The following is a 63,796-nucleotide window of genomic DNA, read 5'->3' on the forward strand; positions in this document are numbered from 1 at the left end:
CGCACATAGGGATTATTTATTACATCCCAGCCTAACTGTTTTTATAGTATTCTTGGTAAACGTGTTCTTGACACTCATCTGTGTCCTTTGTCTGCTTGGCCTTTCAGATCGTCACACAACGAGCTGGAGAAACACAGGTAAGGTGGCATCTCAAGTTCTTTCACCTACCCAATCTCTCTCCATTTTATCTGATTTGTGCTCATATCTTTACTCAGCACAATTGAATTCCTAACATATTCGGTGAAGGGATGCTGGCTGTGGGGGGAAACCCCCCCAGATATGTCTCTCTCAGTCAGAAGCACCAGATTGGATCAGAGGTCATGTTCAAAGAGCCACAGATTTAATCAATTAATTCCTCGTGTCTCAAAACGGATAATAGGCCGATTTCAAAGAGCACCTCCGTGTCGATTGAGATCTGTCTCCATTTCACGGATGAAACTCGTTACCTTGTATGGAAGGGGAATCCTGTCAGTAATGTGATAATCCTGCCCATGCTGCAGGCGAAGGCGGGGGACTTACTCTGGCCCTCGCTTGTCATTTCTCCAAACTGAGAAGGCCAGAGACAACTCTCACACACGCACTGTGATCTTGCTCTGCCACTCCCAGCATGCACTTCACTGCAACTCAGAAACATATTCTTTTCCCCCCTTCGGGGTACAGGGTTCAGCTCGTGGTGATGTGATACGCTTGCTCATTAAAGGCACAGACATCTGTTTTGACTTCATTAACAGAGGAGATGACTTCACATTGTCAGGAGGCCGAACCCGTATTGGATACAAGACAACCTAACTTCCGTAGAGTTTGGTCGATGCAGTAAAACGTTTTATGGTAGTTTTGTTTTTGCATCAGTTACCTCAGCTGACTTGTCAAAAAACTGCCTGCCTAAGGATTTAGGGAAACAGCTGATGTGACTATCAGCACGTGAGCCGAGGCTGAGATGGGCGTGTTGGGCTGCGTGTGTGTGACACACTATCACACACATTGAGGGATTGGGTTTTGCCAGTCACGTGTCTGCGAGTGAGTAATGGATGTGTGTAGACGGAGAGAGAGAGAAGAGACAAGTGCAGACACATTCCTCCCTGACCTGAGACACGGAGGAGGAGGCCGGGGCCGATTTCACTGTAGGTGTTGAGACACACCGGTTACCTCATGTCCAATGACGGGGTGTGGTGGCTTAGCAATAAAGTGAGTTTCCAGTCAAACTGACAGTTCCATCAAAGTCTTCCATAATCAGTTTACTCACTTCCCTTGTCATCACTATGGCCCCATGTTTCTAAAAAAGACAATTTTTTTTAGACATTCAGTGCAGTGTCATCCCTGTAATGTTAAAACATGTGACTTGTCTCACTTATTCTCTAAGAGTTTAGCAATGAAATGAAATGATCCTTAAACACAAGTGAAGGATTATTCTGTATTTTCGTCTTGTCCTTATTTCCCCTGTTTGTTTTTCCACCCGTGACCGTTTTTAAGGATACATTTCAACCTACTAATTTGTAATAAGAGGCCCTGCAATGACATGGTATCATTGTGATCGTTTACAACATAATGCATCCTGATTCAAACCCTGTCTGGACTTGTGTCTTCAAAGTACATTGTCATTACTCCAACATGCAGGTGTTAAAGGTTGAAACTGTGTCTTCAGGCTTTAGCATGATCATCTATGAGGCATGTGTATGTAGCGTATATTTACCTACAGTATAGTTTTTACGGATGTAACAATTCTTCAATAAAATGTCCAAAATCGACTAGACCTATGTTACATATTTTGTTGACTGGTGGATTTACATTATAGCCACAATTTTATTCAAGTTAAGGGGACGTCTCATTTTGGTCGCATTTTAATTGCATCATATCCACTTTACCTGTGGCTTTGTTCGGCTCTGCTATAACTTCCGTGACCACAATTTTGTTGACCAGACGTTTAATTTCTGACAAAAACCAACATAAAATAAATTATTTCCAGGCCCACTGTTATGCTATATTGATTGAAATGATACCAACATTTTTCCGTCTCCCCGGTTGATCGCAGACTGTCTGTCTGTCTGCTGCTGATTCATATCAAAACCAAAAGTCCTGCTGTCCTGTCCAACCAGTTTAATGGCCGTGTGACTGGTTTGGAAAATTCTCTCAAAGCCCTGTTCAGCCCTGTTTCCTTGAGTTCGACATCCCTCACACCCTCAGACAACCACTCCAGGGAGGTGCTGACTCACTGTCTTTGTTTGGTCATGTGTTTGTGTGTTTGGTTTCATACAGACACATCCTTCTACTATATAGTCACAGGGCTGACAGGGTGACTGATGCACGTCATTTGTTGAGAATAGTCTAATAGTTGTTAGGGCTGTTCCCGATAAAGAATCTTGTGAGGGGAGCGCCCAATAGCTCACCTGGTTGAACAAGTATGGAGACTTGAGTCCTTAACAAATCTCTTGAGTGGACGGCTGTACGTACAGGTGTGAGCGCACCAGACACTCATTGAGGACACACTGAGATCCGAACTATGCTAGTGTGTCCTGAAACTGTCCACTCAAGTAACATCCTCCGCATTAGAGAAAGTAACCACTCATTCGCAATATCAAATTGCTTTATTCTGGTTTTGTCTACGATGTTTGTTAAACCCAAACATCTTCGAACATTAGACATCTCGGGCGAACTGGTTTAGCTGGAACATGATGAAGAATAAAAGTCAGTGTTGTTTTAATTTCTTCTTTTAATTTCTGGCAGACATTCATATTGGAGGAGCAGGTTTACAACAACACACTTGGTCTTGATGTACATGTGTGTACATTTGTATGTAGAGAGATGTGATCACATGTGGTCACTTGAGTCGTTGCAGTCGCGTATGGGAACACAGTCATAACCCAAGTGTGAAGTGATGTATTTAGAGCTGTCCACTTGGGATTGGATCAACCGAGACGCACGTTATTGCCAGGTATGAACAGGGCCTGAGTCAGGTGTCTGGCCGGGAGCCAGCGTTGTCCCACAGGGTTTTCTGTCCTCAGACAAACCTGCTTATCTGCTGAAGCCTGAGCTCAGCTGTGACAACTCTGCACAGACCTTCTGAAGGGTGACTCTGCAGCTTTTTCTTCCCTCTCTCATCATTGCATCGACACAGGACAGAGCTGCAGAGCATCAGCTTGACATTTCTGTGAAACCGAATGCTTCTGTGTGGTTGCTCTCCGCTGGCATTGCTTCCTTCCCATTTCTGACTTCAGCCGCCGCTTATCACGCCTGTGACGACTCGTGCGTGCCACAAGTTTCCTTTTCTCGTTATGCCAAGAAATTGTGAAAGTATAGATGTTGTTGTTTCCCACATAACGTTTGTTTACAGGAAATCGGTGCCCAGTCGCATGAGGCTAGGGCAACTGTTGTGTTTGCAGCGCTTACCTCAATTGAGCAAAGGATTTACAGATCTATTTTTAACTCTCCAGTGGCCACGTATGGCGATCAGGTGCTCTCATTTTCATTTTTGCAGATTGATTTCAACAAATGGTCTTTTACCGTAAGCAGCACAGCATATCCCACCGCGGATAATGTGCAGCAACTGTGCAACACCTCTTGAACTTAACTCTAAATTTACACAAGCTTCATGGACACAGGAGCAGACTCTCGGTTTGTCACGGTCTAATGTTCTCTCTAATTAAATTTACTCTCAGTGTCTCCTACTCCCAGCTGTGATGAATGACTTATTTGGTTTTGAGGAGCTCTCTCCCATTGGGTGAAGTACATCTATGTGCGTGTGAGTGTGTGTGTGTCAAAGGCCGGGCAGCAGCAGCAGCAGCAGTACCTTACTGAGCTGTTTGAGTTATGGCAGTGGGAGGGAGAGACATCCACGGCCCTGTTACTTCACGTCTTTACGTACTACTCTTTGTCTCCTTTTTTCTCCAGAGACCACATCTGTTTTTTCTGTTATCTTTTTTCCCCTTACTCCTCATTTTTGCCCTCTAAAAGTTTCTGAGTCAGCAGAAACCTGAGGCACTTAAGAGGAGAAAGCTCCTCTGGCAAAAACTCATCCTTGCCCGTTTCCACTCTTTTGAGGTATGAATCTATTTTAAGTGGAGGAGTTTCGAAGGACATTATAATGTGGATTGTAAACTTCACAGCCTCTGTGAGCTTATTATGTCATCATCCTGATTTTAAATGTTATCTTTTTTACTTAAATGTCATGTTTGCCTCTTACATGCTATGAGAAAAAAAAAAAAAAAGGTGCAGGGAGTTTCATTTTTACGGTTTGGTGTGACGTTCACGAGCCCACATTGCTTTTGTTTTTAACTTCCTCAAATGCCACACTGTCAGTTGCATTCCTCAGTTGTGTGTCTTTAGCTGCTAGTAAACCACCAGTAATGACTGAGGAGTTGTGCCATGTCTCATGTTGGCCATGTTGTAAACTGTAGCTAAATGTATATTCAACATTAAATCGGTGAATGCTGATCAAACTTTAAAGTGGACATCGGTTGTGCCACATAGATAAAATAAATATAATTTTATATGGAAATAAAGTAAATACATGTAAGACTGCAACTAATTATTATTTTTGATCAACGATTGGTCTGCATATAATTTCTTCCTAATCATTTGGTTGGTAAAATGTCACAAAACAGAAATAAACGTGAATCAAAAATGTCCTACAGCTCAAATTGACATTTTAAAAAGCTTATTTCATCTGACCATCAGTGGAAACTGTTATTATTACATAAGAGAGAAACAATTATTGGATATTGCACTTGAAAAATGTCTTAAATGACATATTTATTCTGAAAAGCTTTGCAGATACATATTTGGCTAGATAATAATTTACTGATTCATGGATTGACTAATGGAAATTAAAGATAAATGAAAAAATATATTAAAAAAAAGAGTGTCTCTGTCAGGCTAATCTAGTGAGTAAAATAGATTAACATAGCACTAATCTTATCAATTTGATGGAAGAAATGTAATACAGATTAAGTAATCCTTTTTATTATTATAACTGCCATGGACTAATACAACTAGATACTGCATATAAATGGGATATCTGTTCTCTCCTGATTTCTTTAGTCATATTTGTTCAACATTTGCTGAAGTCAGTGTGGCTGTGGCCTCAGGACAGTCTGCTTTGTAACTAATGAAAGACTCTACAATAAGAGACGTGCCACAGCTGGAGGTCAGTGGCAGAGGTCACATGAAATTTCTCCACCCTGAGGTCACCGGGAGCTGAGAGGTTCTTCAACTCTCTCAGGTCAGACTGGCTGTGGTTACTGCACTTCTACTATGTGGACAATTGTGTTTGCATGAGGCCTGCAGGGTAATGTGCACTGGCTTTTTGTGCATTTGTAACCTCACAAAGACATTATTTGAGTAGGCGAATGAGACTTGCATAGACCTACATTGAGGTGAGAACATTCATTTCCCTCTCAGGTGTTGCTGCTGCAGGCTTCTTCACTTTCTGTGTCAATAACTTGATTCGCTGCTGTAAAGAAGCTGATGCTCCTAAAAAACAACGTGGGATGCACTTTAACGAGGTGTTTGCACGGCCTTTGTTTCTTATATAAAAACAATAAAAAGAGAGAAGTGAAAAGGAGGAGAGCAGGAGGGAAAGTGAGTCGACTGAACCAGGCGGAGGCGAAGACATTCTTGAATGCTGTCGAAGGGAGGGACGGGAGGCAGCGTAGGACGTGGCTGCTCCGAGTGTCGAGCAGGCAGCTTGAAATTCAGGTCAGCGAAGTATGCAGACATACACTGGAATGTGCAGTTAAGTAAGAGAGGGGGTTTAGGGGGGAGAGTTTGTGGGTGGATGGGGGTCACAAAACTAGCAGAATATTACTAGAATGCTTTGGGGATGCATCCATGTTCGGCTTTGCTTGTTTTGGATCACAAGCGAATATCTGTTTGACTATGGATTGAATATTGAAAAGATTAGAGCTGCAGGCATTCTGTCATTTGTCAATCTGTTCCCTTCCCTCCTTTATTCTCTTAAGTTGTATTACGTTCCAAAACAGCAGCTGTCAACCTTTTTCGGCTTGTGACCGTTGAAAAGATCCCTCGTCACAAGTTGCATAAGTCTGAGGGTTGTGACTATAGCTCAACCAAAGTTTTCTCCCTCATGTAAAGTTTGAGGAAATTGAAGACAGTGTTTTTCTCTTTGGCATCTCACAACCTCTCAGATTTTAAGGCAGGTCCAGATCCTCCACCACGCTGCTCCTCTCAGGAGTAAACAGCCAAACTTTTTACACTCAACACGGAAGCTGGAATCCTCTTACAAGGATCATTATAAAACCAGTCAGGGGGGATGTGGTTATTGAGCTCGCTGAACTTGTCCCTGCTAGTCTGTCCGACATTTGCAGATGTACTTTTCAATGCATGCAGCAGCAAGGCAGCAAATGTCCAGGTCCATCATTGTTGAAATGTATCAGAGATGCACCCAGGGAGGCCTTTGTTTTTCACCCTCTCACGCGCTCTGCTCTTTAAATTCTATTTGACATCTGTTTTCCTGTAACACCGATGTAAGCTGGCTGTGCTGAGGAAGGGATTTTGTAATGATCCAATGCTCGCTCAGGGGATTGTTTCAGTACACGAGAAAAAAAAGCCTAATTACCAGGCATTCCCTCACACACCCAGTGGAAATTCCAGTTTGTTTTAAGGAAATGCTACTACTACTATGAGTGCACAACAAACTGCCTAATTCTGTAGTTTCCTGTTGATTAATCACCAGCTAGGCATGCTCCCATTTCTTTAGACTAATTGTGCGAGTAGTGTAACTAGGTCCCTCCCTCCATCTTTGCTGATGTTGTGGTGTGTTCCAAGTTTCTGTTTGTGCGTAAGAGCAGTCACATGAGAGCGAACTCCATGAACCTGCTTTTTATAGGAGACTCCTGTCTCACCTCGCAGTTGTCACTCAACACTGTGGGCGGGTGTGGCTTCCTCGACGACAGAAAACAAATACAGTTTGTCCCAGATGACTGACATTGCATATCAGAAGGATAAAAAAAAGCCTCTTGTGTTTCCCTGTGCGTCCCTGGTGTCACATGTCTCTCCAGCGTGGGCACCGTGGCAACTCCCTCTGCCAGTATCACATGACTTGCTCTTAATGCTCTTGTTTGTCTACCCTCTTGTTTTTTCAGAGACGGCGCATCAGATCTCTGTTAAATGTAAACATGTTCAGGGTAGGGCTGGATGGTGACAGCGAGACTGATGAAGTTGGCCGCTGAAAGGCCTAGTGTGTGTGTGTGTGTGTGTGTGTGTGTGTGCGTGTTGTGTTTGGCCTATGGGTGAGGCCCCTCACCACCTCAAACCTCCCTCCATCTGCCTCGTTACTCCCCAGAAGCCTGCCAGCCAGATGTGGAGCCACTCCGCTGGCAACCCCAAATTCCACCACCTCACCATGGTGATCCACACTCACACGACGCAGACCCCACTTTCACTTGACTGAACAGAGCTGCGCTGTAAACAGGCGGCCAGATGCAGAAAGTTTCTGCTTTGGAAAAGTTCTGGGGTCTTTTTTGTGACCTTTTCTAAATTTAAGAAAAACATATATAACGTTTTGAAAGCCATTGTAACTAAATGATTCTTCCATAGAGGATAAAGAAATACAGTTGGCACTTTTTAGAAATAGAAAGAAACATTAAGGGCAATTTTTGGTTGCGATTCATGTCAGTAATTGTAATAGAGTTATAACCAAATCAATTCTAGAAACAATAGAACATCATCAACATACAAGTTAAGTCAAAAGATAACCAAACTAATTTGGAAGGCAAATGATTATATTAATACCCAAACTAAACCAATTTATTTGAAACTAACACTTAAAGTGAGCGCATCCAAACTGTTAATGTATAACTGTATAATAATCCCTGATAGTGGATTTGTGCAAAACTGTTGATAACGAAAGTGGGTAAACCTTATCTTTAGTGATGTTGCTGCATCTCCTGATCTCAGCAATAAACCTGATGAGTCATTATACCTGATAGGAAATATGGCCAAAACTGTAAAATTGTAATGAGTTTGAATATTGATTTTAACCCTTAAAATACATATAACATTTTTAATTTGCAGCCAAAACCTCTGCATTTTGAGATTAACTCTTCACTGTGTCGCCTTAAAGCCGAGTCGACCTGGCAGCCTATCTTCCATGCTGATGTCAAGTCAAAACAACACCACAGACCGAGTCAGCTCCGGCAGTGGTGACTCCTGATGACCTTTGACCTTGCTGGAGCGGGTTTGGCTCGGTGCCAGACAAGCCACTCAGTGCTGTGCGTATGGGTTGAGGAATGCGCTGGGCTGCAGCAAGCTCATTAGACAGTGCAGTGAGTGAAGGGCTGTTGTTTGTACTAGCTAGACTTCTCAGGCCCTGCACACGTTTTTTCAAAAATGTGTGCCGATAGATTCGCAATCCCAGCCCACTGGACGGCAGTGGGACTAATGTCGCCATAATGCTGTGTGTGAACCATTAGGTGTGTGTTGACTCTGTTAAAACTGGTTATCTGCATACACAAGGTGCTGCAGCTACACTTCTCGCTTTTGAAAACAACACATGTCATGCTTCCTCTCCTTCAGAGTCCCAAAGTGTGACCAGGTCTGTGAGAAAGGCCCGGTCTGTACCCAGTAACCTTGGAGCTAAGTCAGCAGTTTAAAAAGCTTGCTCCAGTTTCAGCAGCGTGCAGCTTTCTGAGCAAAACTTCCTTTTCTATTTTCTCCTCTGTCTCTGCCGATGGAAGAGGGAAGAGGAGGGGGAAGGAAAGGCCAGAGATCAGACACAAATCATCCCGTGGTACTTCGCACGTGAGAACAGTCAGGTGGTCATTTCTCTGCAGACAGGACTCCAGAGAAAATCAGATTGCAGATTTACTATTAGATCCTCAAATTCAGAGGAATTACAGTCCAATACTTTTGCAGATTTTAGTGGTCAAATGCTGATGTTAGAGCATAATACTGTGTGTTTTTAGTAAATGTTGCATGCAGTTGCTTTTGCACTTGCTGACTTACAAACTAGAAATCTGCCATAATAGTCTCACACTGTGACACTGTTCATGACTGGAATATCAAAGATGCTCCTATTTTCAACCCAGACAAATTGGAAGATGTCATGTGAGCCATGCGAACTGTATGCTCTCCATCAACGTTCCCATTTGTCTGGCGCTGCACTTTGCATGGCTGTTTGAGGCAATTTGATAAACATTGCGTGACCAGGGCTTGGCTTAGGAATAACAAATGTGAGTGAGGGAGGGTCCTAACTCCAAATCAGCTGTGCACTCTTGAAGAAAAACAGTGAGTGTGTCTCGCGGCAGGGTAACACGTGCTGCTGGGGGGGGGGGGGGGGGGGTAAGGGTAAGGGGGGTGCTGTCAGGGACACACTGTCAGGGACACACTGTCAGGTTTAACCAGGTCGTGTTTTATAGATATGCGTCAGAGACATGAAGCTTTTCTTAAGCAGGTCACAGGCGGACATTTACTACACATGCTAGAGGCCAATCACAACCATAGTAGTCTTTTAAAGGAGTAATTTTTGGGACATGCATGTATTTGCCTGAAGACAATATAATAAATATGAAGCAACAACCAGCAGCTGATTAGATTAGCATTAAAAGTGGCACGGGGAAACAGCTAGCCTGGCTATGTCTGAAGGTTAAAACATCTTTTTACCAACACCTCTAAAACTCACCACCACATCTTATCACAACTTTATAACAACTTTCTTTAACCGCTAAAAGCAACTTCTTTATTCATTACAGTATATTTATTTGTTTTCATCGTATATTATTTTGAATATATATAACATTGTTTTGTGCACATCTCCTGAAATAGCCGGTATGGTTTTCTTCCAGGTCAGCATATTCGATTGTTGAGTGACAAGTTGTATGCTTTTCATTTAGGTCGAGAGAAAAGAGGCAGTATATCTGAAAGGTTGACGACTTAACAGTGGAGACATTCATTTTTATTTTTATGTGGTTAAAAGCAGCAGTGAAGGTGCATCTGTGCACATTTCGGCCCGCTGCATGCCAGGTAAAATATGCGGCGAGCATACAGGTGGGGCCTGTGATGAGGCCTGTGAAGTTTTGTTGGGGGAAAAGGTGGGTTGCCAGGCAGAATATTTGGGGAACGCCTTGTTTTTGTTTTTCATTACAAGAGAGGGAGAGGGGGAGAGCAGGGAGGGAGGGTACAAGATGGTTGCCCATTGGCTCGAGTTACCCCTTGGATCATGTGTATGGAGTGCTGCCTGGTGCAGCTGAGCACACTGCACTCAAAGAGCCCTTTTTTCAACCCAAGAGAAAGTCATCCACTCGCTCAGACCCCACTCCCTTCCAAAAACCACCCCTCTCCCCCCTGTGCTGCAGACCCCCAGCTCCTTCCTGCCTGCTTCCCCCTGGCCGGACTCCAAGTGCTTCATGTGGCTCGGCTAGGGCAGGTTGGAGGTGGGCCCCCACCCCTGTCCTCAGAAGACACTTGTTTTCCAGTGGGATGAGGGTGTGTTGATGTTGGCAGGGTGGAGTAGAGGGGTGGAGGGGGTTCAGCGGATGGGGGGAAAGCTGGAGGCTGCCCCCTGGGAGAGGAGGAAATAAAAGAACGAGTGCACTTTCACACGCCCTTTTTTGGAAATGCCTGTATGCACCTGTAGAGAGGTAGACATGGTTTTGTGGATATTTTCAATCAAAATCAAATTAGCTTTAAATATCTGGTGTGTTTTTACAGCTACAATCAAATGAAAGATGCTTTTTTCATTTAGGACCTTGGATTATTATGTTTAGTCCCTGACACTGTCTTGTTGCCCACAGGCCGTCCTCAGCTGAACTCTAAATGAAACAGTCAGTGCTAGTCAGAGTTTCTTACTTTATGTGAAAAACACAGGTGACGCCCTTCCTAAAAAGAAAATAAAACAGGGAAAAAACTGCATGTGTAAAGATCGCGTCCTTGTGCACTCGCTGTGGTCTCCTGTGTGCTCCGCTCCGCAGCCAGTCTCCAGAGAGCTCCGTTTCTCTTATTAGGTTGATTGTCGTTGCAGCGATGGCCAACGGAGACCTTGCAATGTCGGAGTATGTTTACCGTTCAGCCGGAGTTAGCCAAAGGAACCGGAGAAAAGGGGAAGGCTAGCTCAGAACAAAGGAACGGTTCATGGACTAGAACAAAGTTGAATGGCCCAAGGACAGAGACGGGAGGTAATCTGCTGATAAAAATTTTTTGTGAATAAAAGCAGCCCTTTACAATATCCATACAAAGTCACTGCATGACCACGCAGAGATCGGCTTTGTTTTGTTGCCACTATCACTGCATTAAACATCTAAATGCTGCATCCAGTGAGTGTTTACTTGGCAGTTCAGGGTCGTTGGCCTGCGGGGCTTTGGCAAGGAAGCAGTGTTTTCTGAGGTCACGATTTGTCATCAGTTCAGCCGTTCAGGACAGATGAGGAACTTCTCAAGGCCGTCATTTTGGTCGGTGATGGTTTTTTGCACCTGGTGACTGTGGGGTTCATAGACTGTATACAAAGAGCTCCACTTCCTCTCACTACCCAGAAATCAAACTAAAATATCTGAATGCTGCCGATACAGGCACTCAACCAAACAGGAGTTAGTCTCATCTGTCAATCATGACATTTCACACTGTTCTTATTGCATGAAATAACTAATTAAAACCAAATTTACACTTGGACATACATCAGTGTGATAAGAACTACCTAAAATGACAGAAACCATCTTTTTTACTTCATGTGTACTTTTATTTTGTAGTTTGGTCCATGGCCCATCCACTAACATGGTGGAGGTAGGGTTTATGGCCTATACTATGATAAGCCACCAGGTGACGAGCAAGAAGTTTTTGGCTTCACTTTTGGTGAGCAGTCATGTCATCTATCTTTATTTTACAGTCTGTGGTTGAGGTTAAAGACTCACTCAAAGCTTTTGGGTCAAGGAGGGTTCTCACTGCTTAGTATGTTTTTCAGACCTAGAAGTCAGAGGTTACATCCACATTAGACTGTGGATACCTGATCCGTGCCCGTTGGGATCCATAGCAAGGCATCGGGACCCTACGTGACTTGGACTGGGTTCTGACCAAAAAATTCCGAGCTGCTCCCTAATCCACACTACTATGTTTTAATTTGACAATACATCCCTGTTGCTGCGTTTAGGCCTGCCGTACACACTACTCCGGAGATTTCAAGTGTTTACAAACCCTGTTGGCCCCATTTTATTTTGCATCGTAGTATCAGTCACAACCGGACAAACAGCAGCAGACAAAATGTTGCAAACACTTATTGTCAGATACAGGATATGCGTTTTGAGATGTGCCACTATTACTGATACGGAGCTGAATCACGGCGATAATTTTAAAATGAATACACCATTTTAAATAGAAGACATATTAGTATGGTTGTTTCCAGACTGTATGAGCAGCAGCATTTGTTTGTGCACTTCAGGGATGTGTGGTTATGCTCTTGTCAGTGTGTTTGTGTTGGTACCTTCTCTCCGACCTTTTTCTGCTGGTTGATTTTGTGCTGACTCACCTCGTGCTTGTGTGTTTGCAGACGTGCCAAACTACGGCTGTACTTGGAGCAGTTGAAGAAGCTGGTGCCTTTGGGTCCAGACAGCACGAGACACACCACACTGAGCTTGCTGAAAAGGGCCAGGATGCACATCAAGGTACTAAAAGAACAGCTCTGGGGGAAAAAACAACACTTAAGATCACAGCCATGTTTGATAAGGTGGCCTGTTCAGAGCCATAATTTATTTTGACAAGAACAACAGTTATGATAAGTCAATTAATCGTTTGTGATTGATCAAGCAAAACCTTTTCTGGCAAAAAAAAGCAATTTAAAGACACCACACCAAGTGAGCTCCGTCACTTAAATGTGAAAGAGTTTTTACTATTTCTGACAATTTAAGATCAAATAATCAATTTCTCACAAACACTAATTGAAAGATGACTCAAAATTCTTGTGAAAAAAAAAAGTTGTTTGCTGTTCTAGTGTAGACTAAAAATAGATTCAGTTCTCCTTGAGTTTCTCGTGCACCCAACTCACGCTCTCTGGTTTTCTCCTTCGCCTGCTTTAAGTGGGGTATTGTTTGCTAATCTTTCAATCAGAGGTGTGCAGGGGATGCCTGAAAAAAAAAGCTCCCAAGCCTGAAAGAAAAAGAAAAAACTCCCATACCTAACAAATGAGTTAACAAAGTGGAATAACATAGTACATTTGGTGGCTGATCTTTTGATATGTCAGAGATAATTGGCTGTTTGGTTTGTTTAAGCCTGACTCCTCTTCCACGGTTCATGTTTCAGCTCACAAACACAAGTGGTATTAAAAATACCTGTCATGTAGCAGATGAGAAGCAAATGTAAAAACAGTTTAGGACATGCTACACTGATCTTACTGTTTACCAGCAGCAACAGTGTGGTCGGTGGAAAATCCAGACGTCGCAAGGTTTAACCCTTCATTTCCTGTTTATCATGCACGTCCTCTCTGCACTAATTCTCGTCACCGTGTTGTGTCTTCTCGTATCACAAGGGGCCACGTGTGTTCGGCTCCGCTTTGATTCACCACCGAAAACTTTCATATGCCAACAAGGAGCAAGATCTGATCCCACACTGAGTCAGACCATTACCAGATCTGACATTTAATTTTTGCTTTCTAACCTCACGCAGTCACTTTGCCACTTCCTCGTGTGGAAATTTTACAGTTGTTGAATAGACTCTTGTGACTTTGGCTGAGGTCTGATTGGTAGGAAATGATAGAAAACAAGCATTAGTAACAGCATCTGCATGATAAGGTGAGGTTTATTTTGTTAAGATTTTTTTGTTAGGTTCTACTTAGGTTTTGTGTGTGGGATTCTATTGCTGAACCACATTTGTTTAAGTCACCGTAAGTTTTGGATTTCTCCTGCAAGATCTACAAAAGGCATCACGTGAGAGTGAATGATCTGACCCGAAAGAAAATTCCCAAATTTACTTTATAGGGGAACTTGTGCATAATTTCAATAATTTCAATAAACACAATCATGGATGTCATTCCCCTAAATATGCCTGATTTGTTCCAAAAGGATATAAGAAATTTACTCTGAGAAATCAATGAAAAAATTAAAATAAAACAGCCCATCTCACAATGTTAAAGAAGGTTTGTCCCTTTGTCTGGATCGTAATGTTATCTTTCTTGGCCAATGTCCTCCCACCAAGTTTTGTGGAATTCCGTTCAGTAGTTTTTGTGTCATCCTGCTGACAAACAAACAAATGGACAGGGGAGAAACCATAACCTCCTTGGCGGAGGTAGTAATGGGTAAATAATATTCGTACAGTATACAGGTGTACACTTTACTACAGATGGACGTGTTGGTGTCCAGTGAACATTATGTCTGACTCTTGTGTTGTTTGTGTCCGAGCAGAAGCTGGAGGAGCAGGACAAGAAGGCTCTGAATGTGAAGGAGCAGCTGCAGAGAGAGCACCGCTACCTCAAACGCCGCCTGGAGCAGCTCTCCGTGTCAGGATCTGTGGAGCGCATCCGCACTGACAGCATGGGCTCCACCATCTCCACCGACTCTGAGCAAGGTGAGCTGGCTTCAAACAGTAAACCAGTGGTAGCAAATCATGGATCAACCCATCAGAGAACCTTATTTGTTCCGATCAGAAGCACAATCCATACGTAATTTTCTGGAGCGCATAAAGACGTGTATCCCACATTGTTATGTCCTGTTACGTCAGCTCTACTGTGCCATACAGACAGATCTGTGCTTTGTTGTGGTCAGAGCTTTATTTAACTATGACTATTAATGTAAACAAAATGTAGATCACCTCTGGTGACTGGTCTTGTCATGTACGTTGTTAGTTCACAATCTATTCACAAATAACCTCTCAACACGACACTATCAGTGCGTTCATCCACATGGACCTAGTCACAGCTGTTTGGCTGTTTGGCTGTTTGCATTCCTCCCCCTGTTCACCGATAAACCTTGAGCCACATGATTAGTAGCCCCCGGCCTTGTTTCAGGTGACGGCCCCAGGTTAAAGGTTAATACCTAAACAGCCTTGTCAAGTTTCATCTGCAGAAATGAACTTAAATACAGTCACCCATTAAATTTTGTATTCAGCCTGTTGTACTGTATATTTACTAATCCTGGATGCAGTTGTTTATCAGGGGATGGGGATTTAGCTGTGGGAGCACAAAGATCTGCCTGTTTCTCCAGGGTTAATGGCCCGCCGAAATCCAGGTTTAGTCCACAGGCTCCCTAATAAATATGCCCTCGGTTGGGTGGAAATAAACAGTTTTCTCCCTCTTGCTCTGTTTTCAAACAGTGCTGAAAATAACCCTGTGTGTTTTCTTTTCTTTTTGCAGAGGTGGACATCGAGGGCATGGAGTTCACCCCCGGCGAGGCGGACAGTTTGGATAGTATTAGCGACGTCGAGGAAGAGGACCACTACAGCCTCCAGAGCAGCTCCAGCGACACCAGCTACACAGCCACACATTCCCACAGACTGCAGCCGCACCACTGTTAGACACAGCGTGACCATCCAACTCCCAGCCAGCTTCCTCACCTGTGCGTCCCTCCTCTCACCTCGCCTTCCCCCGACCATTTGCCATCGCCGCCCACTACCTACGTCAGACCAGTCCACAACGGCGGCACACCCTGAACCAGTTCCTCCTTTCCTGGCCCTGGGTTTCCAGGAAGCACATGGGGCTAAAAAGCCACTCAATCCTTCCTGACCCCCACCCTGACCACTGACCCTACCTCACCCTACTGTATCCTGCCTGACCCTCCTCACACGCCCTGCCCTCCCACTGCCCTCACAACCCCTACCTAGTGTTGCAACAGGCTCAGACAGAGCAGAGCAGAGTTTGTGGTTTTTATCGGGGTCTTGTGTGGTGCGTTTGTCAGCTTTGACTTGTTGATCAGGATTTTTGTTTTGTGTGTTTGTCTGTGTAAAAAAGCTAAGAGACGTCAGAAACAAAATCTAAGTTTCACATCATCTTCCCTTGGCAATCATACACAGACAAGGCTTTGCACTAAGTTTGTGATGTTACTGCCAAAGCACTTCTGTTTGTTCTGCAATATATGCAACATTGGGACCTCCAAAGCTATTTTAATTTCAAAGTATCTTCCTTTTACACAATTAGATTTACAGGAGTCGCTTTTGCAGATTTCCTGCTTGTTTATTGAAACATTCGACAGCTGAAAAATTTGTCAAAGCTTAAAAAAACAGTTGGACGTTTTGAGAAACTTGCTTATTTATTTTTTTAGTGAGAATCAGACTCAGTTAGCGTAGCTTAGCATATAGACTGGACACGAGTGAACACAGATAAACCTGTAAAAAGCTAAATACCTGTGACCAGCACCTGTAAAACTCATTAGCAAATCATATGTTGTTTGTTTTATACTGATAAGAACTCCAGTGTAAAATCTGAGAAGTTGCTGTGGGTCATGTGGAAAGTCCTGGTCATAAAACAGTCAGGCACATGATCCGGACTTAGAAGTAGTCAGACACATGACGCTGCAGAAAAACTGCAACTAACATTTTTATATTTAGCTTGCACAAACGTTAAAACTTTAAAAGCATTAGAGGTGCATGAAGGTGGGTTTCTTTAGCTGTGGACACAGCCAGGTTAGATGTTTCTAGTCTTTGCTAAGCTAAGATAAACTGTGTAGATTCCTATTCACCACACAGGCTTGGGAACTGCATCTAATTCTTACCAAGAAAGCAAATAAGTGTGTTTCCCAAACTGTGGAATTATTCCTTTGTGTGCTGTCAATGCTGTTGCAGTGCTTCTGCTACAGCGTCACCAAAAATAGGACTTTTTCCAACAGCTACTTTTGTACACGATTAACATCCTCATAACCAAACATGGCCGATTTTTGGCCAAAGACAAACTGAAAAGGTTTCAGAGCTGTAGCAGAGAAGAAAGGATGTAAATAGATGTACAGTTACTGTCCAAAACCTCCATGTCTCCCTCTGGTTGGGTCGCCTAACCACTCCTCCACACTACTGACCACTACACTATACCACCCTATAGTGTGGATGGACTACTATGTCAAAAAAACAAGGAGTCGCCTCGAAACTAAAACTCTACTCTTTAAAGATTGGACTGAATCTTTGTCTCAGTAGCGAATTGATGTAGCAATAAATACACGAGGCGGGTGCTTCCACTGAGAAATGACTCTGGTGGAACATGAGGTTTTACATCAGAGTTTTTCCTTCACCTGTAGATGGTGAGTGGGTGAATTGCAGAGAGAGGACCTGCAGAAAAAGAGGGGCAGCTTTCCTTTTTCTTTTTCACCAATGGATCCTTCTCTCCCAGCCCACAATTCCATCTACCCAGCATTGGCATATTTCTACAGCTCTGTTACTTTTTCAAGCAGTGTGTGTGTGTGTGTGTGTGTGTGTGCTTGTGTGTTTTTTTCTCGCTCTGATTAACAAGTCAAAGCTGTAAATGTGGGGAAAAAAAGTAAAACTAGAAAAAGGACCAGCTCTAATGAGTAGAACGTAGAAACTTAACAATATCCAGTTGTGAACTTTTAATTTCTATAACAAAAACTAATTCTGATTCTCTCTCTCTCTGCTAAACCTTACGTATTTTTGAAGCTTCTCGGCGCTGCTGGAGACCGATGTAGATAAGATTCCTCTCCGACTTGTCTTTAACCTTATGCACAATCGTCACTAGTCACAGACGAGTCCTGTTGCTCTCTGACAAGTCTAAGTGTCCTCAGTCTCTGGCCGTCTCTTCAGGGCTCGGCGTCCCGACGCTTCAAAAACAAAAAGGGCCGATCCCCCGTGGCAGGTCTGACCAAAAAAACTAAAAACTACCAGACTCAAAAGAAAACAAACAAAAAAAACTTGCATACGAAAGAAGCTACTTGTCACTAAAAGTGAATCTAGCCAGTGTAGTCTATATTTCTTGTATTAAATTTTGTATTATATTTTCCTAAATGTGCTCTTGTAATGAAAAGACAAAAAAGAGTTGAGTATATCTATCTATAAATATATATATATATATATGTTTGTGTGAATGTGTGTGTGTGTGTATGTGTGTGTGTGTGTGAGAAAGAGAGAGAGATAGACAGACAGGGGGCTAGGCTTGTTGAAGGGAGAGTGGGGGCAGGGGAGCTGATACACTGGCCCCCCTCCCTTGGTTGACTCTCCTGCTGTCGTTCTGTGCCTTGGTGAGCCTCCCTCATCCCCCCCCACCCCCACCCCCACCCCCACCTCCCCAACCTGCAGTCCCTGCTCAGGTCACACTCCCCTCCTCTTTATCTCGTCCTCCCTCTTCCTCCTCCTCTGGCGGGGCTGAAATGCCAAAACACTTCCATGAGCATGGGGCGCGTGAAGAGAAGGCCGCATTACGAATAAAGACATAAATAAAAAGCCCCTCCAGTCTCTACTGAGTAGCCGCTGTTGTATGACATCCTGTCCAGGCACTAACCCCCCCCACACACCTCTTGACGCCCAATCATCTGCCAGTGTCGCCACTGTCACTGAAAAAAAAACAACAACCACACACTGGTAATCTCCCATGGCAGCTTCCAGTCGCCCCCGAATGGTCATCAACAGGGTTCAAAACTTTTGGGCTTGAGGCCTGTGTCTATTTTTTTTTTTTTTTCGTTATTTTACTATTATTGTATGTTGATTACTGTGTGTTTGTTCAGTGGGAGTCCCTGGGAGACGAGCGATAAAAAGAATAATCCAATCGATGGCAGCTTAAGGTGTTATCCTCAACGCTCCCAGTGGTCCATCCCCAGAATAGTGTTACCCATTGATCAGGGGACCTCTTGAGACACAGCAATATTACCATCTTGTGCTTTCTGAGGGAGGGGGGGTGGGGGGCGGGCAGGGGTTATTAAGACAAGCAGGTGGTTTTGCTTTTGACTCTGTGGTGCATTTGTTTCGGTGACCAACTCTTTATTTTGTTTTGATGAATTTTACATCCTATCTGCACTCTCTCCACTCACTGCAGCAGGGCAAAAAATTAACGAGAGAAGGAAAAAAACGAAACCCTTTTCTTTTGGGAAAGGTCGTTTTTCTCTTCGTCATCAAGAGTTTACATTCATGTCCAAGAATTTTTACATGACTGTTTGTAGCATAAATGTCCTTCTATTTGTTGGTCAAATGAACAACTGAGTAAACCATATTAATGGCATATGATTATTCTCTTGCACAGAACCTCCCAGTGAGAAAGATGAATGGGATGAGCTGAGGGCCAAATATGAGATTATTCATTTTTCAGTGGCATCATTGACAAAATGTACTTAGCACCCACTCAACATGAGTGTGTCATGGTGGTTAAACATTTAGTTTGAATGCTGGACAGGTGGCGTTAATGGAAATTCTTTAGATATAAATAAATGTGCCTTTGAAAACGTTGTTTCCTTAGAAGAAACAGAGAAAGCGGAGATTGTACCAATTAATGAGGACTGTATGATCAGTCACAGTTGCTCTTATTTTTAACCCTAACAGAAGATGTTACTGCTTCTTTTCTCAAAACAAAAGTTAAGGCTTGTGTCAAAAGAGTTGACAGGAATCCTCATTGAACTCTGAACAAAAGAAAGATCAAAGCAGAACTTCAACACAGAGACGGGTTCAGTTTTACAGACTTCAGAGATAGGGACAGACCAGGTTTGATGTTTTCTTTCTTTTGCTGTTGCACAGAGATTTACTTCAGTGTGTTGTTGTTTTTTTTTTCCTTCCCTTTTTTCTCAAAAGAGCACCAAAGCACAGCATGATGTTTGGGGAAGTCAGAATGCAGAGACAGAGGGAAACAGGGTGGCTGGGTTGTGGGATGAAATCGGGGTGAAGCAGAGATCGGGGACAGTCTGTGCAGAGAAGCTCCGGCAAGTCAGAAAGGCAGCAAGGTTCGATGCCCTCGCATCCCAGAGCCCGTTGAGCAATGGTGCTTTTTAAGAAATTTTATTCCTGCCAAATGAATAGTCACTTTTTCCGTGCTGAATGATTAGTAAAGAGTTTATGTAATTCCAGCAGAATAGCTTTAACTACTTGTAGACTTTAGGTCAGCTTTGCGCTTCCGGGACCTGGACCCCAGCCTTTATGTATTTTCTTCTTGTTATGTATCGAGTGACGCTCGCTCCACAGGAAGCGCTGCATCAACATTTCGGTTCATCTCTTCCTCCTGCTCTCGAGGAGCGAGAGGTGGCTGGGATTCAGTGGAGAAGAGGACGGTGGGAGTTTGCTCAGGCTGACATACTGTGCAGAGTAGGGAGAGTTCTGTGCCAGAGACCTGTGAATATGTTCCTTTTAGCGAATGTGTAACATTCGCTAAGAAGATGTTATATAAGTTCCTTTTGTTTTGTTTTGTGCGTGCGAGTGCGTGTACACGAGTACCTGGTGCTGGCTATGTTTAGCAAACACTTGAAGGTATTGTGCATTCTCTCATTGTAATATAATTAAAATGTTTTATACGTAAAGATGCCTCAGCCTCGTTATTGACCTGTAAAATTCAACACTCTGAAGAACAACAGGCTTCTTACTGAGAGGGAAATAGAAACTGTGACAACCGTCAACTGCCAAAAACAAAGCAGCAGGAATAAGAAGATGCATGTGTTCAAATGTTATGAGGCTTCCTGTTTGGTTTGTGCAGCAACGAAACTGGAATATCAAGTCCTTTTTAAATGTCAGAGTTCATCGTTTGCAGAGAAAAAGTTCACCAGAGAAATCAGACGACATGAGGCAAAATCAAAACAGTAACTTTAAATATTTTATTAGAGTTCAATTAGACAAAAATAAACAAATATAATATTTGGAATTTGGTTGAACAATATTTTTAACAATATCTTTAACTTGTCCAGCCTATTCTGTTTTTACATATTATTTGCCGTGTTACTACCTGGTTAAAATAAATAAAAAGAAAATAAACCTACATACACTAAAATTCTATCTACATGGGAATGCAGTCATTGAAATGTACAATAAACATCTTCATCATCGGTTCAGCTTCACAGCAACAGGCAGATTGAAACGATCTATTCTCACTACTGCATCTCAGTGTGAGTCATACAGTTAAAGATAAATCACAATAGCAGAATGAATCTGAGCAAGAAGAGGAGGCAACTGCTCAGTCTGTCATTATTCACACAAGTGACTTTGGTATCCTGTGATTATCAGCGCTCTGGTTCTGCATTTACACTAAACTTTCTATTTATGTGCACTATATTACAGAATATACACTGCATGCTGACTCTACTAGCACATGCTCTGTGCTATGTTTCACAGTGGGACATTACTATCGTGGCAAACCCAGAAAATGTCAAATAATGAAGAAATGAAAAGGAACCATTATTCAAAATGGTTGAACCTAAAATCTTCCAAACACATAAGACTTGGTCTAATGTGAACCGATATGTTAAGCAGCTGATGAATAAACTGGTGAAATCCCAAAGTGTCAAACTGTTAAGAATGTTAACATTGTGCCAGAAATATACAGTGAAATAAAAGTAAACATACTGGTTATTAATAAATAATTATTCAATAGTCTTCAACAGTAGAGTCCAGTAAAATATTAAACAAGTGGCCAAGACACGTTGGCCAAACCTTTTGCATGTACCCCGACGTCGTTACAGCATTAAAAACATGCTGCTGATCTGAAAGTTTACACGAAGGCAAGACGTTTCATACAAAGGCTCAAGACCTGAGAACTAATAAAAGCTGAGAGAGGAACAGAGGAAAAAGACGACAGGGAGAGGAGGGAAAGAAGTAAGAGTCGGGGGAAATCGTGGAGAACGGAGATAATCAGACACAGGGTGGAACAACAGTGCAGAGAGAAGTGAGATCCCAGCAAAAATTCAGGGATTGGGTTGAGTTGGTGTCACCTGCACGACACTTCACTCTCCTGTCAGATGTACTGCTGGGGTTTCTGTGGGGTCGCAGCCGCAGCTGAGGCCAGGTTCTTGGCTGCTTCTTTGGCCTTTCCCGATGCATCCTTCATGGTGTCCCTGAGCAGCCGCGGGTGTGCCTCTCCTGTGAGAGTGTCCAGAGAGAGAGAGAGAGAGAGAGAGAGAGAGAAAATAAGGACAACTAGGATGCAGTAGAGCACAAACCTCCACTGGGGCCAAACAGTCCCCTTAAATTCAAACAACCTTTATCACACTGTTAAACAAAGGGAAAAACAAAATTCCCGAATCTGCCTCTTCGTCTGGATCCATGCCAAAATCCAATGGGTTCTTTCTTGGACAATGTCCCATTCTTCCTCTGAGTTTCGTGGAAATCCGTTCAGTAGTTTTTGTGTAATCCCGCTAACAAACAAACAAACAAACAAACAACCAAACAGACAGGGGCGGAGATAACAATCTGGTTTTCCTGAGCCCTTTTCTGACAAGGAAAACGTAACATTGAGCCTGTGCTGGTGGGATGAACTCGGCCCCTGGCACGTGAGAGGAAGTGTTACCCCCCCAGCAGTGAGTTCAAAATTTGTAGAACAGATTGTATTTTCCATAAGAGGTGATGCTTGGATGAGAAATGCATCACAGTGAATTTCTTTGTGTGTATTTAACCTTGTTAATCTTTACGTTAATCTGACAGCACTCAACTCAGACTTGTGTTAAGTTCACAGAAAGGTCTGAGCTCGCAAGATTGAAATTGTGACTTGTATGTGAAAGAAACTTGGCCACAAAATATGCAACAGTGGCAAAATGTAGTGTTTTTGTTTTTCTGAAAAAGTCTTGAGGTGAGCACGGCCACATTGGTTTGCTGATAAGAACGGCCTCCCACTGGCTGCAGAGTCTATTTGTGTCTGACCTGAGTGTGAACCCTCACACATGAAGCAGCTCACGTGAGAACAACAACCGGACGACAATACAACAGAGCAGCGGCCTGGCAGAGGGACAACCCTCTTCACATGTTCACAGGCTGATAATAACTGGAGGGAGTGTGTGTGGCCAACAACATTTATCTGCTTGTGCAGTGAGACTTCTACGTCACATAATGATTTACTGAACAGAAATCGTTTAGTCATCGTGCATGTTTTAGTGAACAGTTTGAGCTCAGACTGAGAGACAAAGTACAAGCAGCACATTTTCACTTCTCTCCTACCAAACACTTTTCCTCCCTCGAGTTGAGCTGATTTCTTGTGTGTGTTTGCTTCACTGACCGTGCCACACACAGTCTGAGAGCAGCCGCTCCACCAACACTCACGGACTGTTAAAAAGAAACTAGTTGTGAATTCACATTTTGTCCGGAAAGCACCTAAAAGAACGTTTAAATCAACCTGCAGGTACTGGTACTGCTGGTGTTACCAACAACAGTCAGTGGTTTTTGTGGTGTTTTAGGCTTTAATTTTCCACTTTCAGACATATAGGCATCTTTTTGCCGATATACAGACTTGAAAACTTTTGTTTTACAGAATAGAAAAATGCAGAAAAGATGTACATTTAGGTTTATATTATGATACAAATTTATGTTTATTATCTTAATTCAAGTTCTGTGCATGTGGTTGTATTAATTTGTTTTTATTTATAGTTATTAACAGTAACATTTACAGTTAAACTGTAAAATATCAAACCTCAAATATTTTGTATTTTTTCACAAGGGTGAGATAAACAAGTCTTAGGAATTATTGCTGATAAATATATGAATCGGAGTCAGAAATATTGGTAACGGCTTTGGCCCCCAAAACTCAATTTTGATAGGGCTCTTATTTTGATACAAGTTACGCATTGACAACAGTGTGTAAAGGTTCAGTGTGTAGAGTTTAGTGACATCTAGTGGTGAGGTTGCATGATGCAGCTGAATACCCTTCACTTCAGCCTCCTCTTCCAAACATGAAAGAGAACCTGTGGTAGCCTTCAGTTGTCATAAAAACTCAAATGGTTTAGTTTGTCCATACTGTTGATACTGAATAAAACAATTAGTTCAATTTAGATTAAACACCCAAGTAAAAACATTACTAGGGTTATTGTATTTTAAGTTTCTGACCATAGATCTCTTTCACCTAAGTCTTACACACCTGACCTTTCAAAGCCCAATTTGCTAAACAGCACTGCAGTAAAATATTCACTTCACCATGTTGATGCTCTAATAGATAGAGCAAAAAAAAAGTCAAATAATTAGATAAGTAACTGCTGACAATGCAATACAGTGAACATGGAGGAAGTGATACTGTTGTCAAGGTCAACAATTTGTCCTTACTTTATAACATACTGTTTGGTTAATGTAGAATGCAAAGTTAAAAGAGTAGAAATGCATAATGCAACTGAAAAATGACTGCATTTTGCATTCTGATACAAGAGTTCTCCAGTTTGACCTGGATTTCCACGTCAGTTTAGGTACCATTGTGTTAGAAATATAATTAAATTATTGTTTAATTATTGGTCAATGTAATATGAAATGGAAACATTCCAACTAGAGCAATTTTCAAATTTAATTCAGCGAGATTGTGGCTTAACAGATTTCTAACGAAGGTCGACTAAACTATTCAGGATCTACTTTTATACCAACACTAGAGTCACTTTTCTCAGTTTTACTAATCACACATTCTGCTCTGACTTTATCAAGACATGGATGAAATGTTTATCTGCTGACACACACAAGGGGAGACGGTCACTACCCGAGCTACACAAGCTACTGTTTGAGGGTCATGTATGACATCATGTGATAGCGCCTGGGACTGAGGCCTCTCTGCTAACACACTTACCACAACACTCAGCCTGATGCCAATCCCTGCAGTGCCATCAACAAAGGGGCAGTGGGACAGAATGCTGCATTAGCACAACACACAGCTTTCACATCACAAACCTCAGTGCTCAGGATTCACGGCCAAACAAGGCACCACCTTTTTCACAAAGCGGCTACGCCCTGAATAACACACCTCACTGTTTATTAACACTGACTTTTCAAACTTTTGTCTATTTTTCTCTCTTAAAAAGTAAATTTTCTGATAATAAAAGGCTTTGTGAATGACACAGGATTCTGATCAGGGTTGAAACAATTTGTCAATCCACAGACACCACAATTTTCTCACTAATGGACAGAAACTTGGTGATTAAAATCTATAAAATGAGGTTAGTTGCAGCCTTAGTTGTGATAGAGAGCAAACATTTACAGATGTAGTTATGCATCTATATAACATCCATATTCCACACTGCAAATATAGAACTTTCTCTTATCAGATTTCATTGATTTAATCCTCTTTTTGTTGTTTTAGGGGTTTAGACAGTATTTTGATTACGCAACACTGACACTGGAAAGTAAATGTTTAGCTTTAAGAGTCCAGTAGAAGAAACTTAAGTTTTTACTTTCACTAACTCTAGAACAATACTTACATACTGAAGCTGCTTCAAGGATGTTTATCCATGTAGGTGAAGAAACTAATGTTTATTTTGTAAAATGTCAACCTCAGTTCACTTGTCTCGACTAATACTATAAATATATATAAGTAATAAACTATGTACAATATGTCGCAGTGCAGTGCTTTAAAGAATGAAAGTGCAACTTCCTGAATCAGTTATCTCCCCTCCAGAAATGGCAACAATTAAAAATAAACTTGTTTCTTTTCCCTCTTCTCTTTTCCCCGCTCTGTGTCTGCTGGTGAATATACGCACCCTGTAAGTTGGACAGAGCGTATTCCAGTCCCTTCATGGCCTTCACTTGGTTGCTCTTGAAGCGAGCCAATCCAAACTCCTGGGAAAAGACAGAACAGGAAATGGCTTTACATGGTGGAGATACCTGAAAAACAACAGTGAGCTGCGGAGCTTCACTCGCCTTCTCTCTGGGGATTTACAAACAAGCCTGGAAACATCTACATCTAAAAATAACAATTTTGGGGGGCCTGACACATTTTTGGAACGTATTTCAATTTCCCCCAAATCTCCCACTTTTTCTCTTTGCCACCCAGGCTCCTACCGATGTCTTTACTATGACCTTTAAATCAAACTAAAGCTTTGGAGACAGATCATATTTCTGCCCGTCTGAAATACATATACTTAAACTGAAGCCTATTATTACACATATATATTATGTGTAAGTAATTTACAATGTTTCTAAAGCACAATTTCTTTCTGCATGAATGGATGAAATGTACCTGAATGGGTCTAGAGAAACCATAAATGCCTGATGATATCCACGCTTCCCGTTTCAGCAGGGTGGTGGCTGGCTGCTCCGCCGAGTCTCGGAAAATGCAGCGCTCTTCAACTGACTAATGTGAGAGAGAGAGAAGACTGACAGCAGGTTAAGGTCATGGTAATGTTTTAAATTTAGTGAGATTAGCCACATAACTCAGGAACAGAATTCAAAGAACTGAATAGAGGAAACTGCCAGTTTAATGCCGGTTTTGTTTCATACTGCAGAGGATTAAAAACATGAATAGGATCAATGGATCCTGAGTTAGCGTGCAGCATTAGGAGACACCTTAAAGCTGCATAATGTACAAGTCATGTCAAGGTCCTTCTTCCCTGAGATTATACCTTCTGAGCTGCGTTCAAACGCTTGCTTGCTTTGAAGATCCGGCAGCTGAATTAACATTTCCTCCTTACTGCTGGAGTTAGCAGCTACACCTGACCGCACTGTGCAGTCATGGCAGAGTTCAGTCTATTCTGTCAGCCTATTGTAAACTACTAGATGAGGACAACTACCTCCAGGTTACGTTTTCACCCCATTCCTTGTGTTTGTCAGCAAGATTATGCAAAAACGACTGAATGGATTTGAATTGGAGTGAATGGAAATAAAACACTTTTCCAAATTGGTTTCACTAAAGGTTAATAACAATGTCATCGAAATTGAGAACCAAAGAGAATCAGGCTGCTCGCCATGAGAGTCGTGTGGTTGAGGTTCCATGTGTAGATGGTCAAGCTTCTGTTAACAGGGTCCACGATGGAGTCCTCGATGATGTACACGCAGCGAGACATGCCGCTGGGGAAGAACCGCTCTGCCCAGCGAGGCAGCCGATTGGTCTTTGTCAGGAGGCGTCTGGAGAGGAGCTGCTGGTCCGCAGTCACCTCCCGGTACACAACGTCCTCTGTTAGAACATGGTTGCTGGTATATAGAAAAAAAGACAGAAACACACACACACAGTCACGTCAGCTGGGTTTCATAACTGTTTATCATTCAATTCAGTTCTGTTAAAATAAACAATCAATTGAAAGACAAACACAATGGGGGGAAAAAGACATATGTTTGTGACACATTACAGAACAAATATCTCTCAGGTTAAGTCATAAAGCAATTACAACAGGTCCACTAAGAATATACTTAAAGCCTTTGTTTTACTTCTCTGATGTGGTTTCTCACTTCTCTATATTAATCATGACCAAGGGCTTTGTTTTTGTTTCATAAATGGGAAGCAACATATATTCAATTTGTGTTAGCAGGATTTTGAATAACTCAAAACAAAAACAAGATTCCTGCAGGTTTGCTAATAATCCCATAACACTGCTTCATTCCAAAGATCCTCCATTGAGTTCAGATCTGGAAATTTAAAACCCATTCATTGTGATGCAATTTGTCATCACAGTCCCGTGGCACTAATATAAACATGAAAGCACTTCCCGTCATCCCATGTGAAACCAACACATCCACTCTTGTTTTCCAAACAAGCAGGGATATCTTGAGGGGTTTACAGTGAACATCTATGTCAAAGTCCTACTGACTATGAAAATATCACAATACCTGTATGGGTTAGGGTACCTCTGCCAGAAAGCAGAGAAGACATGGTCCCACGTGCTCCTGATGTCTGTGTTGTTACAGAAATACTTGACCATTCTTATCTTGCTGTGCAGGACGGCCTGAATCCCAAACCCCGAGGTCAAACCTGGACGCAGACTCCATCCAAAGTTTGAAACAACCCTGTTAAAGTAAAGAGAAAAAGTTAATACAAAATGTATGTACATGTACTTAGAAGATCTGTACATTTGACTATTTACACTCTACACAACCTTCAGAGATCTTGCCATGAAATCACATCTATAAATTGCCATGGTTGGCGTATTAGGCCGCAGTAGGCAGAGCTGCAGTGAGAAGGACTATTTTAACCCCAAACTTCCCTTTTATTTTCTCCACAGAAGTTCCACAGTAAAATCTTCTGAAACTTGACAAACAGTCAGTGGGGGTCACCATGGACAAGAGCGAGGTGGAATATCTGTGTCACCTCTCAAGAATAAAAAATAAATAAAAAGCAAAAAAATGTATATGAGCAATATATGAGCGGCATAATGAAGAAATTGCCAACTTTCCCTTTGATTTTTTCTCAGCAAGTTATGAGTGCCAAATTTCCATGAAACACATATATTTAATATTCCATTTCCTTATACTTGTTGATGTCTTGTGTGGAAATCAAATCAATATTCTATAATCAGTGTCATTAAACTGTTTTTCCCGCTCCAATGTCCTGAGACCACGAATCGACGCGCACCATTTTCGAGGTGCTGCTGTTGTGACGCAGACCCACATGACCTCAGAGCTGAAGCTGGGCTCTGATCTGCCGGCCGGCTAACGTTAGCATCACGCACAGCTAACAGGCTAGCTCATAAGAACTGATACAGCAGTTTAATATCTAAATACTGTTAGCCTGAGTGCTGACCGGTATATACACGCGTGTAAGTTGTTTCTTTCAAAGCTAAGTCATGCCTGTGTCGATTTGTCAGCTAGCATAACAATACCATAACGTAGGTTGGTTCATTTGGTTAGCCAGCATTAAGGCTAAGTGGACAGAGGTGTTGTTGGCTGTTAGGAGACAAGAGACAAGTCTTACCTGAAGTTAGTGCTGATAAAACACCAGACTGATGAATGTCCTGTCAGTCTGCGGAGCCTCTGGAGCCGATAAAATACCCAAAATTAGCTAATAACATCCACCATGCTACATGTGACACACAGGACAGGAAACCGTGGTTTTTATGATACTACTTCTGGTCTGCATTTCAAAGTAAAAGCTTTATTCACAAAGGGATGTGTAGACTGTGTCTGTAAACATTGCCTTTTTAAAAATAAAATAAATACATAAAGAGTAAAAAAATATAATAATAATCTGTCTAGTTATGTAGGAATCTACACACAAATACTAATCTTAATTTTAACCAAAAAATTACAAAATATTCTATAATTTTCTCTTACTTTATAATCATCAATAACAATAGAATAATCACAAAATACACACTGGTATTTTGTGTATTGATAAGCGATCAGTGTAACATTATTTTTTACAATACTAATACACAGAAACACTTTTGAATAGTTTCTAAATAATCCATGATGGAGCATCAAGTGCCAAAACTGTCAAAACAGTTTAAATGTGAATTAAATGTCTGAATAATGCAGCAGAGTTTTACAACAGTCTTGTCATAAGTTTAGAGCCACACATCTCAGCCATGGTTGTACTCATAGAATGTATATAAAAGACTGATGTAGACTGTTTATGTCTGTCATACTCTGTTGTACTCATCATTGAAAAGAGAATTGAATCTGATATCCCTATTGACATCATGCTGGGTTATTTTTCTCAGACTTGGCTAAATCTCCTTCAGAACAAGTGAAAGCATTTCACAGGTTGCTGAGTATTAGTCGAGACAAATGAACTGAGGTTGACATTTTACCTTCAAATGGCTTGTTGCTCTTGAAAATGTGCAACTTCCTTGTCACCCTTGTGGTTTTCGCCATCTAGTGGTTAAAGAAGGACATAAACACAAAAGCACCTTCAATAATAAATAGTTCCTTGTTACCATCAGGACATTGTTATGTTTTACCTACTTTTTTTAACCACTACTCCAAATTGTTTATCCCATATGCGATCTGTCTTTTACATGGTAAATAACTCCTTAAACCCTTTACTTCTTTGTAGCTGATCTTTTTGCCCACTTTTTAAAAACTTTATTATTGCCATTTGCCATAGCTTGCCACAGCTTTATTATCTATTCTATTCATATTATTGCCTATTCTTATATCCATTTAGCTCCCTTGTATCTTGTGCCTATCTGTTTATGTTCATTTGTACAAAATATTCCAGATGAATTCCACTCAGTGGGATAAATAACGTTATTGAGTTGATCAGTTAATCCTGATAAGTGTGGTTCACGGCTGTACAATACAATGGTTCATGTGCAATCCATTCACTGTACATATTCTCACACTGCACATATTTTTCCTGTTCTTACACTGTATATATTAGTTTTAATTCCATTCATATTTTTTTATATTTCCTTACATTAAGTATTATTATCCTTACACGTATAGCATCTTACTTATTACTTACTGGTGCCTATTTAGACTACTGCAAATGTTCCTATAGTGGAACTAATACAGGATTATTTTATTTTATCTTATCATTTCAAACCTTATATACAGTCTATGTTTCAAACAGGGGAATAAATAAACACCAAGTAGTACATACTCCTGCCCTGTTGGTGTCGCACTATAATCCGGCGATCTCTTCAATCTGGACCACATTTCCTCTTCTTCCTCTTCTTCTTCGCTGGACTCTGAAGGGAAGTGTCCTCCATGTCATTGCAGTTGTGTTGAGGTTGAACGTCCATAAAAAGAAGCCATGTCTGGGTACACGCCGGACGAGAAGCTCCGTGTCGAGCAGCTGGCAAAGCTCCGCAGACAGTGGCTGAAGGACCAGGAGCTCAGCCCCAGGGAACCCGTGGTCAAGGCCAAACCTTCCGGCGTCGTCTCCAAGTTCTGGGCTGGCTTCCTAGAGCCCAAGAGCCTGTGGAGGCTTTATGTGAGTCCGTGCAAACAGCCACACAACAACAAGCATGCTCGTGTGATGACAGTTTTATACGTGATGTATAAGTGAAGACACGTGTTTTACTGTAACTGCTGATCTTATTGAAGTAGCATTAGCACATTGAGAGCTACAATACAAACAGGTACATGTAGGTTTATTCGCTTCCCAGCTGTTTGTGTCTGTGCAGGCATCTTCACATTTCACATTAGCAAGAGCTGTAAATATTTAAGTTGATAATTTGAGTAGAACAGGGACTTTGTTATTTAACACCTGACCTTAAAATGTCTGCTGGGAAAAAGGCACAATATCACATCTAGTTAGAGTTGATATTGATATTAAGAGTTTATATTAACCCCTGTTTTAAAACAAGAACTTATATTTAGATTAGGTGACATCTTATTAGCCTTAGCAGTATGCCATGCTACAATTACTGTGCATATTACATGTTAATAATATTATTTGGAAAGACTCAAACTTGCTATGTTAAGTACCTTGAGATAATGTGTGATTTGGCACTATACAAGTAAAACAATTATATTCAATTCAATTGCTTAGAGAAATATACTTGCTGAGCTCTGTCATTGTTTTTTCAAAGAGAGAGAGTTAACAGCACCAAGCAGCACTAAGCCAGCTGTTGTTTCAGTGTTTTTGTACAGGCAAACTGTATGGTGACCTTTCATCAGTGGGAAAGATACTGGATAGATGTTGTTCAGAATTATAATTTGGTGCAAAGATCTTCCTAAATTTATCTTACGTTTATCCTCCAGAATTCACACAATTTAAGTTAAGATTTAGAGAGTTCAGAGTTAATTAGTGTTCCAGCCTTTAGAAAATGAGTCAAAATTGTTTCGACAAACTGATTTGATATATCACATACAGCCAACATTTTCCAAATTGCCCTAAGAGAGCTTTACAAAATGTACAATTGATACCCATGATTCCATCCATTGTAAAGTAGATGTTGTTGAATTTTGGTTCAACAACATCTGACTGACTGTTAAATAGACTGGAAGCAACATTAGTGTTATTACACACAAATTGCAGGTTATTTTCAATTCAAAATTTCCTTTTACATATTGTCATTTGTTCCCCTAACTGTACCAGCCCTACTTTATCTTACTTGATAGCACTTGACAATTCTCTGTGTTTCTTAGAGCCACTTAGGGCCAACACTTAATATACAGCTAAATATTTGACATGCATATATGAATTACTTAGTGTGAGAGCACAAGCACCTGTTTAAATTATGATCTATGTGGAGCAGTGAGGATTAAAAAAATTATTAATTGTGTAATTCACTTTGTCTATATTTATTTGTTTATCTCCTTACAGACCTACAAAGCGTATACAGGAGGAGTTTTCACATTAACCCGGCTGTTGATACCTGCTTGGATTGTTCACTACTACGTGAAATACCATGTTGCTGTAAGTTAAAAGAAATGTTTGACATTGTTTTTTATGTTAAATTGCAAAATAAAATGATCATGGTGGTAAACAAAAAGAGTAAACAGAATGGGGACCTATCACATCACATGTTAAGGATGTGGAGCACACACTGTTGAACAGAATCACATTACTCAAGACTCTTGGAAGTTTATCATTAGAGTTAGAAATTCAGCTGTGCCACTAAATTGTTGATATTTTGTATTGATGACTTTGCATTTCTCTGAGGAACATTAATGTTCAATTACAGGACATTGATAAGAGAACAATGACCCAGTCTTAAACGCATGTTTACACGGGTGGATTGAAACAATATTCAACTTCCATATTTCCCGGGCGTTGACTCTGTTTTGTTTTATATGTCCAGTATACCTATGCTCAGTGGTGTTTCCATTTGATAGTAGCTTTACCTACAACGACTTGAACTCCAGGCTTGCTGTTCCAAAAGGGGGCTACACTACAACTCCTATGTTTGTTATATGCATAGCAGAGGGGCGGTGCTCCCAGGCTACAATTCCACCACTGTTTATATTAGTATCTAAAGTGTTGGATCATTATATAGGCCCTATAATAAGGTAACTTGCAAAGAAAGCACGTATACTTTTAGAATGACGAATATGCAAAATTTAAATTTTCCATGTTCACCATAAAAGTCTCGAATAATGTAGGTGTTTTCTTTAGCTTATAAATGCATAGATCAGTAGGCATACTAAATAACAGTATCATTGTCCTCCGCAGCCCAAGCCATATGGTATTGTGGAACTGAAACCCAGGCTCTTCCCAGTAAGTTCAACTCATCTATTGATTCTAACATTATGCTTTTATTTATGCTATAATCACTGTCATTTTTGTTTCTTGTATGTACAACTCTTTATGAGCTTGCATTACCGGCCATAGCTTGATATTTTTAAAGAGGAAAGGAATATTTTTTAATTATTTCTGTTCTTGATTTTGTGTTTAGGGTGACACCATTCTGGAGACAGGAGAAGTTGTTCCAGATCTCCCCGAGACCCACGGCCATCACTGAAGATGAAATATTTCAATAATGTCCCTGAGTTTGTGTTGTAAAAACTGTGTATATGCCATTAAAATATTACATTGTAATATCATCTATCGCCATGACTCTGATTTTACAACTGAATGTAAACAGTGAGTTGTTTTAGAATTTTTAGAAAAGTTTTTTCAATTTTACACATGTTTGTTAATACAGCCTTAGCAGAGCAGCAGTTGGAAACACCTCTGCTTGTTTGATGCATTTCATTTTGAAGTAGGTGTATTGGGGTTGGTGGATTGTTAAGAAAACACTCATATGCTACAAACGAAGATGTTGGTTGAAAGAAGGAAATGAATTAACAATATTTTCTGTAGAGCTGAATCAGTGAAGATGTGAATTTTCACTTTATATGAAATCTAGTACAGCATACACAAAAATACACAGGATATCCGGGAAGTGAGAACACTGTCTGTAGAGCTTTGATGCTGCCTAATACATTTGTATTCTTCTATTATGCCTAGTATGACATTTCACACATGCTTCAGATTGCAGTTCAACTGGATTGACAACCCTGCTACTGTGAAATAAAAGTTTTTTGATTCCCAGTTAAAGAAATTAGGCTGTTAAAAGCAACAGAAAGACCGTTGAAGAAATACAGATGGATACAATACAGAAAGAACAAACAATGTGGAAATAACTACATGTACTGTTGAAGGACAATAGTTACAGTGGCCAAATGTATAGTCTGTGCTAAAAGACCTGGTGGGGCAGTAAACAAAAAAACAAATATGTATTTAAAGTGTAGAGCTGTCTCCAGTCGTCAGTGGGTGTCATATAACATGAAAACGAGGCCTAAATGGGTTTTATTTTGGTAACCACAGACCCGGAATATGTACTTATATTGGTACCAGAAGTATCAAACAGAGCAACTATGAAGGATGCAAATGTAAATCTAAAATAATCTAAACATGCAACAGTCTTATTTGTGATTTATTTATCACTTATTTTGTGTTCTCTGTAAAAAACTTTCTTTGATGTTTCAAATAGCTGTGATGTCTCTTATTGTGAAAACCGGAAGTGTCGTGTTGAATTTAGAATGTAGACATATATATATACGTGTAGGTGGGTTGTGTTTCTTTTGTCTGCTTGTAAACAGTCACTGAGGATCGAAACCTCTTATAGAAATGGACTCGTCTCTCACGGACAGAGAAGGTTAACACACCGTCACCATTGTTCGTGTCAAAGGAACTCTGAGGTAAACTTTTCAAACGTCCTGGCTAACTAGCTACATAGCATCTTAGCCGCCTTAGCTAGCCTGCTAACTTTAGCCGACCAAGTCAACCTGTTCGGGAACTAGACTCTGTGGGTTTGTTTATCGTCAGCTGCACTGCTTTCCTGACAGAAGAGTGTAATATCGTTCACGTGTCAGAACTCGAACCGACTTATTTCCAGCTGTGACGCCACAACACTCGCCTCCAAACAGGCGGCGCCTTTTGCGATTGTAGCCTAACGTGCTAATATGCTAACAAACCGACAAATGACACAGTCGAAGGGGAAGAAGGAGGGAGACAATCGTCGGTTTAATGTCGAGCTCGCCCGCGCCGGATACTCTAAATACTATGATACGAGGTTTGCTGGAAATGATCAAAGTGTTTCCAGGATCTTTCATGTACAGGGAGGTTTGATCTGCTGTAGGAGGGTGACACTGGACGAGCTGACATTACGACACCATGACGCTGCCCATGCTCTCGAGTTTGGCTATCGTTTTTATATTAATGACGTATTTGTTCTCTAGAGACTCAAATGTTCTAAGGACAATTCGTTTTACATGTAATTGTACTGAGTTGGGTGTTTGTAGTGTAGTAATGAAATAAGTTGGTATTGTTTTAAAACGTACATAACAGCTTTATATTTTACAGTAAGGAAACGATCCAAGAATCAAATTGTATTGTTTATATAACAAAGGGAGAGATTGTTAATCATGAAAAGAAAGATGAAGAATATCTGGATAAGAACATGGACATTAACCCTCCACCATCTACACTCGCAGGGTTCACATGCACAATGTATTTCAACACAATACAACAGCTCTAACTTTAGGAAGCTCATTAGGTTCAGTTTTATAAGCAATTTTAAAAAGACGAGTGGATCGAGAGGAGCTGTGTCAGGCTTTTAATAACTTAGCAATATAATCCAGTCCACTTACACACCCCCACCAACTATGACCTCAGTGTTTAAACATGTGATTGGACCCACACCTCTATGTTGGCATTAACAAAATCTGAACATTATAATATTTCTAAATGTAGACTCTTAGGCAGATCGACTGTATTGAATAGCGTTACATTCTACAGCTGTACCTAATGAAGTGACCACAGAGTGTATGGTTGAAACTAGTGTCAATACAGAAATGTGCATTATCTTTTTATTTCTAGTGCTGCAAGTTCACAGCTGAAACTGAAAGGTTTTCACACTGTGATTAAAAAGAAAATTAAATGTACAATTTTGTGTTCAAGTCACATCCTGCAGACTTAGCTTACTAATGAATTGACTGCATATGAATTACTTGGTGTGTTTTTCCCCAGTTAATGGAAAAGTATTTTATGCTTTAGCAGTGTTAATTGTAGAATTAAGCTACTTAAGTTTAAAGGGCTGATTTTTATACTTAACTGTAAAATGTCTGTGAAACTTAAAGTACATTGATGGCTGCCTTACATTTCCTGTTCTGTAGATGAGAGACTTTACAATTTAATATTGATTTCAACCCTTTTTTTTGTGTCAGATCATGTCAGCAATCAAGATTGCCCTGCAGCAGAGCCAGAAGAGTAGCAGGAGGAAAACCTCTGAAGCCATGTCAGCAGATGTGTCGCCAGACTCCAAGTGTCCCATCTGCTTGGACATGTTTAACAACATTTCGTACCTGGACCTCTGCCTGCACAAATTCTGTTTCCGTTGTATTCATGAGTGGTCCAAGAACAAAGCAGAGTGCCCTTTATGCAAACAGCCGTTTAATTCAATCTATCACACTATAAAATCAGAGCAAGACTTTAAAAAGTATGACTTGCAGCCAGTGAACAATGGCTCCTTTGGTTCTTTTGGGGGGGTGCGGTTTAGATACCGCACAACTCTCACTGGAGTCCACCGATCGATGAGTGGAAGGACCTCGCCACCTCCAGACAATGGAGTAATGTTCGAAGCCTCAACAATCCCTCCCCAACAACCTCAGGACCGTTACGTCCGACGCATGATGATGAGGCTGGCGGCCAAGCGGAAAGCTGCGAGTGAAGGTAGAGCAGTGAACAGCGTCCGAGAACAGGAAATGGTTAACTTCAGGAGGGAGCTGTATCGGCAAGGAGTTAGGGTCCGGACTGTTCGGGATGGCGGCCGCTCGCGAGACACCTCAGCTGAGTTCTACAGAACAAATCCTGCCTGCCTACATAGACTGATCCCCTGGGTAAAGAGAGAACTCAGTGTGCTGTATGGGTCCCACGGTTCTTTGGTAAACATAGTTCAGCACATCATCATGTCACGCATTACACGTTTCGACATGGAAGATGGAGCTATTCAGGAAGAGCTCAGGCCATTCATCCAGGGGCGCACAGAGCACTTTCTGCATGAGTTCATCAACTTTGCAAAATCCCCCTTCCATTTGGAGGCATATGACCAGCATGCTGTGTACGACTGCCCAGCCGCTTCCTCGAATGAAGACAGCAGCTCCAACTCATCTGTGATAGCAATTTCAGAGGACGAGGAACTCACAATGGATTTGGATCCCCCGGGAGAAACCCTGTCTACTCTGAGGGACTCTGTGTGGGATGATGAGACTCCTGGACCTTCATATTCTACGACAGCAGAGCAGAGCCGGGCAGAGCATCTGTCAGTCATCGACTCAGACTCTGACACCAGCTTAGAGGAGGAGACACGAGAGTTTGATGCTTCTCCACTGCAAATGCACCCCCATAACAAAACAGACATGACTCGGGGTGAAGTTAACAAACAAGAGGGTTTGTCTCCTGACGACTGTGTCATCGTAGGCTTTGTCAAGCCCACAGTAGAGAGGACTCCTGAGCTGGTTCAGCTCTCCTCAGACTCTGATGAGTTTGACTGTGAAGATACAGAGGAAGTGCCTCGTTTACCTCAACACATCCGCTTCTCCAGTGCCAGTCCTCCTGCTTTGCAGAGCTGTGATCCAAGAGGTGCTGGACAGTCAGAGAATGTAGAAATGGACCACAGTCATCAGTTTGATTCAAAAGTAATATGTAGCTCGCCGACATCTAGCAGACACAAGACATCCAGGAAGTCAGACAGAAAAGATAGAGATGGAGGTTCTGATGGTGATGAGAGGTCCAGGGAGCGACACTGTTCAAAGGACAGAGACCAGAGGAGAAGAAGGAGGTCAAGTAGTAGAGAGCGCAGGCACAACAGCGGGAGGCTGGTGATCTCCCAGAGCAGCGTCAACACGCTCTCCAGGGGAAGAGATTATCCTTACAACAGCGGCAGAGACTCAAAATTGGACTGTAGTTCTAAAAGGAGAGACAATTATCAGAGCGATCAGTCTTATAGACATTATGGCCAGGAGAGAAATGACAGTGGGACGCATTATACAGAGAGGCGGTCTTACTATTACAGTAGTCACAAATACTCAGATAGGTACACATACTCTCGCTCCAGGAGCCACAGCAGAGACTCAGTGAGACGGGATAGGAGGCATTCAAGATCTTTTTCCAGCAGTCGCTCTCCTTCAGCAAAAAGTAAATCCCACCATGACAAGCCTGGTGGAAAGAGAAAGTACAAAACAAGACATTTGGAGGAGCCATCTAAAAACACGCTTTCCAACTCTGGCTGTGAAGGAGACGCCTCCGCACCATTAACAAAACACAAGAAAAAGAGCAAAGAGAAGCATCGGAAAAAATCCAAAGAGAGGTCGAGAAAGACGAGCAGGAGCTTGAGTGTTGAGCTCATCAATGAGGAACACGCACACGAGCGAAGCAAACGGCATCACAAAAAAAAGAAGAAACACAAGAAAAAAAGCAAAAAGCACAGGAGTGATGAGCGCACGGAGAAGCGATCGCCCACCATCATCACCATTGACAGTGACAGTGATTCTTTTGCTAATGACGTTGTTACCCAGGCCTGCAGCACTAATAAAGACAATGCTATTGACAGTATCACAGATGACCCAGTTGACCCCACCGCTCTGACCTCTCTGTCATAATTAGGTGGAAGTCGCTGTTTGGTGGGAGCCAATGGATTCACTCATCTATTATGTGGTAGCAGTATTTCATAAACGGAGGATATGGGGTTTACACATATCAATTTAATACCACCACCACGTTTTGACTTCTCATTGGACACTACATGTGACGCACACAAATGTGTGTTGACCTGAACGGGCACATTGGACAAATATTACATTTTTCATTCTTGACTGTTAGTGATCACCTAAAATAGTGCTATTTGATGTGCATGGTGCCACTTTTTTAACAAGACATGATGGAATCAGATTAGGAGTCACTTTTTCAAGTATCAATCCTTACTCTGGAAATTCATTATCTTAAATGCATTGTATTTTGAAAGTGCTCTCAGGGATAAATTGAATACAGTGTTTTTGGTTACAATAATTTGAATATATCATATCTTCAGAAAACAATTTCTACTTGCAGCTCATGGAGAGCAACAAATTATCATCAGATGGTGTTAAGATTTCTCTTTTCTATTGTATTTTATTTAAAAATAAAATGTAAAAAGCAAACAAGTGTTATTTTTTTGTTGTTTACTGTTTATTTTGGGTACGGCCAGACTAAGTCAAAGTATTATAATTAGGCCATAGGTTTGTTACACAACAGTGTTTACACTTTGATTGTTATTCATATAACTGAAGAAGTATCATTAAAACTGAGTGATGGAATTTCCACGGTGCCCACAGATCATGTGGTAAACTGACATTTCGATACTAAAGCTTCTGTAAATACAATTGGATTCAGTTTAGAGCTGCAATGATTAGTTGATCAACAGCAAACTATTTTGATTTGACTATATTATTTGTAAAAATAAATAAACATGCCAAACTTTTGCTGGTTGCATCCTCTCAAAGGTCAAAATACTGTATCTTCATGGGCTGTTACTCTGAAAGCTCTGAATGTGCAAAGAGATTATTATCGGGATCCTACCGTGCAGTATGACATGTAACCATCACACTATAAAGGCAGAAAAAGTGTGTTCTTTACTTCCTGTTAAATGTGGTGAATGTGGTTAAAATGGCACAAAAAAAAAGTGAGCCAGCATTTAAAGCAGTTTACCCTTAACAGTTCTTTAACCAATGTCCTAAAATGACCTTGTATAATTGGACATAGTATACCATCATAAATAACATAGCTCTGAACATCATGACCAATTGACTCATGCACACACTTCACTTTCTCTTCCCTTTTTTTCCTCCACCCTCCCAGGATGACATGACCTACTGTTTCCATGTGATATACTGTATTTAATGCAGTACTGTATTTCAGCTGAAACACCTCGTGTTTATTCACAACCTTTTCATAATGTAGACTACACACACTATATACACAGATGAGCCACAACTGTAAAACCTGTCATTGGTTGTGAATTAACATGAGCGAAGATGCTCATCTTTTTAAACAATGAAATATGATATCCAGTTTGCAGCTTAGTTGGGACAGGTAATTAAGAGTATACAGTTAGTATGGCGTCTCTGCCTTTTGGCTAAGTAAGCAAGTATATTATCTGTTATTACCAGATAATTATGTGATATGTCTTCTATAAGGTGATAGCGTATTAAACATCTCTCTCTCTCTCTCTCTCTCTCTCTCTCAAGAGAAAAGATAAAGCGCTTTCGCTTTTGTTTTGAAAGCACGGTTACAGGAAGGGAAATGTTTGACTTCCGGCTCTGTGGCGGATGTTAAGCAGAGACTGTAAAGCTTCTTCTGCCTCAGTACTTTGCCGCATCTTTACTTTAACAGGAGAAGACCCAGTCATGGCTTCCACTGCGCCCATTAAGGTAAGGAGCCACCACGTAACGCCCCACTATAAACGTCAGTCTGGAAAATCAATGAGGAAGCGTAGCTCAGGTAAATTCACAGCAGCTGCAGCTCTGACAAACATGAAGTGCTGGGGGGAAATAAGCTAGTAGACGTTAGCATCGTGTTAGCCAAGCTTAAAGTGTGTCGGCTTTAAAGGTGTAAGCTAAAAATAATAAACATGCTAACAGGCTAAGTTCAGTGTACTGTCAAGAGGAACTGGAGCGGAAGCATGTGAGGTGCATCCCCTGGAGCACGTGGTCACCCGGCATCTCTAACCACACACCGCGACAGCTGACTGCATGGAGGAGGAATTCAGGTCATACTTCAAATGAAAAGTAGTAAAACATCCCAGGAAACCTTTTATCTAACCCCAACCCTAACCTTTTATTACTGTAGTATTATCTTTATTAATAAATATTTGCATTTATGTTTATATTGTGCGTTAAAAATATGAATATTTTGTTGCATATAGCTCGGAAGGAAAGAGAGTAGCCACACTGTGGAAAATCAAAACAGTAACTTTTTTGTTGAAATGACATTTAGGTTCACTTTAATATTTGTACAATATTTGTCTCTGAAGTGTGTTTAGGCTTAAACTTAATCGACTTAACACTGAACACAGACGTCAACTGATAATAAACACTTAAGTTCTACACGTACAGTTTGTAAAGCTCTCTGTATCTGGGGGAAATAACAGCATCAAGTCTTACCAGATGAATTTGCCAATTGGTTACATGATTTGACGAAGTGCTCAAATAGTTTGAAACAGTTTTTGTGTTACTATCTTTGCTTTGATTTCCCAATTCTCTTATGTAAAAGGAATTTGTTTACATTTCAATTCTCTATACAGATATAAGTGTTTTATTAGTGTGATATTAAGTTTGATAAATTTGACTGTTAATCTTTTTCGATTGTTTGATCTAGATTGGAATAATTGGTGGTTCAGGCCTTAATGATCCAGACATCTTGGAGGGAAGGACTGAGCGATATGTGGATACACCATATGGAAAGGTCAGTGAAGCTGTTGACCAAATCATAACCTTCTAGGGTAAAGAAAACAGCAATTAGTACAATTTAGATGAAACACACTAGTGAAAACATCACTAGGGATATTTTATATTAAGTTTCTGCCAATAGATCCCTTCCACCTAAATCTTACACACTGGACCTTTTAATAGATCGATGTAAATAACAAGCTCTGCTGGCATTCTGGCATATTTTTTGTAAAATGATTCCTTGCAGTAAAATAATTCCTTACTGTTTTATTCATAATTGGATGATTCTGCTCTTTTTGAACAGCCGTCTGATGCCTTGATACTGGGAAAGATAAAAAATGTGGAGTGTGTCCTGCTTGCAAGGTAAGAAAATGTGAATCATGAAAATGTTATCTGTTAGCACCATCTAGTGGAAATTCTGTGCACTTGTCAAATATACTAGACACTGTAGTTTCTGCATCTCTTCACACAATATTTCACTCCATATAAAATTAGTTTCCTGTTACATCTAAGCATATATTTTTATATCTCTGAAATTGATCAGTGTAAACTGTCTGTATCTCAAATGCTGTTTTTTTCCTATTCGTAGGCACGGGAGACAACACACCATAATGCCATCCAATGTGAATTACCAGGCCAACATTTGGGCGCTGAGAGAAGAGGGCTGTACACATCTGCTGGTTACCACAGCCTGTGGCTCACTGCGGGAGGAAATTCAGCCTGGAGACATTGTCATCATAGATCAGTTCATTGACAGGTGAGTGTGAACACATCAGATTATGGTTCAGATAACCTGCTAATCTGGTCATTTTAGTTTTTTTCCCTTCAATTTACTCCCAGGACTTAGATACTCTTCATAGTACCTTACTCATTTTACTCTCTTGCTGCTTTCAGAAATGCACTGAACTTTGGACATTTTCCTGAAATTTTACTTAGTGACTTTCAGTGCAGGCCTCTCCCCAACTACATCTTGCGATACTTCCACAATGCGAGACTCGTATTGGATTGGTTGATTTTCCTCTGGTGCTGCATAAAAGAGCACTGTTATTGGTAGGGACACGCCGGTGGAGCCTGGCCGGGATGGGGCGGGGCGGGGCGGGCCCGGCTCTCTTTACGGAACGAGTGGGTGAATGAGAGTTAGACTGAGGGTGGGAGGGAAGGAAAAAGAGAGCGATAATGCTGAGAGGCCCACGCCGAACACACACCGTGAATGAAAAGGACAGGCTCTAGAATGCCGGAAAAAATATTTATTGTCATCAAATACTGGGCCGGTAGAGGGAAGCCCTCTCTCCGTGTGCTGGCATCCTGGCTGGAGGCCAGTGGAGCTTGTGCGCAGCGCCTGTCTCTCCCTCCCCCACTCACTGGGCTGGCGGATAGGAGCGGGCGCTTCTTGTGCCTGTGTCCGGGCCTCTAAAGATGTTTAATTTGTCCAATCTTGGCTCCTTCATGGCGCCCTCCGTAGAGAGGACCCGCTCCCGATGTAAATATAAAGTATTTAAATACAAAGGGCCCATTCCAGGGTAGAGAAAACAACAAATTGTAAAGTTTAGATGAAACACACTAGTGAAAACATCACACGGTTTATTTTATATTCAGTTTGTGCCAATAGGTCCCTTTCACCTTAAACACTGAACCTTTAAAGTAGTTGTTTTTTAGTGGAATGTTTGACGTCATGCATAGTTTATAATATTCCCATCTTTTGTCGTTCTCTCTCCAAGATACAGATACAGTATAATCACCCTGTAATTAAACTACAAACAAATTGAACATGGAACTGATGAGTCTACAAACACTTGGTCAGAATATAGCTCAGGACATTCAGCTTAGGTATTGGATAGTCATGGATATCTACTGTCTCCGCCTGTAGTTTACTAGATACCAGGGTTTTTAAGGGGTAAGTGTAAGTATTTTTGGGACTCTGGATTCTGGGATATTACTTCATATCTGTCGTACTTGACATAGATCTTGAATTTGTATTAATTTTGGTCTTAAAAGTCTTAAATTTAACTTGGTGAAACTGGCAGGAACCCTGATTTTTTTTGTAGTGGCTCACAGATTGCCTTTTTTCTGGTGTCCAGCTGTCTCACTAACAAGGTTCAGAACATGATCCTAATTTTAGTTGCACTCAGGCACCATATTACTTCAGCACAGAGGTGTTCTGTGCTATTCAGCAAAATGATTGTGGCCACTATTTAACGGTCAAGACCAATGTCGGGACATTTTTTGCTGAGCAGTTGTCTCGCTGCTCTTTCTCACACCAGTGCACACGTGGCTAATCACAGGGAGAAGTCACAGAATCTAGATGAAGCAAAAAAAACCCTGTCCAGATGTGTAAACTGTGAGCGCGGCCCACAAGGGGGAACTTAGGGAACTTCCTGACTGTCCGATCAAATGTCTTTTCAAGTATATTCAGAGGTAAAATAACTATAGCTGAGATTCTTGTTTGTCTTTGTAACATTAAAATAACTTACAGCATCATAATATAATTTACAGCACAGCCTTAAACTTGAATTTTAGAGTACAAAGTATATTTATGTGAATTAAATGACTTCACGGTTCGCTTTTATGAAGTAAACTCTTTGAAATAAGGTATTTATAACTGAATGTGTTGTTATTGTTATATTATTTGTTTATGTTTCTCTTCTTGTTAAATAGTTCAAGCTTCGTGAAAAATGTTGTTCTTGGTGGGTGTTCTGTAACAAGTGTACAGGAGGGCGACTGTACAAACATCTTCCCACAAATCTCAGTGACACGCCTCATGTTACTGTGTGACGAGAGCATCCAGATAGCTGAGTGAGAAAGAGGAAAGAGTTACTCGCTGTGGTTGACGCACTTGTTAAAGCCAGTTTTTGTTTACCGTCACTTTCAGTGGGAAACAATCTATTAACTTGTGTTTAATTTGTTTTTGTTGAGCTCTCAGGTGTCACCGTTTTCCTCAGGCTTTGGTGAGAATAAAAAATGTAGTCTCTGTGACATTCCACCTATGGAAACAGTTAACCCCAGTGTGGTGACAGAGCATCTACAGCACAACCTTTACTATACAGATAGTTGTAAAGTGTTGGGTTTCCTTCCTGTCTGTCATTGTTGTGTATCTTGCGTGTTGTGAGCAGTCAGTTCTCATTCATTCATTTTGCTCAGCTAATATCCACTCTCCTGCTAGTGGCTGTCATGTTGAGCTATATACAGTTCATTTTTTTATATATATAGTGTTGAAGCTAAAGGGAATTATGTCCTGAATTGTGCGATCAGCTCATTGATTAGCTGTCTTCCTTCATATTTAAAACGAGGGTCTGCATTGGTCTGGTATTCAACTCATGGATTCCTCCCACATTCAATTCCAGTGGGTGGATATATTGTACCTGGAGCCTGCGCAGTTGACGTGTACAGTCAACGGTCACAAATTGTGGGCTGTACACAGACAACATAACCTCCTCAGCTGAGGTGGCTGGTGAACAAATAGGAGCATTTAACAACTATAGAGAGCGATTTCTATCAGGACCAGAGCAAATAGAGTGGGTGTTGGACTTGCTTTTTTCAGGTTGACTCAGGCACTGCACCAAATGAATGATAATGACAGTGTTGCGCTGTCACTGCTGGATGTGTACATAAGCAATGGATGGCTGTATTCACAACCAAGTGGCGTAATCCATGACCTCAGTAAGAATAAAACTTGAATTTGTTGAAATTCATTTCCACACACATCAGCTTTTTCGTAATGAACATGAACACAGGGCCCAGGTATTCTGTCTCAGTGGCTCAGATTGCAGAAGATGATTATGAACTCTTCCGTTAGAAATAAAAACTCTTGCTGGTGAACCTGAGAATATCTTTCCATGAGAACTTATACTCTCTCAGCAGTATCTCTGACCTCAAGGCTTATACATGTGTTCCTATGTGTAACATACAATGAGCGTGACCCTGAGGCTGTGTGGTGCTCTCTCTCAGTCGGCGGATTGCACAAATTCCATTCAATAACTCAATATGTGCAGTGAGAGGTGCTTGTTTTTTAGTAAGGATGGTTTATTTGTTAGCAATGTGTTGGCAGACAACTGCCTGATTTGAGTCTGAATTGTGTCAGTGTGTTTCCCCTGTATACTTGTACACAAGTTTATCACGTTGCCTGTGGTTTTACTCGCCCGTGTTGGTGAAACCGATGAATAGCCCAGCTACCAGAATCAAGCACAGACGAGATCTGTTTATCAGAAATGAGGAAGTCGTTGGCTGGGACCTGTTCAGACTTGTCCTGCAACATGTGACGCCTTGTTTTCAAGGCTTCACTTTATGGATGCCACAATCTTTGTCATTACCTCTTCTTATTTACTAAAAAACAAACATTTGATCGCTGCATATATAGGTCAGTGTCACTGGCTTTGTCGAGTTTTAGGTTTTACAGTCTCACATGGGCCTTAAAACACCAAAGGTCCCAAAATCTATCTTTGCTCTTTATATATTTTGTTGTTTTTTCGCTTTGCAATAATCAAGTAGCATCTAAAGACTTGACATTTATTACCTCAGCCATGGAGATTATAGTTGTATTAGTGTTTGTTTTTTAGCAGGATTATGCAAAAACGACTGAACCGATTTACCATGAAACTTGGTGGAAGGATGTGATTATGGATCAGGAAAGTACCATTTTGGTGCGGCTCCGCATTAGTGGGAAGGATCCAGGGACACTTTTTTCACTTTCTTCAACATTACGAGATGGGGAATATTTTAACATTTTCACAGATCTTTCAGGTAATAATTCATGGATCATGATGAAAAAAATCTGGTGTGTTTAATGTTAAACAGTATATTTTATATTAAATTAATTTGATAATAATCATTAATTGCTAGATGAACCAAAACCTCATCTTGTAAAGTATTTAATTGTACAGTATTCCTTCTTTAAAAAAAATTTGAGAACAGAATGGATGGAAACAAAAGCATAGATTCCATCCAACATGAGTGCATGGATAATGTCCTTTTTCAAAACTGTTGCCATTGGTGATAAAAATGTGTGGGAAACATTTGCAACAGTGATTTTTAAAATGTTCTTGCATATGAAATGATGCCTGACCAAGATAACACGACTGCTGTCACAAAAACAAGCATTGTCCTCAGACCGCAGTTTATGTCTCACACACACACACACATGCACACTACTGTGAGTTTTTTCTTCTTTCAGTAGGGTGGAGCTGCAGCTTGCTGAAAATATTTAAGCACCAGTGCAAGGTTTATGAGTAAGCGATTGGGGTTGGGCAATAATTGAAAGATGCATATTTTGAATGACTGAGATAATTGTGTTATGACGTGCTAATCTCTGGGAAAATATGACAAATAGAATGTGTTTTGCTGATTTGCCACCACTGAGAAATCTATCTTTTTGATGACTTCATTACATAATGGTCTGTAAAACGGCACCATCTTATAATTCAGTGTTTATTAAAGACTTAGAGGCTGCTGGCAGTCACAGAAACCCTGGTACTCTCAAGCCACCGGGCTAAATCGGTCTGTTGCATACTATTTACCCACCTCCATAAGGAGTGGGACTGTGCCTTGCGTGACCCCACTGTTTCAGCAGAAGTGTAAACTTGTAAACTGGAGGAGAGCTGTTGCCATAAAGATAGAGACCAGGTGCTGCCATAATCTGTGAATTGTTTTATGGTCCTAGATAGCTGTGAAAGGACTTTTCACGTTTTAAATAGGTTAATGATGATAATATTAATAAACAATCCAGCCATGGTTGCCATGACAATAACTTTCAGTCCTTTGTGTTTGCTCCTGTTTGCCAGGACCACAAAGAGATCTCAGACGCTGTATGATGGACAGCCCACCAGTCCTCCAGGTGTGTGTCACATCCCCATGGCCGAACCTTTCTGTAACCGAACCAGAGAGGTGAGTCCATGAATACCTGGACAAATATCTAATTTCATAGATGTCTTGTACGTTTATTTATTCCAAACCTTTCGAATAATTAGTTTACTTCAAATTTGGAGTTTCCCAAAATTTCTACCAGGGTTAGTGTGGAGGTGGAAAAACGAAGAGGAAAGGTATATACGTTTAAACAATCTTACAAACCTCATGTCTGAGATGTAGCTTCAGTTTTTGAACTGATAAAGATAATTCTGCAAGCTCGTGCAAGCAGAAACCAAAACAAGATTAATTTCATGTTTTGAAACTTTGAAACTCTTAAAGACATCTCTTCTTAAGATGAGCATTTTACAGTTTTCTGGAACTTTTTCTATGACCTTGAGTTTCTTTCATTAACGAGTGTTTTTAAATTGAAAACAGTATCTCAGAGTGACAAAATTTTGGGTTCACAAAAACCCTCCTGTGTTGAGGGCAGTCCTGTCTTGGAATAAATATTGTGTAATGTTTCAGTCCATTGAAGATAGCAATAGACTGAAACATGCAGATGAGCAGATACCAAACAGCGCAGCAAGAAGATATTTATCTCAACAAGATGAGATAAATACAGTAACTATTCAAACCATGTGAACAGTCACCTGCTCCTCTTTCAATTTGCTGAGTGGAGACACTTACTAGCTCTACTGCCCTGGTGCAGGTTTTGGTGGAGGTGGCGCGGAGTCTGGGCGTTAAGTGTCACGTGCGAGGGACTATGCTGACTATCGAGGGGCCCCGCTTTTCCTCGAGAGCAGAGAGCCTGATGTTCCGACAGTGGGGCGCTGACGTCATCAACATGACCACTGTGCCCGAGGTGGCCCTCGCCAAGGAGGCCGGCATGTGCTATGCCAGCATCGCCATGGCAACAGACTATGACTGTTGGAAGGAACATGAGGAGGCGGTGAGTGACAGGCTGGTCCTAACAGCTGAGTTTATTTATTTCTGCTGCCATTGTCCTTGTGTGAGTCAGTGCTGGTCATTGGTGACATCACGTGCTCTCCGATCATTTATTTATTTTATTCTATCATAAATTCCTCCGCAACTTCTCTCCTCCTCCTTTACTCATTTCAACTGCATCACACTTTTATTTGTCTTTTATTTTTAACGTTATGCTAATCGTAACTGGAGACCTGGGTAAAGGCAATCAACAAGGCAACAGGAAGCTAAAAATGTTAGCTAAAATAGCATTTATTATTTATCATTTATCTTGTTTTCTACCTTACCTATAGTATAAGCTAAATTGTAAATGAACAGCAAGTTCTATTTATGTATGTTTGTTTGTATGTATGTGTGTATTTATTTTTCACTCATTTCTTCCCCCATTTTGCTCATAAAACTGAGCCAATGATAATTGTTCGTCACCAGTACTATGAATGGGGGACATTACACTTGCTGGAGAAAGAAAAAATGCAGAGTGACCTCTTCTAACTATTATCAGGGATAATAGTGCATATCTAATTTTACTGTCGACCACTTCCCTTAGGGCTTTATTTACCCTGTCCTCACTAAACACCCAGCTGATTCTTAAAGCTGTTTCTACATCCTTGGGCTGGTCATTTCACACAAGTGATTACCAAACTGGGTTCCAGGACTCAGATGCTCTGCAGCAAATACTTTAGACGAAATTGTGCCACGTCGGTCAAATGTACAGGTTTTAACTGCTCGTGCCAAGCTGTGAAGCAATAATAAAACAATAAAAAAATGATTGCTCAATTATGTTCTCTGATTGCAAAACAGCAGATCAAGTTAATAATCACTGATCACATGGAGATAAAAACAAAGATGATGGACAGATGTTAATGTTTCCATAAACATGTGGCAGACAAAAAGTTTGTTAACTATGAGCAAACATCTTCGTTTGTTTTATTTGGACCTGTTTTTATTCCCCTGACATTTTTTTGGACCCTCTGACTGCTACAGAGCAGTGGTCGCCTCTTTTACTCAAAGTTTATAAATATTGAATCTTGTGTGTCCAAATTGCCCCAAAGTCGGCTCTGGACTTCCCCGGGCCATTTCAAATACACATGCCAAGTGTGAAAACGATTAGTTGAATAGTTCGTGAGATATGCAATCCACAGACAGAGAGTCATTTATGGAATTATTAGGTAGAATGTGGTCTTAAAAGTCGTAAATCTAATTTGTTGAAACTGCAGAAACTCTGTTTTGATGCATAAAGTAATCAGTAGTTGTTATTGTTCTCACTTTCTTCGTTACAAAGGGACCTTGTTTACTGTGATCTGTGATGATTAGTGTCGTCTTGTAGCAAGAAGCACAACAAAGTTTGGGTAAAGGAGCTCTTCACTTTTTGCCACAGAGTAAAGTAGTTTTTGATCAATTTAATTGTATTGGTTATATAAAAACTGTCCATTGTTTTACTACATATAAGGAAAAAAAATATATGGAGTCATTTAGTGATATGTGTATTATTCCAGGATCTGTATAAATACATATTAGTAACAAATATAATAATGTGGTTCAGGATAACAAGTATCAGCATTTTGGTTGATTAGCTCAGTTGTTTTAGTTGGTCTTCTTTCTCCACTGAAGTTTTCTCCAGCTGTGCTCCATAAACAGACGTCCGTATCACACAGCTTCCGAGTGACCTACTCTCTGTCACACACTCTGGGTAATGCAATGAAAAATTGCATGTGGGCGAGCTTCAGCTTATTAGTCACTGATCCAGCCCAATTCACAACTCCACTTCCGAGTTCCTTCCGCTGACCTCTTCCCCCTCCTGTTGCCGAATGCTCGCCACATCCTTCCGCCCACCTACCCCCCCCCATTCCCTACCAGATTCTCACTACCTCCTGGGCCGGCACACTGCCTGCCAGCCTCCGGTGGAAGCCCTGCCAGAGGAGGTTGACTCACAGTGAGTCATCAACTTCACTGTCTTCGTCCTCGCAAATGCCACAAATACACGAACCCAGTCATTGAGTGTGACATGAAAACAAAGCACTCAAGTGAAGTGTTAATGTTTGCAGGAGATAATCATGCAGCACAGGACGAAAACAAGGTTGTAACTTACTGTACAGGATCACTGTACGTCTGGCTGAGAATGATATAAGAATTAACCCTTAGATATCATATCATTTAATTTGGATACACATTTATACTCTCGACCGGGAATCAGATAAATAATTACAGACGTATAGATTTAAATTTCCACATTCTTAAAGGGGAGTTATGGATTGTGAATAAAGGGGATTAATATAGACTCTGCAGGTGAAATGGTTTTAAACTCGCTGCCTCGTTAATGATGACTCACTGGTGTACAGGGCACAGTTCACTGCTTGAAAAACAACAACCTGCTCGTCGCATCTGCACTGAAATTTAAGGTGGCTTGCTCACAGCTTCTGCTGTGACAGCTGTGTCAATACCCTCGTAACGAAACTAACTTTTCACTTTCACCCCAGCATCCAGGATTGAGCTGTAACTTGACTTGACATGTTTCATGATGTGCAATACAGCGACTTTGTGGGGGAGGGGGTTTGTATTCAAGGTGGACTAAAAATTCAATATTGTCAATACATTTTTTTCAGTGTTTTAAATGTCATTATTTATCAAAATTCAGTGGTCTTACTGAAACAACAATATATTGATGAGTACATATTTCTATATGTTGTATATTTGGCTCCCATTAGTCCAATACTGACTAAAACCTAATCATCTGTGTTGCAGAATCTATTCAAGCAAATGAATGAGCCTCAGCATTGGACCGTTTTTCTTTTCTTGATTTTTTTTTTCTGGTGTCATTTTCTTTGATTACAGTGCTCATGGCCACAGCTGCAAATATGTATTAATCCATCGCAGATGCACAATTTACTGCTGTCTGTCATTTTCAAAAAGCTTCAGGGCCTGTTTGTTTTTAGCTTGTTATGCCCACACACCAGTGGCTGGAGGTATTATGTGTTCGGGCTGTCTGTGTCGTTCCATTCTAGTGAATGCCCTGAGGGAATTTCTTCAAATTCATTATACGTTTGTTCATTTGGACTCACGGATGACCTGATTAGAATTCAGGGGTCAAAGGTCACAGTCACCTCATGAGTCCGGAGGATAAATGTATGTAGACTGAAACTGCTCTGGTTTGCAAAGGCATACAAGTGCAATGTGGTAATTCTAGTGAATTTAATGAACTCATCATCAAGCTATTTTGTGATGGGATTGTGATTGATTGTCAACAACAAGCTTGGGAAGTCAGAAAGTAGCCAAAGACTAACACATTGTTGGTTTTGTGTTTTTATTAGAATTTCTTCATCACAACATATATATATTTATACAGTATCAATATCACAAACTTTATCCTTGAGCGTAATTGAGACGAATATTGTATGCAGAATATAAAAAACATCTGATAGTGTCATCACAGCAGCAGCTTTGATTTCACAGGATGCTTCCTTCACATCATGAATATATGTCCATTGGGACTTTTTGATTCCCGCAACTTTATTCACAGTGCAAACGTTTATAGGCCGATACATTATTGGGAAATACAAAGTAACTGTGACACAAGGAAGTGAAAATTGCATCGTGTTTTTTAATCGCAGCCGGATATTTTTCTTCCTTTATCTCAGGTCTGTGTTGACAATGTAATGAAGACGATGAAGGAGAACGCCAACAAAGCCAGCAGTATCCTGCTTACTGCAATACCGCAGATTAGTCAGCTGGACTGGTCTCAGACAATGAAGACCTTGAAAGTAAGTTGTCAACTTTCTGATGAGTCATTTCCATCAAGTGTTTCGAGTAGTTGTGAAAGAGGGTCTGATTGTCTTCTGTCGGTCTCATCAAACTGTCTGGAGCTGAATTCCTTTCAAAACACCACCTGTTTATAATGGTGATTACATTTTTTGTGCCAGTTTAAATCAAATCAAATGCATTTACTGATGCCATCAGGAGGAATTTGGGGGCGGGGGGGGGCTTCAACATGCAGATTGCAGGAGTCAGGGATCGAACAATCGACCCGCTCCACCTCCTGAACCTGAATATATATATATATATATATATATATATATATATATATATATTTATGCTCAAAGGTGATACCACATGACTAACGTGATGAGTGATTTTATACTGGGTGCATCCTTAAGATCCATTTGTAACTAGAATGGCACTAAGTAGAGCACACACCCCCACCAAGGCCAAACAGTCCCCTTAAATTCAATCATGCTGCACCAAACTGCTCGCTCTCATAGATATCAGTTCCCTTATTATGCAAGATTTTTTTCTATTCATTAAATTTATTCCTTGGGGCATTGGTGAAAACTTCCAAAAACACCCTATCTCACAAAAAAAAAAATTTTTTTGGGTCCACACCCCATCCTGCAAAGAAAACAAAACTAAATGGACGAGGGCAAAAACACATTCTCCTTGGTGGAGTAACAGTAGTTTTAAACATGCTTGAAGTGCATTGAGGTTGCAGTGAGGTAAGTGGTTACATTTCTCCTTAGAAGTTGTCTTTGTTTATTGCAGACAGCTACACTTTGAAAACCTTTTACCTTTTTTGTTGTACTGGAATTTTATTAATGACAACAGGCACAGACGTTTTGATTCAACTTAAGACAAAGATTTTATCATCATGTTTGTTTTTCTCTTCAACTTCTACAAGAAAATGAACTTGCCTCTAGGAAACAAAACAAAAACTAGACCATGTTAACATGATCTAAACGTAGTAAGCACAATTGCTGTATTTATATGAGTCATACATTGGGGGAAAAAAACTGTTTTGTTCCTTCTGTTGCAGTCAATGGCACAATCTTCGGTTATGTTACCAAAACACTAAGGGTGTAGAAAACAATTGAGTAGAAAAAGGACCCGAGACACCACCTGCACCGACTCCTACACGGACCACAGCCTCGACTCTGCCTGCGGATTTGTCATCAGTGAATCACGAGAAAGTGCCTCACATAAATAATGCATGTGCTGTGTCTGCAGCTGGAGTTTCAGTGTTTTTCTTTTTTTTCCTTGACTCAAGATGCATAAAAAAAGTCCCTCTTCTCTCTGATCAACACGCCACACTTTCTCTCTGGAACACTTCAGTCTAATCACATGTTTACAAAACACTTAAAAAGACCAAGAAACGATTTTAAATCTTACGACTATGCTAGATTTTTTGTTTTTTGTGGATTTCGATTTTGTTGTTGTCTGTAAGCCTTTGAAATTTATACATTTGTTGCCAGTAAACCATTGGTGTCTTTATTGCTGTTAATGCAGGATGTAATAAACAAAGTCTTTGTCATTTAGCACATGAATATTTAGTTACTGCCTTCGTCATATTACACAACTAAAAAAGTTTTAAATACCTGCAAACACTTCAGCAAAAATAGTTTGAATAAAATTCTTGTTCTCGGGAATATTTGTCTTTGCTTTCTGGGGAACAGTTTCATATTTGGTGGAATACTTTCATTTGTATTTGTTCTACATCACTGTTGCATGTGTGACATGAATCAGATAATCAGAACTTTTACAGCATTTTATTTCTATATCAGATCGGATCCCTGCATTTATAGACACAGGAGAGACACACTTTTGGACATAAAATGTTCAATACACTAAGATTCATCATCAACTAATGATTTTTGTAGGAGTGCTGGGCCTTTAGAGCCACTCATGTCCTTTTTTCTCATCTTCATTTGCTGCAACTGAATCTTGTCACTATGCAGAGTATCTAAAAATAGTCTCATTGCATTTCCTCTTCGTTGCCTTGTCTCAACATTATGAACATATTTTTCAGCAGAAATGGGCGCCAGAGATTTTGACTTCAAAGAGCTGAGGTCACGTTTTGCCGTTATCAGAATACGTGCAGGGAAATGTGAGCTTGTGCAAGAATGCCTTTCAGAATAATTACAATTTGAATTAGAGTTGAAAATAATGAATAGGAAAAAAAAGTGTAAAGGATAAAGTATTGGTGTATTTATGTCTTCTGGATTTGTCAATTCCGATTTGAGTTTCTTATCAAAGTAGGAATGTTTGCCCGACAGAAATGTAGACATTATTTCGTTATATTCTTAGCTTGACATATGTTGGACTAACTGGTTCCTCTGTTGATACACAAACGGTGTGTTCCGGCCTGAAACTCCAAAAGAGACAAAACAGAAGTGTCGTGGGTTTGGGGTTAAATCTCATGTTGAGTGCACTAACTATAGAGGTTGAAATTCAACTATAAGCTAATGTTGAATTTGAGAAAAGGGTAGATGCTTATTGTGACTTATTTCATACACATTACAAACTCACATTGCAACTTATCTAAAGTGCAGATTAAACCTGACTTTCTTTAAGTAGAAAAAGTATTTAAATTAACAATTTTCTGTCAAATAGTGTCTATTCTTGTCTCAACATTTTCAGTGCAGAAAAATAAATGGTTCCATGAGCCTTGATCTGATCGGTGTGTTTAACAGTGAAGTCCAGAGCTGCAGTAAGAACATGATAATGAGCCCGTATTCATGCAGTGGTTATGTGAAGCAGTTTCCTGTATCCGATCATAAATATTCTAAAAAAGAAACCTGTTTTGTAGCAGCAAATACAAATAAAAGTGACCTAATTAAAAATATTTTAATTTCCTGCCATGGGCTCAACAGTGCATTGACATTTTAGGTCTTCAAACTTGTAACAAAATTCAAATATAAATAATCATAGCTTGATTTTTTTAGTTTTCTTCCTCTGGTACATTAAATCAGCCATTACTGCATGTGAAGCATAACCCACTTGCTTTTGCGTCTCTCCACCTTTAAACACATGATCAATCTTAAGAAGGGACATTTTATTAAAGTGCATACTATCCCAGATCTGTTGATCATGTTCACGAAGAGGAAATTGGACTATAGGGATAATTCTCACAGAATAGTGCATCACAGTAAAGACACTAATGTTCCAATGTGCAAAACATTTTTCAATGGCTTTTGTGCTATTTGGTTAAATGTCTGTCATGGCAAACTATTCAAAATTCAGTGTGCTCATTGGAAGTATGAGAAAAATCAACCACAAGCATACCTTAAAAATACTATACTATACAAATATTACAGTAAAACGCTCAACTGGATTGCTTTACACTTAATGGAGTGTTTCAATGACACAACTGAAGCTAAACAATAAATAAAAACTGAGAAGTGTGACAGCATTTAGATTGTTATTGCAGCTTTTTTTTAAGCTCGTGTTGTTTGACATGTTAGCGACGCTGTGCCTGTAGATGACCCTGATTTCGTTAGAAGTGAAGCAATCTTGTTTAAATGAAACAAATAAATAAAAACGGATCTCACAGCAGTCACTGAGTGGTTCGAGGCGGTTCGAGGCTGCAGGCCCCCGCAGCGGGGTCCGCCTCTCAGAGCTCTGCCTCCCGGTTCACAACGCCCCGCAGCACGGTGTGTTTCACAGATTCTCCAGGAAGGCAACCACGTCCTTGTTGCCGTACTCCTCGGCCAAGTCCACGGCCCGACGTTGTTTGTTGTCCCGGGCCTCTGGGTCAGCCTGGTGCTCCACCAGCAGCCGCACGGTGCCCACATGGCCCGTCCTGGCCGCGTCATGCAGCGGCGTGCTCCCGGTGCTGCTGTCCGCCACGTTGGGGTCCGCTCCGTGGCCGAGTAAGAGCTGAGCCACCGCTTCGCTCCCCATCATCATCACCTTCATTAACAAAGATGTAAAGATTTAGGCAGATCCACATGTAATTAATGTGACCATCCTGCACACATGGAAACATGTTACAGCATTATAAAAGCAGAAAGTAACAAACATGGATGCATTGATCTGTTTGCAATTTAATAAAAACACACTGAGCCAATAACTAATTTTACTATTGTTTCTCCCCGTTATATTCAAAGGCTATTTGAGGATTTAAAGTACAAGTACATTGCTATTCAGGACTGACGCTCCCGATAAAAAACTTCATGAGGCACAAAACCAGTATGAGAAAACATTGTCCCCAAATTAACTACATTTTACTTCATCTTGACTATTATATTTTATAGGAGATATGAGTGTGTGTGTCTATCCACTGGAGCGGCTGCAATCCTCATATCACGCACTGAAACAACGCAGTAGGAAAAGGCCAGCATCACATTTTACTTCCAAATGATGTGGCTCGTGCGCCACGGGCCTTTTCTAGGCCTCATTACAACTTTAGTTTCGTTTTCTTCCATCTTACTAACAAATTATACTTCATTCAACTGATTTAAATTGAAAGTTAAAAACGTTTATATCCCCCTCGGTACAATAAAGCTGGATTGCGCAAGATACTAAGACTCCATCTGCATTTTGAGATGGGTTACCCTTTTTCTTTTTTATAATATAAATGTCAAAAAAGAAAAACTAACGTTCAGTATTATACATTATGGTCCGTACAGGTTTTCAGCAGAAGCTATAATACTGTTTAACTGCTGGTGTAACAGAAAGAAAGAAAGATGGAAAGAAAAGACAGAAAGAAGTAAAGAAAGCTAAAATCAATACCCGCTTGAATGATCTATTGTTTTGCGGATTAAAGTCAATTACGAGCAAATGGAAGCTTTATTATAATAACAATACTTTCTACTTTTAACGTGACTATGATTCTCCATTATAAGGCTGCTCTTCTTCTGTGGGCCTCATCCAAAACAACGCAATGGGAAATAAATAGTGATCCAAAGTCACAGCATTCACTGACTTTAGTAACTCGTTCAAGAAATATAAAGGCTCCATAAAACGTGCGCTTGTGTTTAATTTAGCTTTCAAGTGAGTTTTCTGAAAATGCTAAAAATGCCTGAGTTTGACCATGCAGGCCCCAGACTCACGGGGCTCTGCGTCTTGCTCACATGCGTTGCTTTTTCACCAAATAAGTAAAAGAACAATGTAATAAATAACCATAACTTCATTTCGCCCGTAATTCTGTCGTCATTTGATGTTAACACGAGACGCATTTAAGCGTCAAACTGAACTTTTTCTCGGCCGATGACGCGCATCTGGTGACACCGACCTGCAGAGCCCTCCGTCCGAATCGGTTCAGGCCGTTAACGTCCGCCCCTGCCTGGAGGAGACCATCCACAGCCGCGGTGCGTCCGTTCGCCGCGGCGGTGCTCAGCTCATCCTCGAGAACCATCGCGATGTCCCCGGAGTGGGCAGCGGGGAGCAGCGGGGAGCTCCGTGGAGGATCGTGGAGGATCGTGGAGGAATCGCTTCGGCAGGTAGCGTGATGCTCACTGAAGAAAAAAAAGCAGCAGCTAATGCTAATATAAATAGTAATGTAGTAAAACCAGGGGAGAGCGCCGGAGGTGGGGTGGATGGGTTCTGGTCAGCGGACCTCAGCTGATGCCTGAGGCGGGTGGGTCAGTCGTGCAGAGCGGTCTCTCGCTCGGTGTGTGTCCGGGCTTGCCTCTGTTTTGAATGGGTGACGTCTTACTGCTGCATGGCCTCGATGGTGCGCATGCGCCCCTGCTCCAGCTCGTTTCTGACAGCCCGGACCCGCGCGTCTCTCTCCGTCTGCTCGGCGTCATGCACAGACTCCTCCTGTGTCACAGAGATAACGGAGGCATAAAAGTGCGAGCAATGTCCGACAGCTTCCAGCTTTTAGTACCGACTTTGTTTATTCACTGCGTCTCAGTGGGAATCTGCGGAAGCCCATTTCCGTCGGTGAAAAAAGATCGATAACAAATAAACAATCGTGAGATTTAAAAGTTGAAACAAGATACTAAGTCCTTATTTTGTACTTACTCATATTTTGAGATACCAAGTCGTTATTTAGACATATTCTACTTTTATTTTCAGTCACTAACTCGTTACTTTGAGATACAGAGATAATATTTTCTACCAAGTCATGTTTTCAGATACAAAGTTGTTATTTTGAGATATGACGTTTTTATTTGGAGATACTAAGTCATTGTTTGGAGCTATATTCGAAATACCAAGTCAATATTTTCTACTTACTCACATTTGAATTTCTCGTTATTTTGAGATATTAAGCCGTTGTTTTGTTTTAGCAACCTTCACCACTGCTGTGAATGACGGAGGAGAAAACACAGCGTGCGAGGCCTCCGTTGGGAATGTGACCGATAATCGATCAGTAAATGAATGTATGCGTGTGAGGTGGGGATAGATGGACTGATTGTTCGTCGTAGATGGAATAATGGTGGCCAGCTATGCGTCGGTATGGAAAATGGGATGCAACACGTTCCTCGTCAGATTGAATCAGGGATGTCACTGACCCGAGGATGGTGGGAAGGTTGAAAGTTTATTCTTTTGAATATGATTCTTGGAAAGATCTGTCTTTTCAACTGAAACAGGATGTTCAGGATTCATTTGACACAAATGTGTGTGTCCCCACCCTCTCTCTCTCTTTTTGTTATTTCAAAGTGCGCTACTCGCAGCTCGTTCTTTCTTGGAAACTGGAATAGGACAGTTTCTATGATACACCCGAGTCCTGTGATTAGACGGATAGAAATATGAAAGGCTCAATGTTGCTGATTCAGAAAGGCTGTGGGCAGATGAGCAGTTCCTTATTTCAGTCTCATTATGAGTCGTGTTGAGTGATGCTGATTTCAGGTTGACACAGAACCAGACAAAATTAAAAAGCTTACAAGTATGGAATTGGCCACCAGGTGAATGTGAATGAGAAGAAATATTTCTTAACAAAATTGTCATTATTATAATAAGCTTTATTTATATAGCACTTTTCTTAACATATAATGGGCTTAAGATATGTAGAAAAAAGGAAATTAAAAGAAAAGCAATCAAAACAAGAGTTACACACATAGTAAAGTATATAAAACAACATATGTCAACATTTATAAAAGCTCTGTGATTATAAAATGCAAAAAGCACTGACCATTCCCTGAAAAAGACTCCTTCGCATCTGTCACTACACACCAACAGATGTTAAACTCCTGAAGGCCCTTTTTTATATTTTGATTTTACCTCTGGTGGAATCAGAAATTGGCTCCTTTACAAAAGTAAATAGAAGGCATCCCACTATTTACAAATACCTTGTTACAGGTAAAGGATCTGCATTCAAAATCGTAGTAATATCCAACAAAATATAGTTAATTAAATATATTAATATAAGATAATTTAGTTATGAGTTATCCATCAATCCATCTATTGGGCTATACTGCGAATCCTTTAAGAGTTGCAGAACCCTTTGAGAGTCACGATAGGCTGGAGACAATCTCATCTGACTGTCAGTTCTTTTAAAATAAAAAACTGCCCCCCCATAGAAAAAGTGCTGAATGGCAATAAACTGTACTTTACAGCACTTTGAGTGATCATCATCCAGACTAGAAAAGCTCCATATAAATACAGACAATTTATCATTATTATCATGACGCATGACTGCATAAACAGCATGTTAAGGTTAAAGTCAGCCAGGATGGAGCTAGAGCTGTGTCCTATATAGTCCATATTAAATACCAAGTTGTATTTATTTTTTTTAATGAAATGATTACATGTTTTCATGATAAAAGATGCATAAAAAGTACATTATTTTTCACTGAAATTAAGGTGATGCAAATAATTGGTTCTCACACGACTTTCCAGCTCGACAGCAGTGAGCTAACTTGATGTAAAAATAACGTTTCCTGATGCAGCTGCAGCTCGAGGAGCGATCGGTCATACAGTGTGCTGAGGTCACAGTGTGGTGGTGTGTGTTTCAACAATCTTAATTCTTAGTTTATCTGTGTAAAGGTGAGAGGACAAGTGTGGAATGTGTGTTCGCCTGGGGCCTCACAGCCTGTAGCGACAGCGTGTGGGTGGAGGTGTGTTGGTTTGGAAGTCCCCTGTGTGCGCATGCATGTGTGTCTGTGTGTGTGCGTGTCTCTGTGTGTGTGTGTCCGTGATTGCAGACATTATGGCTTTATGCCTTTCATGTTCTGTTTAAAGTATGAAAGAGTAAACAGGTTACATTTTTACACAGCAACAGAGGGACTTTGAAGGGGACAATTAAATCTGGCTTTTAATAACAGCTGAGGCCATCATCAAACATGTCTGCCACCGCGGTTTCTCTTTGTAGGGCTTGACTTCATGACATCAGTGCATTTGGAACGCGCTTTTGGTCAGAAGAAATGCTTCAGGAAGAAAGTCCTCCTCTTCTTTGCTAAATTTAGGAGCTTAGTTTGGAGGAAAGTGGTCAATAGGGCATTATTGTAATCTGTTGTGAGGTCTTTCTCACAGAACCTCCTCAGAGTTACATTCCTCAGTATTACACTAGGTTGCTTGGTATTTTAATGTTAGAGCATATGTCTTCTGAGAATGAAAGAATGAATGAATGAATGAAAGCTTCATTCACACTTATTTTTGCCAAATTTGACTTTGCATACTGACACCTACGCGCCATCCAAACCACAAGCCTCCAGAGCTGAGAAGGGGAATACCTGCTCAGATGCCCAGTCCATGAAATCACCTCCTGCTGACTGTTCGGTTGAAATCCCCCTTTTATTACTTGTTTTGAATGGTTTTATTGTTTGTCCTTTTTACTGCTGAAAGAATACAATGTTTGGCACTTCAGAGGTTTACAAAATTACAGTTATTCCAATTGCTTCCGTTGCTACTAAATCTGCGGCAGAACACAAAAATCTTCTGCACAGACGTTTGATGACAGATGGCTGAATTTCGAATTGATGTCCACTGTGGTGAAGTATAAACTCGATGAGCCTCGGTTGTCCTCACTTGAATATATGATTTTATGTCAACATAGATCTGTCGACCGAGAAGAAGATTCTTGGTCAAGCACAATAGAAACATCTCAGTATTTATGTTTCTAACTGCTAATCTATCTTCTTGTTTTTAAGAAATCTCTGTCTCTCTGTGTGTGGCTTGCATATCCAAAGAACCGTTCATCTTATTGGCTTCACACTTTGCATATGTAGTATGCAAAGTGTGTATTGAGGGCCGTAGGAGGCGCAGTGTTGAATTTGGTGTAGGCACGCGATACATTCAATATGAATAAACTTTGGGCAATCAGGCAACCGGCGCTCTGTGGGTGTTGCAGCTGGGTCTTTACTTGCCGTGGTTCAACTACTTCAGGTCACTTATACAGTTTCAGAAAGAAAAGCTGCAACACGCATTTCCACATGCCAAGCAAACAGTTCATTCCTAGCAGACACTGCACTAGTTCTACCACATGGGAGGGAGCAGATAACAAGTCTGGGTCACTACAAGTCATGTTAGGATTGTTATTATCTTCTAGAGAATGGAGACTGAGATCTTATCCCAATGCCAATGACGACTTGAAAACATCTTAATCTGTTACAGTCCAATTCCTTAAGGTTTCTCACACACACAAGTTCTTGGTAAGGTGCTGGGTTTCTTCTGACAACTCCTCCCCTGTCATCTCCACATCAATACGAAACCTGGTGGGTACAGAATGTTGTTGGGTACAAATAAATTTTGCGCGATGACAAGTGTGCCACTAACTGTCATACTTGCCCTGGTTTGCCCTCTATACCCAGTGCTATCAGCAGCCACTTTGCAGTTAGCTTTTCTCATAAATTGTGTAGAAATCCCCGGCTGCTGATCTCACTGCGTTTAAGCAACTGTGCACGTTATGTGGTATTTCACCGTGCTGTGGTGAGCAGAGGCCCTGCCCTCGCTCACACACTATCCTTTCACATTGTTCTGTTTTTAATTGCATCTGCCCGACGTTACTCATGCCTCATCCCACTGTGACATTTCCCAGAGGATTAAAATGATTTAATAGAAAGTATTTTCCTGCGGCGAGTCTGCGATCTCAACATTAATTGCACAACATTTCAATGCATCCCTGTGTTATGGTTCAATATGACTCATGTATCCCAGGGTTAAGACCTTCGCACTGATTCAACCCTTCCTCCACTATTTGCAGACTGCACATTACATCAAAGGCACTTCACAACCTGTGACTTAGGTTAAACACACACAATTTAGGAGACTGTATTGCAGATAAACCCTTTGTTATGTCGACACTTTCCATGAGTAGAGGGATAACAGCCAGACAGGGGGAGGGTTCTGCTTTATACTTGAGGTTAACACACATAATTGATCCATTCATTCAGTCTTAATGTGCAGCTAGTCTGGAATACCTTCTTCTTTTCTCGTCTTACATATTTGCTTAAATTCAGGAGAGTAAATCACACAAAAACTAGAAGGGAACTTGAGATATCTCTGCCAAGGCTGATTGTCCAATTTATCGCTTTATAGCATATTATTTACAATTTGTTTATTTACTTAGTAGGGAAACTTCTCATTAATCAACAGACAAAATACTGTAAATGAGCCAGAGTTAGCGGAAGAAACTAATTTGCATCTGTTGTCCCTGTAGCCAGTTCTTACAACCTGAAATAAAATAAAAATGACCTACCTCATATAATTACAAATATCAATTCATATGTGTTGTACATATTATACATCCAAACTAACTGTTCAAAAATGTTCATGCTTTTACTCTACACCCAATAAAAATAAGCAAATAATCCATGATTAAAATACATTATAAAAAAAAACAATACATTGCAACACATTCCCTTAATTGTTATTGAGACATTTAGCTCACAAATGTAAAACCTCAAATCAGAAAAAGTAGGGATTGTAGTGCTTGAGAAAGGTTTGCCAAAGTAATCCTGAGCCAATTAGGTTATATTGCTTATAGATAAACGACGGTTCTTGATGCACTGTCGTCTGAGGGATCGAAGAGCACGGTTAGTCAGCTTAGGCTTTAGCCCTTGCTCTTTATGCCCTGGCATTCCTCCAGATTCCTTGAATCTTTTAATGATGATATTCAACCGTAGAGGATGAAATATCCAAATCCCTTCCTATCCGTCTTTGAGGAACACTGTTTTTAAACATTTCAATAGTTTTCTCACACATTTGTTGGCAAACTGGCGATCCTCTGCCCATCTCTGCTCCTAAAGAGCTAGGCCTTTCCTGGATGCTGCTTTTGTACCAAATCATGCCAACAATCACCTGTTGACATCACCTATTTCAAATCACTTCATTTTTTAACCATTCTACCTCGTTACCAGCCCTAAATGGCCCTCGTCCCAACTAGTTTTGGAATGTGTTGCAGGCCTGAATGGCAGGAATGGATGTATATTTACAAATAAAATGAAGTTGACCAGACAAAACATAAAATATCTGATGTTCCTACTGTCTGCAATGAAATACAAGTCAAATTAAATTTAGAAATCACTGCTGTCTTTTTTTATCTGCATCTTCCATACTCTCCCAACTTTGGGAGTTGGGGTTGTAATTTAAAATGCTATGGGTTTTTCTGAGTAGGTATAAAAGCCATCTAATGTAGAATAAATATAATAATAACTAAAACAAATGGATATTGCACACAGCTGAATGAAATTACACATATTGTCTACAATACAATTTAAAGCCACAAATACACATAAACTACATCACATATGATACAGACATTACATGAGATAAAGATACATCTGGAAAATAAAATCCTGGATCCGTCCCCTAAATTGAATCTACTCTAAAAGTTAAGTAGTTTCTGCTTTTTCTTTTAGTAGTTCTGAAATTCTTCGTTATCTGATATTGTAAACAAAGGAAGATAATTTATCCAAGAGGAAGTGGCCTCAGATCAGTGAATGCTTTGTATCGCTTTTTTGAGGACAGTCAGACAATGGTTTGCTTCATGAAACCCAAACAGTTGAAACTGTTTTTTATTTCCTCTGGTTATGGCTCTGTGTGAGAAAAATGTCACACTAAATGCTACTTTATGTAAAGGACAAGTATTTACAAGCAGTATTTTGTGTTATATTTAATAGTAACACCACAACATGTATTACTGAACGGCTGCCTGGCAAATGATTCTCTAACCAGACTGGTCTCATTCTGTGAAAAGTGTCTCTAAATATAAATCTGGTTATCTAACTGCACTGTGTTATTTTGTGTT

The 63,796-nt window shown here is 40.7% G+C and overlaps 6 protein-coding genes across 6 annotated transcripts in view; 4 read left to right on the forward strand and 2 right to left on the reverse strand.

The window, feature by feature from the left end:
- The window catches only part of mxd4 (MAX dimerization protein 4), a 20,017-nt gene extending 4,091 nt beyond the window's left edge, over positions 1 to 15,926 (forward strand). The window contains exons 3-6 of the mRNA XM_034586152.1: positions 108 to 137; positions 12,488 to 12,602; positions 14,334 to 14,496; positions 15,281 to 15,926. Of these exons, the coding sequence (XP_034442043.1) occupies positions 108 to 137; positions 12,488 to 12,602; positions 14,334 to 14,496; positions 15,281 to 15,441 (469 nt within the window). The 3' untranslated portion in view covers positions 15,442 to 15,926. The remainder of the gene's footprint in view (positions 1 to 107; positions 138 to 12,487; positions 12,603 to 14,333; positions 14,497 to 15,280) is intronic.
- Positions 15,927 to 20,996: 5,070 nt separating this feature from the next.
- Positions 20,997 to 28,783, reverse strand: LOC117761767 (PRELI domain-containing protein 1, mitochondrial-like). Its single transcript, XM_034586022.1, has 6 exons — positions 28,628 to 28,783; positions 27,547 to 27,723; positions 26,688 to 26,913; positions 25,964 to 26,077; positions 25,485 to 25,563; positions 20,997 to 21,906 (listed from the first exon to the last, which is right to left on the reverse strand). Exons 2-6 carry the CDS (start codon positions 27,636 to 27,638, stop codon positions 21,782 to 21,784), a joined length of 636 nt encoding a protein of 211 aa, XP_034441913.1. The 5' UTR covers positions 27,639 to 27,723; positions 28,628 to 28,783; the 3' UTR covers positions 20,997 to 21,781.
- A 1,542-nt stretch (positions 28,784 to 30,325) lies between these two features.
- On the forward strand, positions 30,326 to 33,150 carry ndufb6 (NADH:ubiquinone oxidoreductase subunit B). The gene is made up of 4 exons (XM_034586276.1): positions 30,326 to 30,592; positions 31,931 to 32,023; positions 32,780 to 32,824; positions 33,003 to 33,150. Exons 1-4 carry the CDS (start codon positions 30,413 to 30,415, stop codon positions 33,066 to 33,068), a joined length of 384 nt encoding a protein of 127 aa, XP_034442167.1. The 5' UTR covers positions 30,326 to 30,412; the 3' UTR covers positions 33,069 to 33,150.
- A 972-nt stretch (positions 33,151 to 34,122) lies between these two features.
- toporsa (topoisomerase I binding, arginine/serine-rich a) lies at positions 34,123 to 38,812 on the forward strand. Its single transcript, XM_034585896.1, has 3 exons — positions 34,123 to 34,290; positions 35,818 to 37,571; positions 37,608 to 38,812. Exons 2-3 carry the CDS (start codon positions 35,821 to 35,823, stop codon positions 38,248 to 38,250), a joined length of 2,394 nt encoding a protein of 797 aa, XP_034441787.1. The 5' UTR covers positions 34,123 to 34,290; positions 35,818 to 35,820; the 3' UTR covers positions 38,251 to 38,812.
- Positions 38,813 to 39,926: 1,114 nt separating this feature from the next.
- On the forward strand, positions 39,927 to 53,309 carry mtap (methylthioadenosine phosphorylase). The gene is made up of 8 exons (XM_034592360.1): positions 39,927 to 40,056; positions 41,003 to 41,089; positions 41,378 to 41,436; positions 41,663 to 41,830; positions 46,848 to 46,950; positions 47,621 to 47,860; positions 51,531 to 51,653; positions 52,700 to 53,309. Exons 1-8 carry the CDS (start codon positions 39,955 to 39,957, stop codon positions 52,736 to 52,738), a joined length of 921 nt encoding a protein of 306 aa, XP_034448251.1. The 5' UTR covers positions 39,927 to 39,954; the 3' UTR covers positions 52,739 to 53,309.
- A 1,808-nt stretch (positions 53,310 to 55,117) lies between these two features.
- cdkn2a/b (cyclin-dependent kinase inhibitor 2A/B (p15, inhibits CDK4)) lies at positions 55,118 to 57,357 on the reverse strand. The gene is made up of 2 exons (XM_034592373.1): positions 56,897 to 57,357; positions 55,118 to 55,572 (listed from the first exon to the last, which is right to left on the reverse strand). The coding sequence occupies exons 1-2, from the start codon at positions 57,017 to 57,019 to the stop codon at positions 55,321 to 55,323; spliced, it is 375 nt and encodes a 124-aa protein (XP_034448264.1). The 5' UTR covers positions 57,020 to 57,357; the 3' UTR covers positions 55,118 to 55,320.
- Positions 57,358 to 63,796: the final 6,439 nt, after the last annotated feature.

Source organism: Hippoglossus hippoglossus, chromosome 1, assembly GCF_009819705.1.
Source record: "Hippoglossus hippoglossus isolate fHipHip1 chromosome 1, fHipHip1.pri, whole genome shotgun sequence".
NCBI classification, from domain to species: Eukaryota; Metazoa; Chordata; class Actinopteri; order Pleuronectiformes; family Pleuronectidae; genus Hippoglossus; species Hippoglossus hippoglossus.

Coding starts and splice junctions, on each gene's coding strand:
- mtap (XM_034592360.1), top strand. CDS start 39,955: ATGTTAAGCAGAGACTGTAAAGCTTCTTCTGCCTCAGTACTTTGCCGC. Junction 41,090..41,377: donor TGGATACACCATATGGAAAG/GTCAGTGAAGCT, acceptor CTTTTTGAACAG/CCGTCTGATGCCTTGATACT. Junction 41,437..41,662: donor GAGTGTGTCCTGCTTGCAAG/GTAAGAAAATGT, acceptor TCCTATTCGTAG/GCACGGGAGACAACACACCA.
- cdkn2a/b (XM_034592373.1), bottom strand. CDS start 57,019: ATGGTTCTCGAGGATGAGCTGAGCACCGCCGCGGCGAACGGACGCACC. Junction 55,573..56,896: donor TCGGACGGAGGGCTCTGCAG/GTCGGTGTCACC, acceptor TTGTTAATGAAG/GTGATGATGATGGGGAGCGA.
- toporsa (XM_034585896.1), top strand. CDS start 35,821: ATGTCAGCAATCAAGATTGCCCTGCAGCAGAGCCAGAAGAGTAGCAGG. Junction 37,572..37,607: donor TGTAGTTCTAAAAGGAGAGA/CAATTATCAGAG, acceptor TAGACATTATGG/CCAGGAGAGAAATGACAGTG.
- ndufb6 (XM_034586276.1), top strand. CDS start 30,413: ATGTCTGGGTACACGCCGGACGAGAAGCTCCGTGTCGAGCAGCTGGCA. Junction 30,593..31,930: donor AGAGCCTGTGGAGGCTTTAT/GTGAGTCCGTGC, acceptor ATCTCCTTACAG/ACCTACAAAGCGTATACAGG. Junction 32,825..33,002: donor TGAAACCCAGGCTCTTCCCA/GTAAGTTCAACT, acceptor TTTTGTGTTTAG/GGTGACACCATTCTGGAGAC.
- LOC117761767 (XM_034586022.1), bottom strand. CDS start 27,638: ATGGTCAAGTATTTCTGTAACAACACAGACATCAGGAGCACGTGGGAC. Junction 26,078..26,687: donor TCAACCACACGACTCTCATG/GCGAGCAGCCTG, acceptor CTCTCACATTAG/TCAGTTGAAGAGCGCTGCAT. Junction 25,564..25,963: donor GTTTCTCTAGACCCATTCAG/GTACATTTCATC, acceptor GTCTTTTCCCAG/GAGTTTGGATTGGCTCGCTT.